At 42.4% G+C, this 71,674-nt stretch overlaps 3 protein-coding genes across 3 annotated transcripts; 1 reads left to right on the top strand and 2 right to left on the bottom strand.

Annotated features, from left to right (window-relative positions):
• Positions 1-7,191: 7,191 nt before the first annotated feature.
• TMPRSS3 (transmembrane serine protease 3) lies at positions 7,192-24,314 on the bottom strand. The gene is made up of 13 exons (XM_084288438.1): positions 24,203-24,314; positions 22,996-23,137; positions 21,068-21,178; positions 20,128-20,244; positions 18,884-19,007; positions 17,639-17,764; positions 16,610-16,653; positions 15,718-15,883; positions 14,028-14,197; positions 12,119-12,214; positions 10,875-11,017; positions 9,704-9,856; positions 7,192-7,305 (listed from the first exon to the last, which is right to left on the bottom strand). Exons 1-13 carry the CDS (start codon positions 24,218-24,220, stop codon positions 7,285-7,287), a joined length of 1,431 nt encoding a protein of 476 aa, XP_084144564.1. The 5' UTR covers positions 24,221-24,314; the 3' UTR covers positions 7,192-7,284.
• Positions 24,315-26,117: 1,803 nt separating this feature from the next.
• Positions 26,118-46,609, top strand: UBASH3A (ubiquitin associated and SH3 domain containing A; the record flags this gene model as incomplete). The annotated part of the gene is made up of 14 exons (XM_084286117.1): positions 26,118-26,230; positions 29,139-29,192; positions 30,880-31,066; positions 33,166-33,364; positions 34,735-34,904; positions 35,775-35,983; positions 36,881-37,007; positions 38,929-39,037; positions 40,406-40,528; positions 41,218-41,310; positions 42,511-42,655; positions 44,862-44,968; positions 45,473-45,579; positions 46,472-46,609. 14 exons carry the CDS (start codon positions 26,118-26,120, stop codon positions 46,607-46,609), a joined length of 1,881 nt encoding a protein of 626 aa, XP_084142243.1.
• Positions 46,610-54,419: 7,810 nt separating this feature from the next.
• On the bottom strand, positions 54,420-67,106 carry RSPH1 (radial spoke head component 1; the record flags this gene model as incomplete). Its single annotated transcript, XM_084290192.1, has 9 exons — positions 54,420-56,779; positions 58,487-58,630; positions 59,035-59,257; positions 61,545-61,616; positions 62,388-62,523; positions 62,724-62,814; positions 63,691-63,796; positions 63,923-64,036; positions 67,077-67,106. Coding segments are annotated over 9 exons (966 nt in total), but the record flags the coding sequence as incomplete, so codon positions are not given.
• Between the last annotated feature and the right edge of the window lie 4,568 nt (positions 67,107-71,674).

Raw genomic sequence — 71,674 nt, 5'->3', positions numbered from 1 at the left:
CATTTATGTGTTTGTACAGCAATAGTTTTATTGACTTCTTAAATCACACAGGTAATGGGGAGCCTTCAGATAATGCAATGATAAACACTCCAGAAGCAAAATGCTGCAGTGCTGCAATTTCAGGGTCGGAGGGGAAGAACTGGGGTCTCTTATTTAGCAAGGGACATGTGCACAGAACCAATTGCAAATGGATATACACAGGGGTGTGTTGTTCCCCCATTTATTTTAATGATGTGGGGTAGATATGTGCTCCCAGGTAAATGGCAGAGGAGAAGTCATGCAGCCTCTCTGCTCCCTGGGGATGCCCCATCCCATGTCTCACTGCCCTGCTGATAACACATACGGACTCTCTGTAGGACTGGGGAAAACTGGCACAAGTGGGGCTGCACGTCTCTCCTTCACGCTGCTCAGACATCGTCTCTGCAGTCCTGCAGCAGGAAGGAGATCAAGGAGAGAGGAGGCAGGGGCTGGGCATGCTGAAGCCAGTGTTGTGGGCTGGGGGCTCTGCTCTGCCCCCTTGTAGGCTCTGACCTTCTCCTGGGAAGTCCTCGGCTCTGTCCCTGTGCTGCACATTTCCAAGTGTGTTGGTGGGATTTATGTCATTCTGGTGAGTGGCAAATCCCCTGTGACATGCAGGTCTCTGTAAGGACAAGTCTTACAGCGGTGTTTCTGTGTCCCATGACGCGATGCTGCGAGAGCTCAGAGGGCTGCTGTGAGCAGCCACTCTTGCTCCCCCCTCCAGCTCACCTATGTCTCAGGCAGGGATGAGCAGCTTCAAGTCCCACTGGGGTAATTTTTAAGCCCATCTGCCTTTTTGAGGCTTTATTCTCTTCATCCATGAAGAAAGACACTTGGCAGCTCGGCTTCCTGAGGCTGAAGGACGAGGTTGGCCATTGGGGATGTGGTGGCCCCAGGAAGGACGTGAGCTTGGTGTCATGGCCAGCTCTGGGGCCGCACATGGCCCCGCTCCATACGGCAGGGGACTGGGATCTGCGGGGGGGTGGAGAAAGCAAAAGGCTTATGAGGTGAGAGGGAGGTCCTCAGAGGTAGAGAGGATCTAGGGGCATTGAGGTGGAGGTGCTATAAAAAGCAGGGATTACGGTGGTGGGGGTGGAGGTGGGGACTCAGCACCACTGAGGGGCAAGGATGGAAATCCTGGCTCCAGCCTCTCAGTGGAGAAGCAGGAGGATGAAGTGAAGAAAACAGATTATAAATAGGCCACCTGCTTTCCCTCCATGCAGCCTGTGTGGAAAAAAATAACAAACTTAATTGATTTTAGATTTTCGACAGGAAAGCCAGGTATGGAAAGTATTGCTGACCATAAAGGTCTGTCAGTATAGCACAGCCCAGCAGTTTACAACTGAGGCTTGACAAGCAGAAAGCTTCAAAAGGGATGCAAGTTGCACATATTAACTGGTAAAGGTAATTGGGCAGGGTTTGGGTTCATAACTAGACAGACCCTTGAGGAGGAGCTACCTTACACTGCAGTGTGTTGTATGGCATGGGCACTATGGCTGGCATGCATTGGCCTTCTGGGGTGGGTGAGCTGAGGTGGTAAGCAGAAAAGGCAAGCATAAATTTGCTTTTGGTGGCTTATTACTATTATAAGGCCATATTTAGCTTTATATGGTTTCCACAGGCAGAATTAAGTAATTGTGCCAAAATATTCAGTCTGTGAGGGTGAAGAAAATGCCCACAGTGAGGTGAAGTAAGATGTTTTCTGGAGAAGTTTAGCTTCCATTTTTCCACCAGCTTCAAGGGTTTCTTAAAATCAAGCTATCTCACAGCACATGGCTGTAAGTGCCCAGCAGTGGGTGCCTGTACTGAAATACATTTTGTGGCAGTTGTGTTTTAGTCTGAGGCCTGTAAGCTGTGATACTGCCCCAGCCTGATGCTAGTAAAAGGGAAAGTTGCTAAAATTGTAAATAAACCTTTTTCTTTCTGCTGTTGGTGAGTGACACAAAACATTTTGTAGGGAAAGGGGACATTTTCATTGTTATTGTTCAATTACAGCTTCAGACTCAGCTGGGAATAGTCTAGCCAGGTAGTTTTAGATGTGGATGATAAGCTGCTCTACAGATCTCTCTGGATTACCAGCAGCTCCACAGTGACACCTTACAGCTATTTTGCTGTAGTCCTTCAATATTTAAAATATATCCTGTACGCCAAAGCAAGAGAAAGCCTAGGTCTCCTGGGTGTCCCAGCATGGCCACACAGCTTCGCACGACCAGAGGAGACCCGAGCAAGGTGGGACGCGCTGCCCACCCTGCTGATATCTGGGGGTCCCCTCCTCTGACAAGGCAGTGGCAACTCCCCCATCACCTCTCCCCAGCTGGGACCATCCATCTCTTCTCATTAACCACTTCTGGTGGTCAAAGCACCAGACAGTTTGGCATTTATTTGTTTTTTATTTTTTAAATGGAGGCCATAGGCAAAATTTTGATGTATACTGCCATCTGCTGTGGGCTTAAAATCGTCCTGAGCATATTGCATCGGTTGCAGACGGAGGCGATGCTGCTGAGGATGTGGATGCTCAAAGAAGTGACAGCATGACACAGCGTGACATAGTTGTATAAAAAGGAGCTAGGGCCCCTTCCACTCGACCCTCTATGCAAAACGTGTGCTTTCAGAGTAAAGGGCTGATCACAGCGTACTCAGCTTACAAAGCTTACAAAGCCCTGAGAACAACAGCAATGCCACCACACAGCAGTGGTAGAGCTGCCATGATCTGCCTGTGACCTGTATATCACCAGAGACATTGATGGATGATGCAGTGCCAAGGCTGGGTGGCCAAACTGCCAGTGCTGCAAAACCGTCCCAGTAGTGTTGGTGGCTAAAGCAGCTGACAGCAGGGCCAGCAGTGCCCAGGTCCCACCCTGCATGCAGGACCAAGGCCAAGCCACAGGGCGCTGAAGCCATCTCATAGCTTCAAGTGATGCAGCTCCTTGCCAAGGCCCTTACTGCTCTGGTGCCCTAGGAGGACAGCTTGTTCTGGGGGAACACCTGATGTAAAGGGGCAGTGAGAGGTGGTCTGCAAAGATGGGTGGAAACTGGTTATTTGCAGAATAACCGTATCTATTTTAAAATAGGCCATATTTTATTGGGGGACCCTATCTATTTTAAAATGTACACCTCAGAAAAGAAGGCCTCATCCCCACAATTGCCCTGGGCAGCCACTTCAATTTCATTCAGCAGGACCCACTCAAGCACATCCTTTCTCAGGAGATCCACAGCCTGCCCCAGCATCCCACTAACCTCTCCTGCACCAGCTTCAGCAGGAAACAGTCCTCAAATGGTAGGTGTGCAGGGTAGGATCCCACTTGCTGCAGCTAATTTCCATTCATTTAGGCCTCTGCTAAGGAATTAAAGCAGGTTTTGTCATTAATTGTTTTCCACATGTCCACTGTGCTTTATATATTCATATTGCTCAGACTGGCAACTACCAAAGTGCTCTTTAGAAAAATGAATGAGGTTCAGAGTCAATTTTCTTTTAACCAGCAAAAATTGGTATGACTGTTTTCTGCAATACCCAGAGCTATGTTTTTACTTCTCCCACGACAAATTTTGAAGCAAAGCATTCAAAATCCTGCCTGGGTAACCAATGTCAATGCTGGGAACACAATCTTGCTGTCTTGCACTGGGACAGGAGCTGCACCAGTAAGAAAGCAAGTGGCAAAAGCAAGAAAATGAACTCAGAAGCCTCCACTCCTGTAAAATAAGTAAAAACAGAGATTAAAGGCAATGATCAAATGTGCTCTTTCATCTGAGATAAGAAACACTTCCTTCTACCTTCCCTAAAGTTAAACAGCTGAAGTAAGCTTGTTTCTTACTGTGCTCTATGTAATCACAGCTTTCTGCACCCTACAGGTGTGATACTGCTTCTCACGGGGCTGTTTGTTGAATAAAAGAAATTCCAGCTGTGTATCTTGAAATGCACTACGTTCACGGAGATACTGGAGAACGTATCCTTCACCCTTCAGTGATCGACCTAAGCCTGTCACCACAACAGCAGGTTTTACAGTGCAGCACCTAGATGGTGGATGCTAAAGACCACCAAAAATTGGATGATCCAGATCTGTTCTTTTTGTAAGTGTAGTGTGCAATTTGTGTATTTGCATTTACAGCCTTATAAGAATCTCCACAATGAGAAAGCCCCTACAAGCCCAGCTCTGCTGCATACGTCCTTCTCTGTGCAGTGCTTGCTTCCTGGTGGAGGATGTGCTAGCATGTGAAAGCATGTAAAGTCTCAGAACACACTTTTGCTTACTCATACATTTGTTCTTAACTAATCTCTGTATTTTTACCCTAATTGCCTTTTTACTTAGGCATCTCAAGTGAAAAATAAAAGATCAAAAAAGAAAAAAATTCCAAACTGGCCAAGAGATTTTATTTGTATGATGTTATCAGAGCATCTGGGAAAAAAAAAAAAAAAAAGTGTATATTGAATAAAAATCCAATCTTATCAGCTTTATCTCAATTTCCAGACAATTCTCATGACGACAAGAACAGGTGATGGACAAAAAAAAATACTATTTTTCATGTGCTGGAAATTTCTTGGAAGTTATACACTGGATGAATTTTCTGAGAGTCTAATGCTTGTTGCTGATGGAAGTTTGCTCCACAGGTGATGCAACAGGCAGGTTGTATTTCTAAGGGATACTATGACTGTAATGTAATCCTTTCCCAGTGCATCTATTTTAACCAGTGATGGGAGCTCACAAGCTAGAAGCTGTTTCATCATCCTCTTTAATAATGTAGCAGATACACGTATACAGTCCTCTAGTATAAAGATCTTAAATATTTCCGAGGTGTTCACCATGAAACTCCTAATCAAAGTGAGTTAAATGAGAGCTGCCTTCACCCCTACCTAGTTTGGCAGGCCTCTGTGCATACACATGCAGTGTAGCTAATTATTTTCATTGAAGAGGAAGAAGAAAATACAAGGAAAAGGATGGGCATGGTCACCTACCCTCATATCACCTCTTTGAAGTTCCTTTACCGTCTACCAGTTCATTCCAGCTGTAACACTGACTACCTGTAGAGACTCCCTCATTGATCCTACCTCTCTTTGAATCGAAGAGAGACGGCAATGGCCATCTCTGCACAAAACCATTCCCACAGCAAATGTCCTAAGACCCCACATATCTTCACCTGGGTTAGTGCAAAGAAAATGCTAGTACTGTAGTTAAATTCATTTTTAAACCTCCAGCATGCTTGTTAAAAGCATGAACAGGGGGAGGAAAATCCAGCTTTATAGAGTGAGACCCACATTCTGCCTCTGCCTAAGATGCCACAGCAAGGGGAAAAACAAATCAGAAGAGAGATTTGCAGCTCTGAGAGCCTAGGCTAGGTCTGCCCATCAGTAATGGTCATTGACTTAGGGGATAACATAGTTTCTTGTCTAGAAGACTCCAGCTTTCTGTGTTTTACATTGGACTTCTCTTAAATATAAAGGAGGCTTACAATGTATGCTTACTGTGCAGTCTTTTTATGGAAACAGAAGGAGTTCAAAAGGAATTTTCAGGGACGTTTTCAGAAACATGAAATTACTACAATGTGATCTAAGAGCAGTCCCCTCATCTCCAACTGCTGATAATACCAAAACATGAGCCATACTGGGGCTGTGAAAGCATTATGTCTACAAACAGTGAGCATTAAAACTCTTCCAAAAAAAAAAGCTGTTAGCTACACAAGGGTTCAACATACTTCATTTTAATGCTGTCACAGTTCTGTCAAGTTGAAATTTCCCATTTTGTTCCAACTTTCGTATCAGTTTTACAATGATGCTTCCCTCTTCTTTCCAATATGCTGTTTCTGGAAGTGTTATTCACATTGCACTGCAGTTCCTTTTGCCATGGTGAAAGGTATCAGTGCAGTGACCCGTGAGACTGAAGTGAGCATCCACAGAACAAGAGAGGTTGCCCATTCATGATGGTTTGTTGTTCTCTCTCAATTTTCACCCCACGCTTTGCAGTCAGCACACAGTTCTGATTTCACTAGTGCTTTCTTGCAGCGGTGATGGATGACATTTGTGATACAGATACGGAGTTAAAGGCAAATAGAACTGCCTCTAAAACCACATTTCAAGCATATCATCAGCATTTGATCAGATGATAAGATCAGTTTTGGCCGGTATTTAAAAGCTCTGACAACATTATCTGTTATTCAGCCTATCCAGCCCCTAGCACTCAATTCTACATTGATACCTTGCATCCCAGTTTTTTTTACAAAGAGCAAATGCAAAATGATAAGACATTTTTCAAACTAACAAGAGGCTGTTGCATTAAAATGGCTTGTAAAGCAGGAAACCACAGCAGCACTTCAGATATTTTGTCCCCAAATTAAATACTTGCGTTGCTGCCATCAGTTCACCGGCACCACTGATGTCACTAGGGGGTACAAAGGGTGTGGGATCTCACTATCTATGTCTGCAGAAAAAGGGAGAGAAAACAGGGAAGGCAACTAAGTATGAGTGCCTTAGTGAGCCGTACTCCATGATGTGAGCTTGGGAGCATTCGGTGGGTATTGTACTGTGTGGTACACCATAAATAGAGCAATGACTGGCTTTACAGCCTGGAAAAAACAGTAAAGAAGTTTCACTTCTTTTTAGGACTGTTCAGTAATCTCAGATTTTTTCAGTACAGTTACCATCTATATATTGCTCATTTCCAAGCCATTTACAGCAAGAGCATGCAATTTTTATGGATTTTGCTCACATGATAAAATACTAGAATCCAATGATTTTCTTTTTTCTAACAGAAGTTGAGTGTACTTGCCAACTGTGGGCCAAAATTTCCAGCTGCTCACTTCTTGTGTGCTTTATGTCTATAAAAAATCCCTGTGCAACACAGTATGGGCCTTATACATGAATACTTTCAGGAAAAAAAAAAATATCTTTTTATAGTCTGGTTCTTGGAAGGGAAGTACCAAAATAGTAACAAGCAACCTGATCTGAAGTTCCTGTAGTCTTTTACCCATGGTGCTTGCAAAACTTAATTGCAGCATTCTGGGTTATCAGTCTTAGCACTTCTTCTGTGTGAAATTAGGAGGTGACAGTAAGTGCTTTTGTCCATCATGCAGAATGAAACTGCCTCTTTCATCGAAAAGAAGATGAATGTGCAACAGTTTTCATTAAGTACAGTTACCAGTACCAAAAAGAAATGGTAAAACGTAGCCCATGAAGGTACACAGCTCAGAACAGACATCCAGAAGAGTGCAGTAGGTCCTTCTGTGGGGCTGCGTCTTGACGTGGGTGTTCAGAATCCCAGCAAGTTGCCAGTCCCTTCAGGTCTGCAGCTCTTCTCTCTAGAAAACAAAAGAAATTATGCAGCTATTCAAACATTCACGTTGCTGCCTGTTGAACCCTGGAAGGGAATGGCCTTTTTTACTGTACTACAGTCACCAAAGGCACGAGGGGGCTACTGGAGCCAGTTCTGCCTTAGGACTGGCAATGCTTGTTGTTCACAAAAATACACCAGCTCCTCAAAATAGATGTGGTCTAATTCCCGTCATATAGCATTGTGAACCTGAGCGAACGCCATCAGCTTCTGTCACCACTTGGGTTCACTGACTGTCAGCATCACATGGGCTGAGACAGGAATAGATGATTCGTAAAGAAATATGGCTATGGGGGAAGGAGGAATATATTAGTGACTGTGCCAGACACTGCATGTGGGACAAGTGCATACAGGGAACTAAGAAAGCTTTGAAGGAGTATATTTTGTTTCCTCTTAGTTGTTCCATTGCTCTTTCTCTCTCTCTCTTTCTTTTTCTTCCTTCCTTCCTTCCTTCCTTCCTTCCTTCCTTCCTTCCTTCCTTCCTTCCTTCCTTCCTTCCTTCCTTCCTTCCTTCCTTCCTTCCTTCCTTCCTTCTTGCTCTCTTGATCTCTCTCTTTCTCTCTCTCTCATTTTTTCCTTTTTTTCATCTGGGCTGGGAACCTTTCACAGTATATCTCAGTAATGTATGTAGGTCACTGGCACTCCCATTAGCACTATAAACTTTTTTGCTTCCTTCCCTAGTGGTTGATCATCAGAATGGAGACAGGAGAAATTCTGCTCATAATATTGGAGAAACATCTTGTTAAATGACACCAACTAATTTTCACCACCTAGAGGAAAGCAATGAAAAACTTCCCTTTGCACTTAAGGGAAAAAGCCATTAGCAAAATATTATCATGCTCCTGAAAATCTGTGAGACATAAATGTTTTACTCGTTTTTTTAAGCCAGGGAACAGAAGATCAGAAAACACAAATACCTCCTCTTTGATCATGCTCTGCATTAGATGACTGGCCCTGAAAAGTGAGTAATTATAAAGCCAATTTCCAGAAAGAAACCGTTTGATGACTAAATTCCTTATCTTGCAGTTTTGCATCCCTTAGATCAAAATGGATCACTTTCTCCTTGTTGAGTCTTAACTACAAGAGCTAATTTAGAGTGAAGAAAGGAGAAGAACTTCTGAAGAGATCAAATGAATCCCAATCCACAGTGAGCAATAGCAGTTAACAGCAGATCAGGACTGCCATTCCCTTGGTCCTGTTTTCAAAGGTATATTACCTTTACTTTCTTTTGGTTTCTTTCATTGTATTAAAAAGTGTCTGTGCTTCTGTGGTACAACTGAAAGTCCTTTTTATGGGGGATAAATAAATGTTTAATCTGAAGAATGTCTTTGTGAAAAATTGTAACGTTAACCTCTAGCTAAACAAAGATTCAGCTGTATTTTTTTTCCCTTGACTACTTCATTAGATGTGACATTTTCATACAAAATTCTTGCACTTCTCTTGCATGTGCAAAATATCAGCCATTTCTACAACCTATGGTTTGATGTGGGGGAACACAATGCCAAAGATATGGGGAGGAACGGGGGTGGGGTGACAGGACAGGCATGAGAAATAAAAAAGAAAGAAAGAGTATCAGAGCTCTTAAAGCTTTGGGCATATTATCTTGTCTTCTCTAGCTTTGTTGTGTGGCAGATGTGCATGTGATAGCATAAACCTTTGTGTGTAATATAGGCTGTGAAAACAGTGTGTGTCATACAGTATATAGACAGAGGACTGAACTTTAACTGTGCATGTAATCTCACGGTGGGAATTTCCTTGTCTGTGAGTGCTTGACATTAGCACTTCAGTTTGAGGAGGAAGTCTAACCTGTTTCACATACGAGATGAGGGCAGGAGTGATTCCAGCATGTGGCAGCATGGCAGCACAGCTGGGGCTGAGGGCTGTGCTGCTGCTGCTGCTGGCATAGCCCCAGTGCTGTTCATTCATTCATTCATTAATTCACTCATTCATTCCAGCAAATTGGGTGCTGGAATAGCAGTGCTGGATCCTCTGCCTGTGAGGACCAGGGTGGAGGAGGATGGGACATACACTTTAATTGGTGATTAGGATGGTTTTGTCTTGAAGGTAGAATAAAATTTAAGAGCCTGTGCATAGGTGCATACCTGTAAGCTGTGAATCACCTGGGGCAGGTGAAGGTGGCTGTAATGTCCCCCCACTTCCTTCCTTCTGCTTTCCTCTCCTTCCAGCCAACACCCTTCCCCACTCTCCAGTTTATTTCTCCCCCCTCAGCTTCCACAGGACAAATTTGCTCTCAGATCACACATGGCCCTACAGCACCGGTCAGCTATGACAAATAGGAGCTGAACCCTGCATGGCACACATGGAGCAAAGCTACAGCTAGAGATGGAGACAGGGCAAAACCACACCTCCATCTGCTCGTGTATCCAGTCCAGGAAGGAGGTGGTTCGGCTGTAGACGCCTGGCTTGTTCTCTTCTGCACAGCCCACTCCAAAGCTGGTGGTCCCCACCAACTTCCAGATGCTCATATCTTCGCACGCTAAAGGGCCCCCACTATCTCCCTGGAGGACAAAGAATTAAAACAAATGTCAGTGCCCCAGAAAAGGATGGGAATATCTGTTTGGCAGAGTGAGGGGAGAGGCATAGTCCAGTAACTCAAAGTTTCCTATTTCCGTTCTGCTCTGGGTCCTAGGATAAGCATATGTTACAGCAGAAATTGGTGACCTTTTAGGGACACTGTTAGATCCTATTTTTCTTTCCCCAGCTAGGATACAGTACAACAGAAACAATATCCAAGCCACCACAACAACAGAAATTAAAAAGGGAATTCAGAAAGAGCCAAAGAGTAGGACCATACACTGAGCATGCTGCCTTTGGGCAGGTCTGCTGGCAACAACAATGTTCTGGTATTGGGTACCTTGCTGGGGAAGTTGTGCAAACAGGTGTTTCAATGACAACCAGTGCACCCCATGCCTTGGTTTCATCTTGTTCCTCATGTAATTGCGACTAGGTAACTCTGGGAACATGAAGTGCCCCACAGACCTTCCCCTTCATCCACAATTAGCTTGGTGATCCTGCATTACTGTGAGTAGGCATGAGTTATTGACAAGCCTCTGAGTTACTCAAACCCTTTCCTCTTCCCCCTGCCTCTACTTTTTCTAAAGTTGCACACTTTGCTTCTCTTCTGATAAATGTTTTGGCTGCTTTTCACCACAGGGTTTCTGCACCTTGCAGTTCTCCAGAGCTGTTCCCAGTGCAATTCAGTGCAGTGCAGAGGCCATAGCCAGGGCAAAGAAAGGATGGTACCACACTGTAGCACATATGAGGAATTAAAAAATATCTTAAGTAAATTTGGCTTCAGAAGTAGCCGATATGGTCCACAGAAGAAATATAAGAAGGGAATTGTAGCATATGAATGTGTGCACAGTCAGTGCTATATATTCATGGTGAATGGAGTAAATGGCACAAGAACAAATGTTTGCCCAAGAAAAGCCTGGGAGTGCCTTCTGATAGCTTATCACTCATGTTTTTCCATCGTTGCTGTTAATGAGCACACTTGCAGTTTGGAAACTTTCATACCTGGCAGGTATCTACCCCTCCCTTTAGGAAACCGGCACAAAGCATTGACGGAGTTATGATCCCACCGTAGACATCCCTGTGATTGCAAATTGCGTTAGAAATCAAGGGAACACCTGCATAATTCATTGTGTCGGATGTATCACCTGTTCAAAAACAGAACAAAACCAAAAGCAAACAAACGAGAGCTCTATCTTTGAAAGTAATCTCTAATTATACACAGAAGGTGTTTTAGTATGTGAAGAACTGGCAAGCAAGGATGAAAGAAATGCAGTTAAAATGACAACATACAAGTAAGGCAACCAGATGTCTCATCACTTACAAATTCCAGTAACTAATGACTGCAAAGAGCTGGAAATTATCACAGTATGTAATAAAAAACTGCAAGCCATATGTTTCTGCCTCAAACTAAATAAGCAATGACAATAGTGATCTTAAAAGCTAGTTGGGCACTCTCTTCTATTACTAGTGCATAAATTCGACATCTGCAAATATCTGATTTATTTTGTAAGTATTCACGAGAGTCTGAATGACTTCTTCCAATTTAGAACTTTTTTTATGCTGTAAACCTTGCTTTCTGTTTTCTCCCACCTTTTGCTATTATCTGTAGGTCAGGTAATATTGTTCTTGTTCTCTGAACAACGGGAACATTTTAAATGAGACAAATGAAGAATGAATAGAAAATAATGACCTGAGAATTCAAGCACTTTCAACTGAAAGTGGTTCAATATTTATTATTGACTAACATGACCCGTGAGTCATGCTAAAAATAAAAAAAATCCCTTTTTGTTGTAACATTATTCACAAATCCAATTTCTTTATCATCCAACCTGCCTGAAAATACATACGTGCTTTCACTGGAAAAAAAAATGAATGTTTGATTCTTGCCTTCATGCTCCGCTTTCAATGCTTGAAGTTATAAACAACACAGCTAGTTTGATTGAGGTCTCAGTACAACACTCTGGATGGTGCTGCTGTCTATTTGTGGTTTTCATCCTTTTCATAGAGCATGCCCATCCATTCCTTGCGATAAGAGTTTGTACAGCACTTTTACCTCATCTGCCCCCATGTAAAAGAATGAATTCCCATTCTAGGATGACCATAAAATTTAGGAATGTCATCTTCCCCCCTCCCCCCCCCCAATATTCCACAAAATTGAATGTTGAACAAGGCTCCAGCCAAATCCTCTATTTACTGTATGTGAGATGTTTTAATGTACTGAAATTAACAGCAGACATTTAAAATACCTCCTTCAACAGTTGCTCCCCATCCTGACACCCAACACATTTTCCCTTCTGGGAACTGTTCACCAAAATTAGGCAGACAAATTGGCTCTATGTGACCTATTTAAAAATAGAGAGAGAGGGAGAGAAGAGAGAACAGCTTTTAAATTTAGTAAAAGTTACATGACTGAGTAAAACTTTCAGGGTTTGTCTTGCCACGAACTTACTATGAAAACCATCCAGTCCCCACATAAAATAGCTTGGCAGTCCTGTAAGTTTTTTGCTTTGTGGCCAAAGTTTGAAACAACACCTACGCCAGGCCTCATTTGTTTCAAGCAGGAAGTAATAAAGAAGGTGTTGGGATGTCAGTAAAATGATGAATGAGCAAACAAGAAATACACCTTGTAATCAGTTGACAGGCGCAACGGAGCCCCCATGGCATGCTGCTATGGCAGCAAAAGGTCCCTCGTGTGGTGGTACAGCACCAAAGGGAGGGAAGATACGACATTATGGGCTTGTTCAGCCTGGAGAAGAGGAGGCTCAGGGGTGACCTTATCGCTCTTTTTAGGTACCTCAAGGGAGGCTGTAGCGAGGTGGGGGTTGGCCTGTTCTCCCACGTGCCTGGTGACAGGACGAGGGGGAATGGGCTTAAGTTGCGCCAGGGGAGTTTTAGGTTAGATGTTAGGAAGAACTTCTTTACTGAGAGGGTTGTTAGACATTGGAACAGGCTGCCCAGGGAAGTGGTGGAGTCACCATCCCTGGAAGTCTTTAAAAGACGTTTAGATGTAGAGCTTAGGGATATGGTTTAGTGGAGGGCTGTTAGCGTTAGGTTGGAGGTTGGACTCGATGACCTTGAGGTCTCTTCCAACCTAGAAAATCCTGTGATCCTGTGATTATAGTGGGTAATTCCTAGCACTTCAGTTCTCCAGAATGCAATGGTCCCAGCTTCAAGCATCAAGCCCCCACAGTGGAGCCTCCCTGGCTGCCCCTAGCCCCCAGCTCAGGTGCAGAGACTTTGCTGTTCTTGGCAGCCTCACAAACTTGACCCTGAGCAAAATTAAACAACAGTAGCTGAGATTTGAAATAGAATAAATCCAAGCTGAATTTTCATTTAAACTGGATGTTAGAAGGATTTCAAGAGTATTGATTAAGGAATGGACAATCTAGATGTGTCAGAGAGAGCCAGCCTCCCCTTGGTCTTGGTGGGTGATCATTTACATTCACACAATATTATTATTTATAATTTCCATTCACGAGCTGTGTCAGCTATAGGTGGCACTCTGCTGAGTGGTTTTAATTTAAATACATAATTATGTATGAATTGTTTTGACTTCTCTTTGAAATTTAAGTTTGATTTTCTGCTCTGGGTACCTCTGGACCTCCCTGTGCTCACAGGAATAGGGACAGCAAAAACATAAAAATCTCCGTGACGTCCAAAAAAAATGAGGTGGGGCGTTTGTTTTAGATAGGCAAAATAATTTAGAAAGACTAAAGTTAATGTTTGCCCATTATTAAATGCCTTCAGCAAGCCAATACCAGAATGGATTGGAAATTTTCTGCAGCACTTGTGATCACGTTCTCCTTCTGTGTGCCTGGAAATGGAGCACAGAGGAGTTCCTGATGCTGGGGTCAGAGAGGGCTTTCTGCTGCCACGTGAGGCTAGCACCTGCTGGGGCAGATGAGACTTGTCCCATGGCTGGGGACGTGGGAGCACTGGGGACATGGCCATGTCGTTTCAACAGGGATCCCTGCCTTGCCACCACAGCAGCACTCTTAGTACCTCTTTGCTGCTCTTCTCTCATTGCATTTAGAGGATGCACCCAGCTGGCCTGGGTCAGACCTAAGGAATTTCCTTTTCTCTTCTAGGAAAGACCCTGCCCACTCTTAGCTAGAGAGGTGAGAAAGTCAAGTGGAAGCTCGCAGAAAAAGTTACCGTTGAGAACAAGCGGTGCTGCCAGTTTCATCAGTGCTATATCATTTCCCATTGTCTTGGGTTTATAATTTCGATGGTAGATAATTTTTTCCACTGAATATGGGTGAACCTGGGTGTCCTGCTGAGTCACAAAACCAACTTGCACGCTCCATGAGCTCGGCAAGTACAGGCTGAAACAAAGAGGTAAGAGAGGGTGAGAAACCTTCAAGAAAACTCTCATTTTTTCTGCGTGTCTCCTGAGATTACAAACCACATCAATCTCTGCAGGCAAATAACTACAGTCCACTGCACTGGCTTACTGATCTACTAATATTGGCTATGTTTTGCATTTAATTTCAAAAACACAGAAAAGGTGACTAATATTAGCTTCACAGTGGCTTACTGACATGTTGTCTGTGCAACTTCTTACAAATACATGAGAGCTTTGCATTGGTATACCTTGAAGAAAACCGTCTGTCTTTCTATGTGACCCCACAGCTGCTGATGGTACAGCCTGGCATGCCTCTGCTCACCCATTAGACAAACTGAATTGGCACTCATGGCAAGGTATTTTCAAGGCAGAGCCTTTCCTTCTCAAAGGTGCCTCTGTCCCCAGCTCACGAGCAGCCCCATTGTTCAGCTGCCAGCATGTGAGTAGCTCCTCTCCTCTTGGCTTCACCCCACCTATGGTATCTGTAAGTGAGTGGTGGTGCCAGGAAAAGGCCCCAGGAACATGGGCTGTATTGCCAGCTCCCATCTCCATCAGCCTTTGAACACATCACAGCCAACTGGGTTGTGGGGGACAAAGCTGGGGACAAAAGTCCTAAAATGCTTAACACCTAAGTAATTGTTTTAATGGCAGCACAGGGCTCTAAACAGAATCTAGGAGTGGGATTTGCCTGTCCTGTATCCGCTCTCCACTGGATATAAAAGCACCCCAGAGGACTTGCTTGGAAGAGGGCATCCATGCTGAGGGCACCTAGAACTGGTCAGATGAATCCCATTTTAGTTGCCTAAATGGTTTTGGTGACAGTGCTCTGGGGCTTGTAAGAACTAGAAGAGCTCACCTGCATCACAGGCAGCAAACAAGACTGCAAAAACAGACAATAGCCCTCATTATAAATAAGATAAGACCATGTGTATTACTACACAGCAAAGGGTCTAAACAATTGTTTAGCATCTATTTATACCTCAAAGACCACCTCAAAGTAGTCTTTCAAAAAATACGTGGTAAAGGGCATTAAGCACACTATAACTCTTAACTACAGCTGTTTGATCCTGTCAAATTGAAAAGAGTCTTGTGATTTAGTTTGGATCTTCTGAGTACCAGAGCAGTCAAGTACAAACCTCCCAAGCTATTAATTCACATGCAATATAGAAAAGTTGCTGATCTAGATTCCTAAAGTCTGGCATTTATGGTTTTTAAGCTGGTTTCCCAGGCAGCTGGGAGTACCCAGAATATTTGAAAACTGGGCCCTTTGATTCAAATCACTTTTTGGTGAGACTCTTTTTCATAAAGATTTGCATTCGTGCAAGAAAAAGGAGAGATGGTTTAAATCTTGAGGAGTAACCCTGTGAAATAAGGATAACCCAATCTCTCCTGCATTTTTTTTATGAAGATAATAAAGCACAGTGCTTGAGCCCTTTTCTGTAGTGTGCCCAAAGATATACTGCAAGCAGGGTCAGTGGGACACCACGATTCAGGACTTACTCATAGACGCAGTGGGCAGCCGTGACGATCCAGCGAGGGGTGATGACGGACCCTCCGCAGAGGTGGTGCCCGTGAAACTGCAGGCTGACCTGCCAGGGCCACTGACGGGGGGAGGATGCGTTTCCTCCCACAATTCGTGGCCCATAGCTGGCCCGTGTCCCACATGCTGCCAGAAAGCAAAGGTTATGGTTTATGGGGGAAACACAGACACACATTTTTTTGTCACCTTGAGCCTTCCTCCTCCCAGTTTTCCCAAGACCAGGTGGTCTTTGCAGCAGGACCATCCTCAGGCCCATCTCCATCCCCATCCCCTACCCTACAGCCCACGTCTTGGTCTGGGGCTGCCCCAGAGGTCTCATCTCCACCCTCCTGTTCCTGCAGCACTGTGCCTGGCAGCTGATATGGGACTATGGAGTTCACATCTTCTCTCCTGCAGACATAGTGCTCGGCTGAGCCATGAAACCCACTGCTCTGCCCACGAAATGTATAGGTGCCCAGGAACCCACATAAGCAGGCTGAAGCCTCTCATCTCCCTTGGTGATTTTTTTGCTGCTGTTTTTTGACTTTTTGTATTGCAATTTGGGGCAGGGGGGGTTGGAAAAGAGTTGGAATTATGGTATCAGCCCACTGACCGAACTCACAATCCTTAAATGTCTGCTTCCTATTCTGATTCTCACCAAAATGCTCCTACTGCCTAATACTCCAAATCTGCCCTGCCAGCTTATTCAGCTTCCTGAAATTCTTTGAAACGTTATGTAAGAAATTCAATATTTTCTTGGGTGTGAAAAACTGATGTTATTCCCCTTTGTATACAATTCTTCCCACCTCTTGCCCTGCAGTAGATGAAGAAGGACAGATTTATTTTCTTATTTTCACTTTTGCTGATGCTTACCCAAACATTTTAAGATGATTACATTGCCAGAAGTACATTCCTCTCTAAGATGAAGAGACAGTGCAGTATTAGTTCCAGTTTAAGAATACCATTTTTTCCTATACAGTTGTATGCACTTAAATATATGTAACCCATATATTAAGAGAGACACAAAGTCATATACTCATCCAATCTACTTAAGACATTTAGCTGGAGTAAGGTAGGAGCTTAGACACCATTGGGAGTCTGCAGATCATATTTTGTCCTGCTGAAGAGTGGTTCACCCTTCTGTGAGGGGAGGCTCATCAGAATGTGATCTGTAGTCTCCTTGGATCCATAGATTGCTTCTCAGAGAAAACTAGCTAAGAAAAGCAAGCAGCTGCCAAGATAAAGAAATGCAACATAAAGGGTTCATATGCCCACTGGGAAGTATCTAGGAATATGTAAACTGAAAGAAACTGCTCTACAGTAGAGAAAGGTAAGTGCCTGGTGTCTATCCATTTGCTGTAAAGGAATGATGGGACAACTAGGCTTTTCAAATAGAGCATTATAAAGCCTGTGTTTGAATGTAATGGGCCTTGGATTGGATTTTTAATAAGTATTTCAACTAAACTGCTACTGAACCATGGTCTATGATTCCTGACATCACAAATCATAGCACCACGGTATCAGAGAATATTCCGAGTTGGAAGGGACCCACAAGGATCATTGAGCCCAACTCCTGACTCTACAGAAGACCATACAAAAATCAGATCCTATGTCTGAGAGAATTATCCAACTCTTCTTGATCTCCATCAGGCTCAGTGCCATGACCACTGACTGTCCTGAGGAGCCTGTCCCAGTGCCTGACCATCCTCTGGGTGCAGAACCTTTCCCTAACCCCCAGCCTGAACTGCCTCTGTCGCAGTTTCATTTATGAAGGACTGCATGCCAGAAAAAATAGGCAACAATCTCAAACTATTAGTAGTTCCCTTTCTATTAATTACTCTCTTCCTGTCATTACAGAAACAGCCTGGTTTTCTGCCATTCAACCAAGAAGATGAAGTGTACCTCAGGTTTGTTGCGTTGTGCAGGGACGTCACTTGATCAGCTGATAACCAGTGGCTGAGGGATACAAAATGTCTTTGAAACTGTTTTTCGACTGCAGTCACTGGCAGGTAACCTGAACTCACATAACTGCAAATAAACCATAAACACAGCTCCGTCAGACAGACTTTCAGTAATCCTTCTGAATAATTCAACACTTCTTCTAGTGAAAATCCAGCTCAGCAACCACAGTGACCGGATTCTGACACTTGGTAAAGCAATCCTACCCTCTCCAAGAAGCCCTTTCTGTAACGTGTGTGTACTATTGACGTAATCAGGTGCGGAAGTCACACATACTGAGAGGCATTGAACTGATAGAGAGGGTAAATTTTAATTCTAATATTGTGGTAAAGTTCTTGTTGTAACTGCTTGGCACATTTCCTGAAACAATGCATATTGTCTCCTTTTCCTAGAGTTATATTTTGCAGGAAGAAGGATGATTTTTTCTTGTCTGTTGCACTGAGCAATTGAGATGTACCTTATCACAAAGGCAAAAAGAACATATTCAAAGAAGCTTTATATTGCAAATATAATATGCAGAAATCAATGTGACACCACCATAACGCAACTCACAGCTCCAAACTCTTTCTCAGTTGTGTGAAAATTTTTTAAAGAAATGGTGCTTTTTTCCAGGAATCAGGTCAGACCATTAAAAACTATTCAGTGATTCTGTGATAACTGCCTCATCAGGTTCTCCCCTAGCACAAGGTGGACCTAGCTTGGGCCTCAGTAAGGGAAGTGGAAAGCATTTCGTAGCAGATTTAATGACACCAATTCTAAATACAATTTTTCTGCTGAGGAAGTGAAAGAAATGGAAAATGCTCATACATTGTTCAGTGCTTTTCCAACAGGTTGTAGTTAATAGAGAGACGGGTAGGATTCAGGTACCTGCAACCCATAGGGAAGATTTAACCAAATCATTGTAGTTAGCTGTCATCTAGGATTTATAGGAGTAAATGAGGAGTAAAAGTCATTTTTGATGCACAAATATTAAGGACTATTTCCATATCAACCCAAACCTCCTCAAACATAACCAACTAACCCAACCTCCTCAACTATGTTGTTGAATACTCAACTATTCACAAAGGCAGATTGTTAAGTCACTTTTCTTTTATAGCCCAGACCAACACAAGATTTCATTAGAAAGACTGCAAACCTCAGAGTTTGTTCAGAATGTCAGGAAAAGTTTCTTCTGTTTTACATTCATACCTTGAGAAACCCAGGTGTTTGCAGGTAGTATTTCCATACTCTGCTTTCCAGTCATCCGAGCAGACAGTTCGCCAGGATCCAGAGGTGAACACCTGTAGCACCGCTCTCTTGCCACTCAGCCTGACTTTGAGATGCAGAGAAAGAAAACCCTGAGTGAGCTGCAGAGGATTACCTCTGGGTACACAACGTGTACACAGCCGTGCAATGCACCACTGTGGCATCCACATTTCTTGGTTCATGCAGTTTTTACTACTTGTTCTTTTTATCACTTGGATCTTTTGATGGAATTTTCCTATGTTTTCTTTTTTTAAAACAACAACAGCCCCTAGGCTCCCATGGAGGTTTCTGCACCCTTCCCACTGCTGCAATGGGGCTGGAACATCTGAGCTGATGGGCAGGTAGGGGCTGGGGAGAGCAAAGATGCACGGGCTGGGAACCCAGCTCGCAGGGACTGTCTGTGCCCCACTGCCAGCAAGTATCCTTCAGGTGGCTCTTTGTGCCAGCCTGGTGGCAGGAGCTGAGCCACGATGGGGAGATAACACCACTTCAAGCCATGCTGCCTCCTCGACAGCAGGTGCAGGACTCACAATTACAAGTACACTGATGTAAAAGTCAGTTCTGCTATTCCCAAACATTGGGATCCTTTCCCTCTAGCTGTTGGAAACACCACAGTCACCTTCTACAGCGCAGGACAAGGAGGGACCATTTTAAATGCCCTGCAATGTCATAAACCATTACAAAGAGAAACTCGTGTGTGGGGAAATACATTCACGCATGCAACAGCAAATGGTACAGTACTCAGCACACAAAAGCCAGTTTCCACATCCCATAGGACAACAACAGGCTTTTGCAACCTTCACAACTGGCACAGCACAACTGTGTAACAGTGAACACAGAGAGTGCTGTATATACATATTCGCATGCTGTAATGCAGTGAAGTATGCCTTGCAAACAGAGGAAGTGCTAGCGGTCAAACAACATCTAGACTTTTAACTGAGAATTATGCTCAACATGGCAGTAGCAGTGTTCAGCAACCATCACATTTATCCTAAAAGCAGTCTGATTTCTCATAAGCTGTAAATCAATACCCCAAAGAGATCATTCCCCTTAAGTCCTGATCTAGATAATCCATCAGTCTCTATCTTCCTCTGTCTCACTGAAATTCTTTACAACACATATCTCTAAATAATATGCCAAACGCTACAGGAGGAGGTAGGTGGGATTTATAACCAAATCTGAATTACCACATCCGTACTCATCCTCTCCTTCTTTACAGTTGAAGACACCATTGCACCTGGCTGACTTCTGGATACACTTAAAGGATGACCGGCAGCGAAACTTCCCAATGCAGTTGTATTGGACTAGCAAGAATGAAAGAAAACAAGGTGATGAAAACACACTTGGATATTAATTTAGCACTTCTGGCTTTCATTATCTGTAAATATTTCTGTCTTGCTGAGGAAAAGGCAGCTCCTGTTCTCTAGGAACTTCTGAAATACAACCTGAACATTGACAGTGCTGCTAAACTCATCCATTAGTGATGAAATGCTGGATGAATAGGCCTTGTTGTCTATGCTGGCTCCTTCACAGCTCCCTTACCCCAGTTTACATTCCACTCCAGGGTATGTTTCTGTGTGCCTTGGCTCCTCACCAGCAAAGCAAGAAGACCCTCGCTCATCCCAGCTGCAGATGTGAAGGCACCGCTCTGCCACCTACATATTTGGCACCAGCCCCTGGGCAGGTCACACTTTCCAGCCACAACTGAGCTCATCCTGTTCTCTTTCCTTCATTGAGGTTGTTTGTTGTAGGGGAAAGTTTGGTAATTCTTTGAAACCAAACTTAAAGAAAGTGATTTACAGGACAAAACTATGCACATTACATTAAATTGGTTTCTCAATTCTTAGGTCACCACCTAAGACAAATCAGTGAAATTTGACTGAAGAAAGATTTCTTAGGGCAGGAGGTTGCCTTATGTCCTAAATATTACACCAACCCTCTCATGAATGGTAGATCTATTTTACTCATACATGTAAATAAAATCTAAAGCCATCAAAACAACAAGATTTTTTACTTCAGTAAGCATGCCACGGTTGCAGTTTAATTCAATTCTAAGTAGAAGGCTCATGAAAAATTAAGAATTTGAATGGTTAATTGAGAACTTAATGAATAACTAATTGTACTCACCACCCAGGCCAATGGCAACTGCTAGGATTACTAGAAGGGTTGTAACACAAACATATGGAAGGTATTTTGGGGAGATTAAAACATGGCACATTGAAGGTGGTTCGATATCTCCTAGAAACCAAACAGAGACAACAGATTCTGTGACGTTAAAACAGCTTGAGTTTGCAGTGAAGATTTATCTAACATTCAACTAGATGAAGCTGTAACTGCCCCATTGCCCTTTGTGATTTGAATCACACCCGTACAGAGCTTGATTGCTCTGTCCTCAATGCCACCAAGAGCGTGAGCTCTCAGTTTTGGTTATCATGAGTTATATCACACTGAGAGCCTTAAAAGTATGCAAACACCTCTCTTGAAAACATGAAACCCTGAAGAAAAATGAAATTCTGACCTGCTTTGTTTGTGTAATCAAACCTGTGCGCATGGTACTGATATACTTGCTGAAGAATTCAGAACACTCAAATGGGCTAATAAACTCTTTAAGTGGAAACAGCAAAGGATGAACTGGTTTGATGAGGATGAAAGGATGAACTCTCCTTGTTATGACCTTTCCTGTGTGTGACATCTGATTCTTGCCTGTACCAAGTCATGATCCTGGTGCTCCCTCCAGCCACAGCCCCTTTCAGATGCTGCTCTGACCACTCCGTACTACCTCATGCACCAACTTTGTTCCTCCAGAGTCCTAAAGATTCAAACATGAGCAGGCATACTGGAAAGAAGAGAGGACTAGCTAATAAATAGTATTCAAGACAGGAAGGAAGAAAGTTGCTTTTGGACTTTGAAGCAAGGTTAATTGAAAATGGTAAGAAAAAAATAGTTGCAAAAATAGGACCTCCAAATTATAAGATAGCTTGAAAACTGTGGGAAAAGGTGATATGGCCAAGGTTTTTCTATAAAGAAAAGGAGAGAACTAAGTATTGGCTCAAGGCTGAGATTGAGTTTTTGGGAAAAAATATGTTAAAAGTTAAAATAGACACCAACATCTAAAGTTAAAATAGACACCAACAGTAATTGCCGAATACATCTCATGAGCAGGTCCTGCTCGCTGTTCACCTCCATAATTGACCTCAACTTAGCAGCATTGTGAATCAGGAAGAGAACAGATTCCAATGAAAATAATGAAAGGTTCACTTGTGTGTAATGTATTCTGATATTCAAAGTGCAAACTATGGGAAAATAGCACACACAGCTCTCTCATCTGTACACACAAGTACACAAAAGAGATGGCAGAACCTTTTCTTCAATTTTATTTCATGCAGCTCTTCACCCACTTATTCTTCAAGCTTTGAGTCTGAGATAAGCAGAAACTTAAAATCAGTCAAGGATGACTAGTGTCTCCCAGTGGTTATAGAATCGCAAGTAAATCCCAGCCTACCCAGCCCCTCCCAGCAGCAGCTGAATAGCTGTTTTTGACACTGGAGTTGGTACGTAGTATGCAAAAAATTTTAGATAATTGTATTAGCTATGTACTGTAAAATTAAATTGCTTCATCTTCACCCTTGATGCTCATCCTGCCTCTGTTGAAGTTACTGGGTATTTTTGCTGTGAAACCTATGGGAAGTAGCAAACACTGGTGTTATTCCTCCAAGGCCAATACATTGTATATTCGCGTTTTGTAATGGTCTTGATTTCCAAGTTGATAAAATTTCAAATAATCCACTGAAAATCATGTCAGAAAAGTGTGGGCAAATATTTTCTATGTGGCTGAAGTGTTTGAATAATCTGGCTGCGAAAAACACTTGTGCATGCAAGCAGACACAAGATGTCATCACCTGCTAATACGGTGGCAAATCTCACAGCTGGGGGAGTGAGGTTGTGTTTCTTCCTCTAAGTAATTGCTTTCTCTGAATGAGTGTGCAAGCGTAGTTTTGCAAGGCTACATTAGCTGTTCAGATTACAAAGGTCACAAAGCTATGCCATGTCCCTACCAGATCCATCTGCACTGGGGTCAACTCTCACTTGTATGCTGAAAAATCTTTTGAAGGAAAAGTGAATTTCTGGTACTGGAGGTTCATCTTCTGCAACAGAGATGATTTCAAGACTTCCAGTAGTGGGATTTGTCTCTTGTGCCTGGATCAACAGGAGAAAAAAAGAAAAAAAAGACAATTTTTAAGCATTTTTTTCTATCACCCTAAAAAAATTGATGGCCTCCTCATTATAAGAAGGAACATTTAGTTTTTTTTCATGCTTTCTTTGTTAATTTTTTTTTGAATGTAAAAATACAAAGTGAATCCAGGGAGACACTTTCAAGAATGCTGTTTTTGCCCAAAATAAATGAATTCATAAAATTTTATGTACTCCATGAGAGAAGCTCTTATAATTAATTAACCAGCAAACCACTGAATTTAAATTATTTTCAAGTTCATCTAAGCACTGTAGCTAATTTAAATAACTTATACTGGAGATGTCTTCCCTTAAATTTCAATATATTCCCTGTGAGGTGCTCCTTAATCACAATCAGAAACAAGAGAAAGATGTACATGACACCTGTACAGCACCCGTCAGCAACCTCATGCATGGGCCTACTGAATTTTACCCGAGAAAACATTTGATCACCTACTACACACTGAAAAAATTATTAAAATGGGCTACATGAGAACTTACGGTAAATAGTTTTGAAGTTCTAATTTCTGGCTCCAGTTCTGAACACTATCAGTGACAAATGTTTTTGAACTCACAATAGTGTGATATAGGTCCAGGCTTGCTAAAGACAGTGGAGTTGGTAAGCTGTAAAAGTGCTATAGGTGCTTGCAAAGTCAGTCCCAGAAAATGTTTACAATGACACATTTTAGGCAAAGTATATGCGTTTTGTTGGTGACACAAATCTTTAATCACCTGGAATGTCTTTTCACCTTTCAGCAAACCACTGCAATAAGGTTTCTACACTTTCATTTGATAAATTTCAGTGTATATTTCAATGGACATAAATTAAGTTTTACATATAAACCATTAGCTTTAAGGCAGAGAAAAGGACAGCTTGCCGTGCATGATTTTTAAATATTTAAAAAACTTGTCACTGGTGCATAAGTTGTTCATCTGGAAGTAGAGCAACATTGAGAAGTACACTACATGAGAGCAAAACACAGATGTGTCACTTATATAGAGGACATCACACCCTCCCAAAGCTTCACTCACCTCTTCCTGAGAAGCCATAGTTTAAAGCAAAACTGTTTTCTCTCTTCATTATCAAAAGAAGCCGAAAGGAAGTCCCACGTTTGCTAAGCCAGTCTCCTCTGGAAAGGTCTCCCCCAGGCTGCCCATTCAGTCACTGATCAGATGCAGCATTGTGGAGGCAGCCTGTGAAACCCAACCCGGGGACGGGTATCAGGTAGCCCTGGATGGCACGGCTATGGAAAGGGGGTGATAAAAATTCAGCATGTGTTTTAATCAGTGAAAGAGCATAAGGTAATATTGCAGTATTTGCAAACCTTTCTGTAACCTCCCAAGCAAAGAAACACCACAGAAATTAAACCACACCAGCTTGGGCTTGATCATCTTTTATCAGAAATCGTGCAGCTGAGGAGTCTGCCCGCAGCCCTGAGTGGCAGGAGGCAGAAGCACCAGGTGCTTCTTCTCATCCACAAACAAGGTCCTTGGGCAGATGCTGCTCCTCTTTCACTTCTTTTACCCTTTTTTTTTTTTTTTTTTTTGTGCACTCATGGCAAAGAGAGCATTTTAAGAGGGGTTAATTAAATATTGTACAATGTTTTGGAAGTACTTTGCTAGCTGTAACTCATTCCTAAAAACGGTGTGCCCGTACTGATACTGTTATATCAACTTGTAGTCCAAGATTTAGAAAATGAAAATGTATGCTGAGATTCACAAAATACCCAAGCGAAGTCCAAATATGGCTTGAGGTATTTTACTAAATAAAGAGAGGTGACTGAGGGGAGGGTGGAGGGAAGATGGGGGAGGAGACATGAAGCAAAAGTCCACAGTAGTATACAGGAAACAGGACTCCTGAGAGGCCAGGGAATAAATGAAGGTTTTCCATGAAAACATCCAGCTCCTGGAACTTGTCTGCAGTGAGGGAAGCCAGTCAATCCCTTTGCTGTGCATGATGGAAGCTGGCACTCCCAAAGGACAGGGCACTGCATCACCTTCCTATTAACCATTCGCCCCCAGGCCATGGCATCAAAAGCCTCTCTGCATCTCTTAAGCCACTTTCACTGTAGCTGTGTAAGAAAGTAAATTAGGATGTATAGAGAAGGCTGTGTGAGGGCTTGTTCTGTGAGCCCAGCAGCTGTGGTGACTCCTTCATTCCCATCCGCCCCAGGAAGAGGCTGTACCCTCAGCAGGGACAGCCCAAGCAAGGGAAAGCTGCCTCTGGCCATTTCACCTGCTCTGACCACACTGTGAGACCCAAGGATCCACCAGCACCACTCCGTGAGGGCTCCTGTGGTGGCATCGGCACCACCGGGAAGGACAGGCTTCCGCCTGCTGCATCTCAGGACCAGACCCTGCATCTAGGTGGGACACTGGGTTTGGCTTTGCACAGTTGGCCAGCTTGTGGCCTTTGGCTGAGAACGCAAGGGGATCCTCGTACAGGAGAGGCTGGTGAACATGAATGTTGAGCCCAAGAGGAATGAGTTCAGCCTACAAACTAACTTACATGCCACCGGACATCCCCTCTCACCTCCCTCCCTCTGCGGTAGAAGCTCAGGTGGGTTTCTTGGCTTCAGGAAGATAAATTAAAATGAAGGGCTGAGAGATCCTGTGTCAAAACCTTCAGTCAGTCCACCCTGTCTGTGGTGTTTGCCCCTGGACTGCTAGTCATGTTCTGCTAGGGCAGACAGGACCAGCCTGCAGATACTTTCTGCTCTTTTAGCTACCCTAAAACAAAAACTCATAGGTGCACATGCTACGAAAACAGGATGTCAGCTTTTGTCAGAAAAGATCACAAGAGGTTTGAGGTTTTTATCTTTTTCTTAGCTGCCTCTTTCTCTTTCTCTCTCTCTCTCTCTCATTTTCTTGCTCCTTCCTTCTCTTGCTCCCTCCTCCCCCCTCCCAATATCTGTCAGCACCGAGCACAGTCAGAGGGAGAGCGGAGATGGCGGTGGCCGAGACGCAGCTGTATGCAAAGGTGGCCAACAAGCACAGGAGCAAAAGCCCCTCTGTACTCCTCGAGTCTCTGCTGGCCAAAGGATTCCCAGCTCACATCGCGTGAGTATTGCTTTCGGCTGCCTTTGTACAGTACAAAGTGTTTATCTTAACAACTTGAAAGCAGACAGCTTTCCATCAAGAGAGCCTGTCACTTCTCAGGGGTGATGTCTCCACATGGGGATCAGGCTTGTCTGGCTTTGAATGCCTTGTAGAGCAGCATGTGTTTTTCCTATTGCTAAAACACCCTTCTCTGGATCCATTTTTAAAAATACTGCGCATATCAGAAGACACACACCCTTCCGCATCTTGAGGCTGAGAGACTTTGCAGTGAACTAAATCAATATGCACTCCTGGGATGTATCCTTTCATTTTTTCCACATATCATTGTCATTACAAGGGAGCTATATGTGGATGTAACTTCTACCCAAAGTTTGTTTCAGGCCTGGCAAAAATCTCTTGCTGAGTTGTGTCACTGGAGACTGTTTTAAAAGAGTAAGCTCGTGTGGCAAGATGCCACGTAAGTGTCACTTTTTCTTTCTGTCGTCAATCAGGATCTCTTTCCAAATGCATGTCCTATCTGGAAAATGTCAGGCACTATCCTTGGCAACTCTATAGAGGGGAGATAAACTGGTGGCAGCACTTACAACCAGGTTAATGAAAAAGAAAGATGTTGGTCAGTCCTCCTCCAGGCATGGCACTGGTCAGACAGGGATGTTTCGTGAGGGATTTGCAAACTTCTGAAGGGCAAGTCTGGACACCGTGGTTGCAGCCGATTGTACCTCAGACTTATCAACGCCAGCTGTTCAGAAAATGAATCCTTTTATTTAAATGTTAAAGGAACCCTCATACGAGTATTTGAAAAAGAAGACCAATATCTGTGTAGCCTCCATTTTGACTCTTAATTGAAAATTAAAGTGGAACTGGCTTTATATGTGAGTGCTGTGTTGATTTTCTAGTGGATCATCTTTAGACACAATGGCACAGCTTACAAGGAAGCTGTGGGTTCTTTTTTCCTGGTTATTTCCAGTGGAATTTTAGCTGTGGAGCTGAAAATCTGGCTCATAATTTCTGTAGTAGATACAGTAAGTTTGGTCACCCCAAAGTAATAGCTAGTTTTCACTTTTTTTTTTTCCTTTTTTTTTCTTTTTTTTTCTTTTTTTTTTCCTTTTTTTTTTTTCCTTTTTTTTTTTTCTGTATGTGGTGTTCTTCAAATCCTCTTCAAAAGACTTTCTGCTATTATTGACATGGCTTTGTGCTTTCAAGAATCAAGAAACTGTGGACAAAGTACAATGCAAGTCAACATAAATTGACAAAATGTTCAAAAGCACTTTGTTTCTTTTTTTATTTGTCTTTACTGACTTTAAGACATTCAAAATTTGGATGGCATTTTATAAAAGCTTTTAGCTGTCTTTTTAGTTCCTGGATTCAACCATAAATGAAAGTAGTTAAAATTTTTCTTTTGTGATGTCCTGGCCCGAGAAAAATAGGGTTTGTTGGAAATATTATGAAATCTTTCATAATGTAGCCACATGCAAAAGAAACATTTTCAGAAAGAACAAAAAAAAAAAATAAAATACTTGAGGATCAAGCCTAGCTTCAGATCAGAAAAATGGACATCTTAGACAGAACTGAACCATGTCAGCAGTTTTCTGCTTTAAGGAAGAGCCAGCTTATTGTCCCTGTAGAGATACCATTTTTAATATAGATTTTCAAGGATTTATTCCTACTGTTTATCTGAAAGACTTTGGAATATACAGAACTTATCTTAAGTATTATCTTTCAATTGTTCACCTTGAAAGCACAGGATGTTTAGTTACAACATAATGTTCTGCTTATAGTGAAGGCTGAATAAACCCTGCTGCAAAGTACTTACAACCAACTCATATGATGGGATACAAGGCAGGAATAGGCACAGAGGGGAGTATGAGGGAGCAAGATGTTGCTGAGCATCATGACAGGCTGTGGTCTCAGGTCACTATTTGTCTTATTACTTTTATGATTGTGCAGGCCTTATGGTAAAGAAAAGCTGAAGTCAAGCTCTGTTTGCAAAGCCAAGCTCTTTCAAAAGTGCTCGTTTCTGAATGGGAGGAGCAGCACGGCATGAAGTGATAAAACACTTGCACTGAGGTGTAGCAAGTGGGTGACAAAGGCTGGCATCACCAGCAGAGCAGGAAAGGCTGTGTGTGGAACACAACAAAAACACCAAACATTTGTGTTTGATGTGATGGAGAAAGGGGAGTCAGAAAAGTAGCAGAAGTGCAGGTGCTACTTAAACACTGGGGATCCTTTGGCTTCCAGAAACTTACCATTAGGCACAAAAATGTGTTCATATGAAGAATATAGTTGTCATTTTGAAAGATCTAAGGAGAAAAGGAAATGTAAATCAAATTTGATCCCAGAGAATGACAGTTGCGTAAGTGAGAGAAAACTGAGACATTGTCCGTTATCTTAGATTGAGCTGTCGGCTCAGATCTCGCTCTTTTCTGGGCTACGTAAGTCCTCACTCTAGATTTTCAAACCCCAATGTAAGCATGTTTTGCTTTAGTTGTATGTGTGGACCTGAGCCTGACATTTGAATCTGGGCTTATCATTAACAAAAACATTATCCCATGAGCAGAGCAAACACTGCTCTTACAGTATGTGGAGGGATGGCTTACCCAACACTAGGGAAATCCATGTAGTGAGTAGGACTACTGAGGAAACATCTCCAGAATACATCCTGTGGGCATTGTGTGGACAGGTTAGCATTCTTCAAGGCATTAAATACTTGCAGTGGAACAGACTGTCTGGAGGGCTTCAAGAACATTAACATTTGCCAGGAGTTACCTAGTCATTATAGGTCCTGTCTGTGCTGGAAAATAGACCCAGTGACCACTGCATGTCCATTCTTCTTTATTTTCTAGAAGTCATAGGAAACAAAGTTTAATGTATTTTGTTATTCTGATGAATCTGTTTTGTTTTCTTCTAGACAAAAAGCCTTGGCTGCTACTGGTCAAAAGACAATAGAAGAAGCTGCAAAATGGTAAGCACCAGTGATTTCTAAGGTGTGCTTTCACATTAAAGCTGACTAAAAACACTTGTTCACATGCTGATTCTGTCACTCAATTTAAAGTTAGCCTCTGTTAAAAACCCTGCATATGAGGTGGGCATTTTTTGTATGTTTTTTCATTTTAATGCATGCAAAGAAAGAAATAATTTTATTTGTGCTTCTTCTGGGAAGCAAGGTTTTTTGTAGAAAGCCTGAGGTAAATCAGGAGCTGGGTAGCACAGGGCAGTCTTGGGCACAAGCAGCTATTTTTCCCACAGTGACGTTTCAGTGACTTTGTCACTGCTGCTCTTGACAGACACTTGGCCTCAGTTTAACCTCCTGCTTAATTTTGGACTTGGCTGCCAAGTTCTGCTCATTGGAAAGGGACCACAGGCTCCTTGGCTGGGACATGCATTGGGCATGCCAAGGAAGGCACTCAGAGATGTACCAGGGTAAATATCCATCCTGGCACAGCACGTACTCCTTGTGGGACCTCCCGGTGTGCACCCTAGGGCAACAGCTACGAAGTCATAGGGTCACCTGTCCTCTTCATCCCTAAGGAAAGGAGGAAGAAAGCAAGGAAAATGTCTGTAAAAGAGTGGCTGCAGTTACAAAGCCATGTAGTGCCAACGTGGGGTTAAATGGCAATGACTGAAGGCAAACAGACCATATTCTTCCCTTGAGAAAGTGTCATTACAAAATAAGCTGAAAGGCTGATGGTCAGAGGGAGGTGTCATTTAGAGGCCAAAATCACTTGTTAGCCTTGACAACCCCCCTTCAAGTTTTTTTATTTGTCTGTACCAAGACTCCTACAGAGTGGTCACTCTGTTATCAGAATGTTGATAACTCACTTTTTTGTTTTAATCCATTCTCAAGTACAAGCTAGTCTTTCCTGGGTTTTGTCTTCCTTTTTGGGGGGAGGTGGTTTTTGTTTGTTTGTTTGTTTTTAGGTTGTTTGGTTGGTTTGATTCCTTTGTTTTTGAAAGCTAGATAAAACATTTGAGAGTAATATGTTCTTCCCAAAGTTTTGTCAAGGATGCCATCAGGCTTTCTGAAAATCGCCCCCAGTCCCAAAGCTGTGAAGCTAAACATAGAGCATGTGAAGAACAAGGTGGAGTATATCATCACCTGGGATACAAACCTCTGATCTTTGCCTATGCATTTTCTGATTTGTCTTGTTTGCTGTTATTAGGTCTGAACCAATATGACAGATCTTTTTGAGTATTTTTTTAATCTTTGAATATTTTTCATTTTGTCATCTTTCTACCCACTGCCTCTTTTCCCTCCTCCAGTCCTCTGTTTGCAATCGTGAAAAAGGGGGAGAAATAATCCTAAAGACCTAAATATATATATATACATATATATATATATTCTTCTTTTTGCTTTCACAAACTGAAAGAATTGAAGGCACTTAATAAAATACAGGGTACACACACACACACACACACACAAAGCTGAAAAAAAAAACAAAAAAACACAAAAAACAGTAAAGGCCTATACAGCTTCATTGGTTAGTATACGAGAGGAATGTTATAAGAAGCTTTCATTTTAGCTTTTCATTTGTCAGAAGGTACCAACTTTGTATTTCCTTTTTCTAGTTTCTACTATGGACGTCTTCAACCAAGGAAGGAAAAGTAAGCAGTGCATATGTTTACACTGTGTGCCATGCTTTTAATTTCAGGTTGCACTCTCACTGCAATGATCCCTCTCTGGATGACCCAATCCCTCAGGAGTATGCTCTTTACTTGTGTCCCACCGGCTGCTTCTATAACCGCCTGCAGGAGTTTTGGAAGGAGAGCAAGCGCCAGTGCGGGAAGAACAGAGCCCATGAGATTTTCCCTCACATCACTCTCTGCGACTTCTTCACGGTAAGGCATGAAAAATGTGCGTCTCCTCCTTGGAGATCTTCAAAAGCCTGGGCTTGGCCCTGGGCAGCCTGCTCTGGGTGGCCCTGCTTGGGTAGGGCTTGGAGCATGGGGCCTCCAGAGCTCCCTGCCAGCCTCAGTCATGCTGTGCTCCTGTGATCCCACAATCTGTGATGTTAAACCTCCCTGCCTAGGGTAGCTGTGTTCAGACAACTGTGCAGCAGGGACAGTGTTATCACTGAATGTAGACAACTTTAATATTAGGCAATCTCAGGAAAACTCCTGCCTCCCCAGTAAGCTCCAGCCAGTAGGCCATAGCTATGGTGGGGTGAGCCAGCTTTTACACTTGCTGTTGAAGCTTGTAAAAAAGAGAGAAGCAGGATGAACAGGGTCAGAAGGAGCAAGGGGAGGTGGAGTATAGTCTGGCAGTGCAATTAAATCATTTTCTCAATAATTTTACATGGAAATTAGGCTCCTGACCTGGACTTCTGGTTGGTTATTTTCTGCTTCTGGATGCTCCTGTCCTCCTACATGGTCTTCTGAATGCTGAGTAACCCTTCAGCAAACATCTCAGCAAGGCTGCTTCACCTCTGGGAGTGAATGTGCAGTTTCAGCAATGACCAGCAAGGAGTTGCTGGTCTGGACAAACTCTGGAGCTACCTGGAATCCAGTTGTTGCATGTTGTTGATGCTGAACATGAATATCAGCTGCATCCGAGATGCACTGAAAAAGAGATGAGATAGAGCAGCTGCACAAAATCATTATGTTAATTATATTTTCATACTAAACCAGGCTGCTAAGCACAGACAGTAAAAATACAAGTATTTTGTTGAAAAATATTAAATAGCATAGTATTCTGTGGCCATTAATCACAATTATGCACAACAAAATCCATTAATTGATAATGAATGCCATGCTTATGAAAGCTGTCAAGTTTAAAGGCCTGGCCCTGGAAGATATGATTGAAATGTGTCCCTCACCTCGTGTACCTCAGCCCTGTTTCAGGTAGCATATTTCTAGGGATAAATGCACCCTCCAGTGCTATTCTCTGTTCCTCAGCTGTCAGCAAGAGCTGGCCTGGCTGCTTCACATGTAGAAAGCGAGACCCACTGACCTGGCTCCCACCTCCTCCTCCCAGCCCTGCCCCTCCTGTTTCCCAGTGCCCCACATCTCCTGCATTGCATGGACTTGTCAGCCTCGGAGGATCACAGCACTTGCCCTGGGTGCAGGCTCCCACCCACCCCTTTCCCCCATAACCCAGCCTGCAGGTGCCCCCTCAGTGCATCCCTCCTCACCTTGCCTGAGCCTCACTGAGCACTGGGTGTGTGGCCCAGTGCTTGAGGGAGAAAGACTGTCTAAGCAGCAGGACGTGGTGTTTTGTAGCTCCTTTCTTCTCTTCTGCTCATCCTCTTCAGCAGCTTTACCCAGTGCAAAAGCCGAATGGGGCACGTAACGCTGCTATGGAGAGTAAAACAGTGTGGAAAGGAAACATCACTAATGTCTGTGCCTTTGGCTGGATGGCAAAAATTCCATTTTTGTCTATCCACTTCTTAAATTGCTTAATTGCCACTTTTTGTGGAAGTGTGGCTTTGTACAATCCTTTAATTTGCTGTGATTAGAGCATTAAATATCATAATTACGAAGATTCCTTATTAACTTTCCCGTGTCTGTTGCTCAGCATCTGAGATGTTAAAGTTTTAACCAGAGTGATTCCAGCTAAGGACTGTAGGATACAAATTGCAGTAATAGTAGTAATACAAATTCCTTCTTAGAATTGAAAAGGGAAATCATGTTCCTTGCCTCATTTCAGATTGGTTAGTGCACACATGTCAGCTGGTAAAATCTTTTGGCTCTTTTCTACCCTGCCTAGATACAAGTAAAGGTAAAAGATCATCTCCTACTATAGCACCAGGTTACTGTGCTGCCCAAGCTGCCTGATATTAACGATTTTAATACCAGAAATTTCAGGCAAGTTTGTAAGTGTGTTGTCTTTCTCGGGAAAAAATGCCTATCCTGTTTTCTGGTGTTACTGTATGAGACAGGCTACCAGAGCAGCTGTTGGTCTGGTGGGTGAAGGATGCTCCTCCTCTGTTTTCTTTCAGTGCGAAGACCAGAAAGTGGAGTTACTGTACGACATCTTAAAGCAAATCATCAACAACTTTTCACAGAAATTTCCACAAACTATTTCCCTATCACTACATTCATCCACCAGCTACCTTGGTTTCTTTATCAGCGACAGCCATGCAAATATCCTCAAAGAGATTGCTGTGGCCTTCTCTTCAGAGGCTTCAGCCCTGGCAGGTAGGATCAACATCGGAGGGAAAATGGGTGGCTCATCACACAAATGCTTAGACATGACACTGAAACCAACTCCTGTGTCTCCGCAGCAACCTAGCAGATGTTTTACTGCAAGTTTCCTCCTACAGAGTCAAAAATAACTTGGCATGGGGAGATTGTTGTAGACTCCGAAGATACAATGCTTTTCACTAGAAGGTTTTGTTTTAGCTGAACTCAATGAGCAAGAAAAAAGAAAAATACTAAAAGCTTTTATAAATTTCTTCTTCTTTAAGAAATCTAGTGAAAGGTTTTACATGGTTTTGTTTTGGTTTACCTTTATTTTCTTGATCTACACGCTGAAGTGTTTGGCTGTGTGACTGGAGAGGACATTGATCGGCATGTCCAAGACAAGCAGGGATTTAATCCTCCCTATCTCCAGACCTCCAATACCCACCTTTTCTTCACCACCGACCAGTGTCATGATTGCGAGGGGACAGAAGAAAAAGAGAAAAAATGTGTCTGGAGGAAACAAGCCAAATCCTAATTATGCTTACTTCTCCATCTCACATGCAGCTTTGGGAAGACAGCAGACTGACTTGGGGATGTTCAACTCCCTGTAGCCAGGCTAAGAAGGAAGGCAGAAACAAAAAAGCAAAGAAATGCAGCCTGGCAGGCCTGGGTTTTCCCTAGTGCTTGCATAAGTCCTTCTCCTCCTGAAACTGAGTCACCCATCTCCTTTCAGTGGTTATGTGCCAGCTGGGGATCTCCCGCACCCCCGGATTTTTTCATCCGAAGCACAGCAAGGGCAAACAAATATTTTACACTCATATCACCAGTTGGTGAAGTGCCTTGTACGCTAGCAGTTGTCAAGGTAACAAATTAAATAAGGAAATAGAAAAATATATTTAAAATCAGGCCTGCAGCACTAAAGAAGGGAGACCTAAAGAAAAGAAGTAAAGCCCTAGGAGCAGGCACATACTTCCAGACACTGGTGCAACGAGCACTGTAGATATTTTCCAAACAACACCAAGAAACTGCATCTTCAGTGGAGACTGAAGGGGTGCTGCCCCAGAATAGCTAGGTCTGGGAGAAGAGAGTTTGATATATCTTAGACTGGGAAAGGAAATCAAACATTTTTTGTTTTGTTTTGTTTTTCTTTTTTCTCACTGCTGAAGCTAAGGGGCAAATCCAGTCCAGATTTCTGATTTATTTTGGTATTATTAAAGCTATGACATGCAACAAAATAATGATTCAGTAAAACTATGGTCTACTCTATTACTAATCACTAAGATATTTCTTGTATCATGCAAAGCATGTAGGATAAAACAAGAAGAGGAGCTTTAAATGACCTTCACTTCTATGTTGTGATGTGAAGCTGATGGCTTTATTCCTAGATTGCCATGTGAAGCCCTGCCTAAAGCAGCTCCACCTTACCTTGGCTCACAAGTTCTGTCCTCACCACCAGAAGACTTTGGAGCAACTAGCCAAATGCATTAACCCGGGGGAGACCTGCCAGTGGGTAGCAGCTCTCTATTCAAGAGACATGCGTTTTGTGCATTACCAGGTACTGTCATCAGATTCATTTAATTTTCTGAGTCTGTGGTTAGAATATTTCCTACACTTATTTTGCTTTTTCTTTTCTTTTTTCCATGAAGAAGTCAGTACATGCACAGTACAGTCCTTCAAAATGCATGGTTGTTTCAAGTACCTCTTTGGGCTGAAAAACTGTGCTCTTGAGTCTGCAGGAGATAAGTTTATGGTTACCTGCTTGACCTGCGTGTCAAAAAGATCTAATTCCAAACTCCATCAGAAGAACTCATCTTACAATTAGCTAGGAGAAAACAAAATACTGGAAGTGATGACCTTTGAACATTTGCTAGGACTTGTCAGATCACAGCTCTGCAGTAAAATTTTATTCGGCAGAATTAGTTTTCTTGGTTGTTGAACCATGATGCACCAGTGAGCAGGGCACAGTTGTCCCTGATGATCTTCAGCTTAACAGACTCCCAGTTAAAAATAGTCAATATTTTTCTGGTTTTCATTTCCAAATTTAAACTACGGAATGATAAACCGTTGGTATTTTTCAATCAGATCAGTGTTTCGTTTTATTTCAAGTCTCATATTGGGTTTTGGTCACACTCAGGAGAGCTGCAAATAATCCCCAAAATAGCTGATAAAGATTTTGTTATGTTTGCTTTCAAATAAATTTGTACTAGTTACAGGAAAAGCAATTTTATGAATACCAAGTGCCTATTTTCACACGCACTTCATATGCATTGTTATGTATCTGCTGAATTGCCACGAAAGAGCAAGCTGCAGCACAGGAAATGGTGGTGGTGGCAGTGTCCAGTGCAGGGTTGAGCGCATGTCCCCCATTTGCTGCCACCCCCTGCAACAGCCAGCTCCAGCCTGACCAAGCTCTGTCCTTCCCCAGACACTGAGGGCCCTCTTCCAGTACAAGCCCCAGAACATCGACGAGCTCATGATAAACGCCGGGGACTTCATCTACGTCGACCCAACACAGCAGTCCGATGTCAGTGAAGGCTGGGTCATTGGGACCTCGCACCGGACCGGCTGCAGGGGTTTTCTTCCCGAAAACTACACAGAGAGAGCCAATGAGTCAGACACGTGGGTTAAGCATAGGTTGGTCACAATCCTCTCCACATGTGCTGGGGCTTCATGGGTGCTTCTTGCTTTATGCAACTTGTTCTCCTCCTTGCTGCCAGCTGTGGGCTGCCAGGTGAGAGCTGGAGGTGGGGTGGGATGTGGAGGGCAGAGGGGGTCCTCAGGGTCTGGTTGGGAAGATGAGATTTCTGAGTGGAAAGGAAGAGGACACGCACCCATGGAAATCCAGAGTCCATCTTCTCAAAGAATGGCCTCTCTCTGCTCTCGAATAACCTGAACATCCTAAGGAATTTTAAAAGTCCACATTCTTTAGAGTAGACTGGGCCTTCAGCATGGCTTCCAGCTTTCTTTTCTTTTCTTTTCTTTTTTTTTTTTTTCTTTCTTCTTTCACATCTTTTCAAGAGGTTGCAAAGCTAACTTGAAATGAAACCACGCGAATGTTACTCTACCACCATGCGCCCACCCTTGCCTTGTCAATTCAACCTGTATCAGCAGGCATCTGCCTGGCTTCCTGCACTTTGCTCTGCAGCTGACAGCGTGGCTGATGCTACTTGTAGATTAGAGATAGCTTTTCGGAGCAGGAGGTGTAGGTGCGGTCCTTGCTGAGCTCTCAGAGGCAGAGAGGAGGCGAACAGGTAGTGTTTCCTGCTTGAAGCTCACACTTAGAAGGGTTACACCCAATACATGCCATCGCTTCATATTATTTTAGCCTCATTTTTACCAAACAGACCATAACTCAAGAGTAAAGTGGTAAACTAGAATGCATGTCTGTGAAAAATATTGAGTGGAATATGCATTGTGTCTGTCATGCCTGTGGACAAAATTGTGACTTAAAAATCCCTTCTTTTTTTTTGTGTACACCCATATGTTTTTTTATGTGTGTATTTGTGTGTGTTGCTTTTGCCTTTTTTGCAGGGAATATGCTTTCATACCAGGTTCAAAATTTGTCACCCAATCAGCAAATGAACCTAATGTAAAGCTGAATGGAGAAGTCCATAATCCTGTTACATCAAGGAATGTAACCAATATTCTTTCACTTCAGGTAGTTGTTTTTTTTTTTATTTCTTATCTTTCCCACATAGTTGTGCAGATATGCTATTAAGTAAAACCATTTATAAAATTTAATAGTTTCTTCCTGGTTCTCCTTAATATTTTCATATCATGTTGTAATATATATATATATATATATAACATTGCATATTTAAAATTAAATATTAAATTAAATATGCATACACTCACACTGCACATTATAATGTCTCATATACATTTTGTAGTATATACAATGTGGTATTACCCTTGCCTTCTTTCATAAAACTCTGTTGCTGCCATAGTAGCCCAGCACACGAATTCTCTGTGCACAGATGCACAGCACAGGCTGTGCAGAGGTACGGTGACGAGACTGACAAGTAAGGTGCAGGCACATCTTCCCCTATCTTTCAAATGGTTTCATATCAGAGTAACTAGAGCAGTATCAGGGTCGTTGTTCATTGTTACTTTTATGCCCAAATTCTACATGACACATTGGGGGGTTATGTACTCATGGATCTGAGCACATGTAAATGTTTCATCTTCTTTAATGTTTTAGGTACATAGCTAATGCAAATAACTGCACAGACCTATAGAAACAACGGCTACTTGGACAGGTTAGCACCACTGGGATTACATTTTTGTCGAGTTTCAAAGCCAATTTACCAATTTTTCCTAGGTTTCCCAAAGAGCTCCTAGTAGGAAGAGTAAAATAGAGAGGGACTCTGGCTTTTCCCTACAGCATGTTTGCTCCTATACTGCCTTATTAGCTCTGACTGTCAGGGTGGTCAAAACTGTATTTTACATCTCAGACCTTTCCTGACATGCTGCAGAGACCCCTTTGGTCTTGCTGGTCCTGCAGAGAGTCTTCTCCCCATGCTGGGGGATAAGCCTGGGTTCCTTTGTATTAATGTCAGAGAAACTTGAGAGCACCCTGAGGGAACTTCCATCCTGGGGCCCCACAGGACAACTGTGCATAAAGCTGTAAGACAGACACTTCTGCAAGAGTCACATCCTCTCACCAGCTCTCGAGTGCTCTTGGCCCCCTTATCTATCTCAGATCTGTGGCAGAGGCACAGCTTGGCCTGAGGAACACTTTTTGCAGATGTGCACATCTTCAGTCTAGGAGCTTCCCCAGCCTCTGAGCTCCCCCCAAACAGAAAAGCAAGACCACAAAACCTTAGTTTTAAACTCTGACCTCATGGCGGTTGATTAGTGCCGTATGGCAGAAATGCAGTAGTGTTTAGCAAAATACATATATCTCATACCACTTCATAAGAATTCCCTTCAATGCTAATGAAGATACACATCACTAACCTCAGCGTTGCAGCAGTAATGCTGCGAGGGGTTGCTGTTGAAAAGGATTTTAAGCCTTTGAGCAGTTCCTCTTTATCTTTTCATCTCTATCTATGTTCATTGTAAACTAACCCCAAAACATTTAGAATGTAATTGTAGTTCCATGCGGACTGAGGGAAAATGTGGCCTTACAGGAGATCTGGGTTCACTGCTAACTTGACCACACACCGTCAGAAAAGTGTGAAACTAGTATTTTCAGTAGGAAAAGAAACACTTAAACCACTTAGCTAATTTCTCTCTTTTGTTTATACCAACTACACGATATAAACTAGAATTATAACCCCTTACCACACTGGAATTAAAAGATTTAGCAGCACTACCTTTCACTAGTGTAAACAGAGTTAAAACCTAACATGAAGATCAGGGATATTCTTCACTTGCCTTCAACAGAGAGCCAGTCAGGGTTACTATTTTCATAAAAAATATGTTTTATCAATTCCTTTCTTTACCCTTTCTGTGCTTGTTATAAACCTCTTGGGACAGCACTGCTGTTCCTTGCTCTGTTGGGCAGCATCCAGGAACCCAAACTTTTCATGCAGGTTATATATATAATGTTGTAATGGAAAACAATTTTTATACAGCTTTCTCAGAATGCTACTCTGAGAAGAGGTGTGCTGGTGATGCGCCACGGGGAAAGAGTTGATCAGGTCTTTGGGAAATCTTGGCTTCAACAGTGCTTAACTGCAGATGGTGAGTAAGATAATGTGAGGATCTTAGCAAATCTGAACCAAATTTACATAGTAATGGGTAAAAAATTTCAGTCTCCTAGGTGTAGATGTAAATGCTGACACAAAAGAGTGACTAACATTGTACAGTCAGGCACAACACAGCTTTGACCTTCACGTAACCAGTACTTCATAATGTCCTACTGTCCTTCAAGTTTATGTTGGATAAACACCACAGGCCAAAAAAAAAATAAAATAGTGGTACTATTCATATGTCTCAGTGGGAGATGCACAGAAAATGAAATCTCTACCACTAGTTACTCAGCTGACCCAGGTGGTGTTTGTCAGGTCCCTTCACATTTCTGTGCTCAACTCAGTGTCAATGATCTGTTGATACAGCACATCCCTAGCCAGACTTGCAGAGGAAGAGCAAGAGCAAACCATGGTGGAAACGACACATAAACACAGAACTAAATGAAACGTTGAATTTCCTGGCTCTCTCTCTGTCTCTGTCAAAAAAATATTTGTGGTGGAGACAGCAAACCTAGAGTAGGGAAGTGTGTATTGGGAGGAAGAAGGGGAACAAGAAGGAGGGGGTGTTCAGAAGGAAGCTTTGTGTTGACAGTCTCCTTCGTTATGCTGGAGATCTCTTATATTTGTGAAATTCATACTAGATAATGAGGCCAGTACCTTCCAGCTTCATAATCAATTCATTAGTTTCATTTTTCTTCAATGGAAATGTTTTTGGCAATGGCAAAAGAATATTGATAGGGGATTTTTGTTTCATTTGAGTCCCACAAGGCCAAATTCTCATGACTTTTTGTCCTCTTTTATCTCTACCCCCTTCTTTATCTCCTTCAGAGCTTGCATAAGAGGTGCTCTTTTGTTAGGACAGGTGATTTCCCAAGTCAGTGTTGTGACCTTAAAACAAGTTCCCTTTAAGGTAATGGTAGTCACTGCGGGTTTTCATCAGTGAGACGCTATGTCCATACTGCTGAACTGATCCTGTACGCATTATTCAGGCCCTGACCCATGATCCCCCACTCCACTTGGCTATTAGCTCTCTCCTCAGCATGGTCTTGGTTGATGGCAGCTCCCCCTCACCCCCAGTTTCTCGGCAAGTTTTGGAGAGAGCACAGACCAGGACCTATCCTCAGTGTTCAGTGTGGGTGTTGGAGGTAGAGAGAAAGGAGATTAGCTCTTCATGCAGGTGCCCTGCTGCATCATTTGCCCTTGTGAGCAGAGAAGGGCCCCTGGCCTGTTCTATTTGCCAGCAGAGGTGTAACTCTGGGCTGAGAATTCAAAAGAAATGGAGCCATTACAACGAAATGCAGACTGTATGTATGGCTGCTGCCTCCCTCATACCACAGCAAAATGTTCCACCTCGTTTCAGGAAAATACTACAGAGCAGACCTCAACTTTCCTCCCACCCTACCAAAACGGAAAGACAGCATGAAGCATTTTGAGCAAGATCCTCCTTTATCTTGCTGTGGTATTTTCCAGTCAAGACTTATAGGTAAGGTGGATAATATCTTAAAGTAAATGTAAGGTTTTGGGAAGCAGGCTTTTATCATCTGCCAAAGCTCACATTGGCTTTGTAGCAGAAATACTTCCTAGCAGCACTCTTTTTGGTAACATCTTCAGTTTTGCCATCTTCTTGATGGGCAACCGCTACAAGTTCTTGTTGAATAGTAAAATAGAGAACAAGGCTGGTTGCTCATCTTGAAGATTCAGACTGCTAGTTACTGGCAAATAAATTCAAAAGAAAGAAACTGCAGTACTAGCTGTGTCCTGCTTCAAGTCTGCAAGGGACTAACGCCTTACTCAGTTGTCACTAAGTGAAGGGGCTGGCTGGAGGATGCAGCTTCATGGTCAGCAGATTGTGGTCACCTCATCACAGATAACTGCCGGATGGGTGATATGGGTTAGTCTGACTCGATTCACTCACCAGACAAAGTTGTTTCTGCTCCCTGAGCTTGCATGCCTGACTTTGACATAGAAATCTGGTGCAAGTGCTTATCTCTGATGGTTCAGACATAAGGAGACCGCCAAATACCTAACTGCTACTTGCATGTTTGGAGTGCGTCTGCTGTAATTACCCTTCCAACGCTTGGTCGCAGCTGTTTTTTGGCAGAAAACATTTTGCAGCAGTTTCTCATCCATGATGATTTGTAAAAGAGCACCTCACATTGCTGTTCCTACCAGGGGAAGCTCTGCTGGACCAGGAGGTGGCAGTCAGCTATGTCTACTCGTCACCTGCCCTCCGATGTGTACAGACAGCCCATCTTGTGCTTCAGGGTAAGACAGAAAAACTGATCGCGTGCTTTCACCACTGTGAGAAAGTCTTTGTCAAACTTCTTTGAAGTCTCTGAGATGAGCAATTAAGAAGATGTACAACTCTGTGTTTATTTATTGTTGTATTTAATCAGGGAAGACAAGGTGTTTTTGTCTGGCTGGTAATATAGGCAGCAATAAATCTGCTGCTGGGTGTATGATCTGAAGAGCTCTATCCTATTAACTCTAACCCTCTCTCTTTAAACTGATGTTATGTGAAATGGAGACATTTCACATAAATAGACTCTGATGTCACTTGAAATGGAGGCATTTCACAACAGGTTGAAGTCAGCACTAGGAGCCACAAATCAAATTACCACTGGCAGCTCTTTCAGGAAACATCCTGAGCCAAAACACAAATGTTCCCAGTGCTCTGAAGGATACCTGTTTGAATCAAGGAACATGGCATTCTCCTCAAAAAGTTTGCTTTTTCAAGCCAAATGATTTTACTTATTTAGGGACATGGTTTAGTGTAGACTTGGCAGTGCTAGGTTAATGGCTGGACTTGATCATCTTAGAGGTCTTTTCCACCCTAAATGATTCTATGATACTTCATATTTTAGAACTTCTGTCCTTCCTCCTCTCCCATCCCCTCTGCTTCTCTCCTTTTCCCTTTTCCTCACCTCTCCCCTCCAACAGGTCTGTTAAAGGTTCACAGGTTACCATCTATACATCAATATTAGTAAGAGTGTGCATTTCTTCTGAGATCTCATGCCACTCAGTAAATTCTCTTGAGAATGATGAATAAAAGAATGTATCTTTTTACATGAGAATTCAATTTTTGACACTGTAGGATGATTTATTGCTGCAAAGAGGGTCACTGAGCAAAATGCTATATAAAAAAGGTTTTAAAAATCCTTTATAAAGTTTATTCAGATTGCAGCATTGTTGAGATCTTTTCTTCTGTTCTCTTCTGTACCTTGGAGATACTTACAATAGAGCTCAGGGAATAACAACAATGTAAGAATTTTTGGTGCCTTAGCATCTGTCAGACAAGAATATGTTGACTTCACTTGAACAACACGATCTCTTTTGTTCAACAATAAGTAATTCATTTTAGTAATGAAAATATTACAGCAAACAAGGCAGAATGTGCTGCCCAAATGTAACACTTTGTGTGTGCCTTTCTCTTTTTAAGGAACACTTCCTTTTTTTATTTTTCAGGGCTTAAATTAGACCAAAAAGTCAAAATCAGGGTGGAACCAGGACTATTTGAATGGACCAAGTGGGAAGCAAACAAAGCAATTCCCAACTTCATGACTCTAACAGAACTGACAGAGGCCTCCTACAAAATAGATACAAGTTACAGGTAATTGCTCTGTGTCTAGCTGATAAACCTGGTTCTTTTTCTCCTGAAGTACCTCCTCACCTCTTCATATATTGTAAACCATTATGAACGTTGCAAAAAATGGGTCATGCTGATCAATTTCAAGCCTGCATGATCTGTTCTCAAAGAAAGATATGCTGTTTGGGGTCTTGTGGCAAGAGTCAACTTCGCTGCTCTAATGTGGAGTCACACATGCAGGTAGTATGTGCACACATATAGCGAGCAGGCTCACAGGCACACATCTGATGCTTGTGTATGGGATCAGCCCTGCTCTGATGTCGCCTTTAATTCTACCACGGGGCTGAGAGAGGTGACTCCAACACAAGCCAGCTGTCCTGGTTTTGGGGGCAGGCAGGATAACAGCACTTCACTACAAGGAGTGTTCATGCCCCATTCTGTTGGGGAAGGGGGTGTTATGTTTTGACTTGCTCAAAGAGAAACACTGCTCAGAAAGGATTTTTGGGGGGGCCCCACAGCTGGGGGAGGGGGGTGATGCCACCTCTGAGTGCTCACAAACCACAGTGGAGCAGGAAATGATCAGCCTCCAGTTCAGCCCAGCTCCTCGCCCTGCTCTCACTCAGGCTGCTCCGTACGTGCAGCGCACAGCCTGCTCCAGGAAATTGCTCAGCTAATAAAAGTTTGTGTCTGGGGTTTCTCACAAGTATAAGAAAGGAAACTTCTAGGCTCTTAATGTATATCTTGCAATTAAGCAAGCATCTTCATTTGAAATTGCATAATGGAATAAAATTCTTAATTTTCTTGGGTCATTGTACATGCTGGTGTATTTTACCACCAACAGACTGTTTTCCCTGTTTATTTCAATACAGAATAATTTGCCTCAAACTTCCACAGAGGAAAGGGTGCAACTGTAGAGCAGTAGAAAGTGCAGAGGAAAGCTCTGAAGCAGCGCTAACTGCAGCTTTCAGCCCCCTTGCAGCTCACTCAGGTCCAGGCAAAAACAGAGCAGATGAGCTGTAAAATTGCACGCATTATTCTGCTTTCTTCCTGTCACGTGCAGGGTTCAAAATCCTTGGGTTTCAGGGGGTGGCTTTACCATACTCACCCACTGCAAGGGACAGCAATCAGTTGGGTCCAGTCCCGGGCTGTTCCCTGTCAGTGGACTTAACCTGGCCAGAATTAATATTAGTTATGATTAACAATATAGTAGGAGCCTGCCACCTGGTTTTACCACTTATTTTCTAGTTCTGCAGTTCGTGCTGACGGAACGTACTGAGGACTCACCTGTAAAAGTACACTACGATACCAAGCCCTACGACAATATGTTAATCTAATCTCACTCCTGCCTATTCACCGAATAAGGAGACTATCAAATTGGTGGGGCAGTTGTTTGCAGAAAGAAATTAACACCCTGGGAGGCCAGCAGGGCCTCTCACCACCAGTAATTTGGCCTTCCCAGCTGCCTACCCTTGGCACCACTGGCCACCACGCATCAGGGCACCGCAGGCTATTCCTCTACCTCCCAAGGACAGACGCAGCTGGGGTCATGGAAGCTGCTGAGAAGCCTTGTGATGTGTCTGGGCAGGATACATGGTGTTTATCAGGTTTCTAACATGGTGTTTTGCTTAGGCATGGTGCATTTTGGTTTACATCCTTGGAAACACACTTTTTTTTTTAAATCTAGCAGTGAGAGCCTTTCCTATGCATTTGTCCAGCTGATATTGGCATGCCTTGTCTATTGTTGAATTTGATTTGATTTGATTTGATTTGATTTGCTTACTAAGGAGGTTTATACTGAGGGACTATCTCTTGAAAGCATTCATGTCATCAGCATCTTGGTTTGAACCCGGTCAGGATGGCTGGAGCTGGAACACTCCATGTGCCTGCAGGCACACAAGGACAGTGGTCATTACCAACAGAACTGCTCAAAGCACAAGCTTTTCTTAGGAATTAAATTTTTAACAGCATTCACTGTAAACTACAGGTTTAATTAAAGCACAGTTTTCCCTGCATCTGGTGCTTTATGCACTACAAAGTGTAGTCATAAGATTTAATGTAAGTTATTGTGGGGGAAGCTAATGCAAGCTGAGATATCAGCATGCCAGCTAAGTCAGTGGATTATCCAAGATTCTTTTAACAAAGTCTTTCTTTTCTGGTATACTCATTCAATAGTGCTAACAGTGCCCAAGTATTCATCTAGATTAACATATATTTGTGATTTTATTGTCAGAAGCAACATGCCACTCTCTTCTCTGGTACCATCAGAAAGTTATGAAGACTATGTAAGCAGAAGTTCTGCAGCTATAAAACAGATCGTCACTGCTTGCCCCAATAAAGGTAAAGGTTTCAGATCTTTGTATATTCTATTAGACACTTTCAATACCAGGAACAGGCAGAGATTTGCCAACAGAAACACATTTATCATGGGTAGTTTGTATTGCACAGAGTTCAAGGCAGACTTGTAGTTCTTGGCCTCATCTATACTAAATCAAAATATATTCAATTTATGGGATAGGGAAAAAAAAAAAAAAAAAGGCAAAATTAAACAGAAGACTGCTAAATTGCAAGAGTTTGTACTTCGCATGGTCATTCTACATCAGGTTGCAGCTCAGCATAAGATAACCTATTTTTTCTGGAGAGCTGTTAAGAAACGTGTTTTCTCACTAGCTGGCAGGTTTACAACAAGTTTGATTTTTTCTGAGCAGCACAGTTCACCCTGCCACATTGCCAAAGATGTCTGGAAAGTCAAACAGCCCCTAAACAACCTTATACCATCAGCATGGCAACCTGACAGTGCTGCAACCCCCTTTCTGCTTCTCTTTGCTTACTGTGGTGTACCAGGTGTCATCCTCATCGTGGGCCATGGCTCCTCCTTGGCATCTTTCACCCGGCCTCTGATAGGGCTCCCTGCCAAGGACAGCAGCGACTTTGCCCAGGTGGTCCGAAAGGTAAGAAGCCTTTTCATTCAGCTTGAAGCTTTCTCTTTGTGCTTTTAATATGGAGATTTCTTAAGCAGCGAGGCATGTGTATAACTGCATGCCAATACCAGTAACACTAGCTTTCTCAGTACAAAGGGAATCTCACGTAGTTCTAGCATAGCACTGATGGATAAGAGAAGCACTTTGTCCTGTTGAACAGCATGTACCTAGAGGCTAACTCTTCAGAGGAGATTTTCATCCAACTCCCATGGGAAGTCAGTGCCAGGTAACACCTCCACATGAGAGGCACATGTGGAAACTTTTCCCTCTGGCACAAGCCTCCTTGATATAGAAGCAGGGCTAAGAGCCTTTCTTCTCCCTGTGGTGTTGTGAGTGTGAACTGCAGCTATATTCAGTGACTCACTCTAAGCTGTATGATTTTTGGGTCACTGCAAGTTCACAGCTTAAGTGCTCAGCTACAGAATGAAGTGGAGGAGGGTTTTCTGCCAGCTTCACAAGTGAGGCCTGCACTTGAGACTCTGTCACAGAGGTTTTTTGTTTGTTTTATTTGTGCATTAGCACCAGTGGCAGATTTTTACACCCCCATTTTCTTTACCATCTGCCTTGGTATTACCGACAGGAGAATTCAGTTGTTAGATATATTTTTACCACCCGCTGTCAAAGCATAAGGAGTGAACACATCTTGATCTTCAAATCCAAGCATGAGTGCAGGGTGATGACACAGGCTCAGCTATTGCACCACAGGCCTCCAGTCTGTTTTCAGTTTGCTTCAGAAGCAGCAAAATGTCCCATTCTCTGTTCCCAGAATGGTCTCAGGATCTGCTCTTCTGTTCTGCTACAATGACTTCTTCGTGCCAAAGCAATGGCCATGCCGGTAACTCCTGCTTGTGTCCTTTCCTAGATCCCTTCACTGGGCATGTGTTTCTGTGAAGAGCTCAAAGAGGGGAACAAATGGCAGATGGTTAACCCCCCAGTGAAGACATTAACTCATGGAGCAAATGCAGCATTCAACTGGAGAAATGGTATCGTGGAAGACTAGAAAGCCAGCTCTGTCGTAGCAGCTGTCAAAAATGAGGTGGAGACAGCTTCTGGTTCAGCACAGTCCGTCAGTTCATCCAGAAAAGTTACAATGGGTGGAAATTGCCCTCTCTAAGTAGTCAAAGCACAGAAAACATATCTGAGTTTGGTGCCTAAATTTTGCTTTTGCTTCTGTGACTGAGAAAAGGAACCACAGAACTGGCATACAAGAGAGCAATGATTCTTCTGGTGGTGAAGAAATTACTTTTTAGCCTTTTTTGAAGGTACCATGTGCAACATTTAATACATACAGAACTACCTGGTTATAAAATCTATTGGTAAAGGCACTAAAGTAGACATTGTTGCATTTTCTGAGACCAAAATACAGCCAGTAAGAATTGCTTTTGCTATTTGGATATTTTCAGACAAGCAGAGAAATTGGGACCAAATAAAAGCCATCTCCTACCCAAAGAGGAGATCATCTCTACCTAAAGCCGCTTCATTTCCTGTTGACTCCTCCAGTTCTGCAAGAGCACAGAAGGAGGGGACATACCATAGTGACAATTTATTTACCTCTTCTACAAAGGAGGTTCATTTTCTTCCACAACAGCTCCCCTACTCAGTGATTCCACAGTGATCCATACTGCAAATGGGACTACAAGATTTCCTGTGGAGAAAACTGAACTGATTGCTTTACCGTTGCTGGGGCAAAGAAGGATGCCCTGCATTACTGTACTGGTGACAAAACCTTGACATGAGCAACTCTAACTTCTGAACGCTTCCTGAGATGGCACTTGCAGGACAAGAGCTTTGCTTTGTGCTGTTCTGTGCCAAAATATATAAATGGTGACACAGCTGCCAAACCGGTCGTCTGACAGGTCTCTGTAGCTCTTCTCTTGGATGTTGGTTTGCTTAAGGAAGTGTAGCCCCAAAAATTTATGCACAAACAGGAACACGTCTTGCCACAGAGTCAGGTTTCCTTTCTACATGATCGTTTTGGGTAACTACCTCTGGGAAAGCACAAATGTTTCTTTCAAAGGGAGGAGAAAAATGGAGGTTTCACTTTCTCTCTTAGCATGACCAAAAAAAAAACAGTCTCATTATCATTCTTTTTCTCCCTGCACCTTCTTGACACCTCTTTGCCTGTGTGCCTTTAGCCTGAGGGCATGCAGCAAAGCCCACCCAGCACGTAGGCTGTGGGGTGTCTAACAAGCACCTTTATCTCCTGTCTCAGTCCTGCACCTGAAATGTTCTGTTTTCACTTCCCAGATCTGGCAAGGAGGCTTGGACTCCTGCTTTTCTAACAGCTGGGGGTATGACAGGGGAGCGGGGGTGGCACAGAGCAAGGACCTGGCCCTGGGCATGTCGCTCCCTGGAGCTTCCAGCTCTATTTCAACTGAGGCGTCAGCTCCCACCTTGCAGTGCTCCCTTGGGGCCTTCCTTTCTGTAACTAATTGCTGCTTTTGGTGTGACTTGCTCTGATTTCACCAAGTGGTTGCAAGTCATAGGACAAATGCCACTGGAGGAGGTGCAAGACCAGAGCTACTGCCACAGACTGAAGCCCCAACGTGAGGGATGGGTCCTGGAACTCTGACTGGAGCACATGTGGCACCAGGTGTGTGAGGGCATTAGTGTAGGTTTCTGGGTCAAGCTTTTGCTAGAAATACAGCCTCTGGGTGGGGACCTGGCTCTGTTTGAACAGATGGGAGCGGCTGCACATTTTATAGTACATGCTACTGTCATCCCTCACCTCTGACAAGTTTGCTTTTGTCCCCAAAGAGATAACTGAAGGGCTGTATCCTGTATCTCAGGCTTAAACCTGTTTGCTTTTGGCCTTTCCAGCTGCTCTAACCCTGGGACAATCCCTCCTCCCTGCGGAAGAAGAAATGCAAGTAGATCACAGGCAGTGTCTTTCTTCTCCCGTGGGACACGTGCCTGTGCATTGTGTAAGGGGAGAGGCCTTGCACTTGGTGGCCTGGCCACCATTGCTGGTCAGAGCCAAATAAGAGCCCGGGTGAGGATAGGGACAGGCAGGACTGACAGCGGAGCTCTCAGTTCTCATGGCAAGGGAGAAGCCTTGCTGCTGAAATGACACCTGGTGAGAGCAGGGCGTGATGGCACACTGCCCACCCAGGGACAGAGCCAGGAACAGCAGATCAGAGAGGCGGGTAAGAGCTGCACACTTCTTGGACACGATGTGCCTGCTTGCTGGGTACACAATGGCATGAGAAACTTTCCCTTTCTTCTTAGAAATAAGCTTTTTTTATTTTATTTTTTGTGTGTGTGTGTGTGTGTGTGTAATACCTCAGACATTAATCCTCAACTGAACTGCAGATGCCATTCTCGTTAAGAATCTGTGTCTTCCTTCAAAACGATAAAATAAAACACAGAACACCTCTCCCTTCATCCAAGAGCATCAGGTGCATTTCCAGTGTGGTTCCATTGTGATCAGTGACCTGCAAAACCAGTGTCTTCTTGTTGCTTTGGACAGCTTTCCTACTCTGCAGCCACTGTGTACAGCATCACAAGCAAACACATCACTTTGTGTTTTTACTCCTACCCACCTGCAGAAATATTGTTCCTGAAAGATAGTTTATCCTCGCACTCTAGTCTTCTTGATATTAAGCTCCTATCCAAAATAAGTATGTGAAGGCTGCTTGGCAGGACCTTTCTTACAGTTACAGTTGGGGATAAAGAGGAAGGATTCAACCACCTTACCCAGTCCTGGTATGCAATCAAAGGGCCCCCAGAGCACCACCACTACCCTTTGCAAACTAAACAGGCTTGCTAAGAAGATTGCTAAGACACTTAAACCAAAATCCCACAATGATTTTGTTATTTTTTTTTTCCCACTAGACATGCACTCCAATGAATTTTCAATTCCAATGAATTCAACTCCAGTGAATGCAATGAATTAAAACTCAGCATATGTGGGAAAGAGGGTTTGGGTACTTAAATATTTCCGATGTGGTGGTTTCCAATGCACACACTGCAGTGCTGAGCAGGTGAGGAGAAATACTTTGTCAAAAAATACTCTTTAACTTGTGAAAACTTCTCAGTTTCTACCATCCAAATTAGCTGAACAGAAATAGCAAGCAATTAAAACTGTATCTCAGTAGGATCAGAGCTGAAATTATACCTTTAACATATGAGGATTCTTAGTTGCAAAAACTTAGCAGTGAGAGAGAATTCCTGATGGGATGTGTACATAATATGAATTAAATTGCTGAACACAGGTAAAATGAAGAAAATGTCCTTGGAAGCTTGGAAGTTATTTCTGAAGTAAACAAAAGAAATGGGAAATTCCTTTTCATTTTTTTTGACATGTATGCAACTTCAAAATTAGGTATTATTTCACTCCAGTGTAATTTTCTTTAGTTGGTTCTGTTTCATTACGAAGTTATGTACTTTAATAGATACTCTTAGTACTACTTAGAGAATCTGAATGTTTCACTTATGTCTTAAAAACTGAAAATGTAAATTCTTTCGATAAAGACCTGTAGTGAAGTTAATCTATGGTGACACCTTGTGGGAAAACAAAACCTCAAACTTACTTGCCTAATATGATCTTCAGGTGTGATTGAAGGATGTGGGGGACACATTTTCTGATTTTTAACACTCAGTTTGTCACTCCTCCCATACTCCTTGATAGGACAATAACACAGAAAATTGTCATTTAGCAAGTTTGTGACTTTTAAGCAGAACAACATGAAGAGACACTTGAGTCCAGTTCTTCTGAAAAGTCAGAGAAAAAACAAATCTGTAACTGTTTTGCTCCTGATTTTTCCAAAGCCTTGTGCCAGCATTGACAATAGTACAAGGCAAATGTGTAAATCTGCTGGCTCAGAACAGTGGTTATTGCTTGATGGGGTCTTAATCTATAGCGCTTTCTTTAATGGATGATTAAAAATTAAAATGTTCACGCTTCTTTGAATTTGAGAACAGCATGAAATATTTGAACAAGCAGAAGATTGTACTGTGGTGCATAAGAAGGAGTTAGTAAATCATTGCATTTTACAGTCCAGCTTTTTGGGGAAATCTGATACTTCTTATGAAAGATTCAGAGAACACTCCAGCCTTTTGATTTTTACACCATGTTTAGGACCATTCAGCAATTTCCCTGTCTATAATCACAATGCCGAAACAATTTCTCTGTGAAGCTTGAGAAACTTTGTGATTAGTCTTGGATTCACAGCTTTTGCTGTTTCCCCCACTTCTTGCACCTTACCCTCCCAGTGGGTCTTGCAGCCTCCTCCTCTACCTAATCCCGGGCTCTCACAGAGTCTATTTGGAAAGCAAATTCCCAGCGGCCTGCTATGTTCAAAAGTGGCTTCGGCTTCTTGTGGCAGCAAAAATTTTCCATTCCCTTGTTCTCATCCATTTCTGCAATTAGGACACTACAAACTAGTAACCCATCTGTAAGGCCATGTCTGCTGAAACAGATGTTCTCATATCTGCTTGTGATCCTGCCAATCTGTTTTCAATATTCTGACCCTTTACTTAAGCCTCTGTTTTGACCGAAGGGGGATCAACCATCAATATCATTGTCTGCATTCAACAGAGGTTGGCTGGTCTGCTTTTTAACACTAACTCTCAAATCTGTGTCCCCAGCTAAGCAGGAGCAGAACAGTGCAGATGACAAATTGAAAAGACTCTTAAAAGCTATGAATAGATCATAACACCCTGGTGCTTAGCAATCTCTCGTAACGTGAAGTCAGTAGTGCTGTGTACCTGTGCAGACATGGCCTCTGCCTACTCCTTCAGAGAAAAACTGTGCAAAACCTCCAGATGGCATCTTCCTGAGCTTCCTTTGCTTTCCTTTTGGTGGGGAAACTTGGGACACAGCATCTCCTACCTCTAAGGACACAGAGAATAAAAACAAGAGCATGATGCTGAAAACATCCAGCCCAACCCTCCTGAAGGTGCCTCCTTAATGGAACTATACTTGCGTAATTAGGTGTTTGGAAAACACAGGCTTAAATCTGTAGCACTTTGGTGTTCAGATACACTGGAGGGGAAAAGCAAATAGAGATGCTACCAACATACGTATGTTTTCTGATTCACAGCAGGGATTTCTGCTGCAAATCTGTTTATGCAAATTCACTAATTCGGTTTTGACAGAACACATTTAAAATACAAGGACCTTATTTCTGTCTTTCAAAACTCATTTGAACCTAAATTTGTTTGATGCTAAGACGTCATTTCCCGGCTGTTCTGTCAGGTTTCTCTTGCCACTGGTGGGCTTGAAAGCTGAATAAAGAATATGCAGAATGGAAACTACATGCAATATAAATGATTATCAAGTACTAACTTGTTCATAATAAGCTTGCCCAAGCATCAGTCTTTCCAAAAAAAAAATAATAGCAAGCTGGATGTATTTAAGAAATGGGGTTTTACAGTCCCACAGAACTTGTGCCAGAAGTTGTCAATTTACTCTAAGCTGTGGTGTTCAGCTGAACATCATTTGGTACACTACCTTACTTGAGGATGGTGCAGAAACTATTCAGTGTATGAGAGTAGCTGTTATTTTAGAAACCTCTGAAGAGTCATTTGTGGAAACACCTCTGCCAGTGAAAATCTCCGTGATTGTGTGGGCTGGCAAATGAATTGCAAGCAATTGCTCTCCTTCGTGAATGGAGCCACACTGTGTATGCTGGATGGGAGAATAAGGAATGGGCCTGCAAATCTCTTTTACAGCTTTGCTTCCCAGTTTATATACACAATAAAATTTTAGACTCTGCAGTCATCTGTGCTGAAATGCAAAACACCTCGTTCCTTGCTGTAGTTTCAGTCTTCACTTGCCCTCATGGCTCAGCAGTGATTCGTGCAGAGATCTTTATATCCATGCCACACATGGAGAGGCATTGTCAGCTTAGAACAACGCTGATATTTTTGACCTTAGTTAATAATGGTGTTAATTAGCTCAGGCACAGCAGTGTGCTAACGGGGCTACAACTTTGTGACCCTTAGCTGTTACCTGCAAAGCACTGGCCTGTGCTTAGTGAATATAAGAGCACCTTGGTGAATATAAGAGCAATGTGTGCACTGCATTCCTTTACAGAGACTAGCCATGTCCTTCTCCATCTCTTAGGGAAACATGTTACAGCTAAACTCCTTGCTGAGCCTACTCTCTGAACAAGGCAGGTTTCCAAACACCCTTTCAAGAGTACGGGGCCTTTTGGGATGTATACGTAGGGAAGTTGTTGCAGCCTTTCAATACTTAAAAGGGGGCTTATAAGAAAGATCCCTAACGTTTGATTTCTGACATTATTTCTCATTTGGTAAAAGTCTCCAGGCCGAACATGTTTGGAAAGTACACAGCCAGTTAATAAATAAATAAATAAATAAAAATATTTGCCTTCAAAATGGAAGGGAAAAAAAAAAAGACCTCCTAGAAAAGAGAAAAGATGTGTACTTAGGTTCCACTGCATGTTAAGGCTTTTTAAGAGAGAAAAGAGCTATATAGTGCAAGGTTTTCTTCCTGCAGCCTCACAAACATAAAGAAAGCAAGGATTCATAAAATTAGGCAACAGGGATGTTTCCTACAACTTGCATGCATAGCACTCTGGAAAATGGCTTAAATTCCCTGAGGATGATGTGGATGAAAGAAGAAAAATGCAACAGCTCAAACAGGTCCTTTTCCCCTTATCATTTGTAAATGTAAAATAGACATCTCTTTGTGCGGTTTTAAAATATTTGCACTTTTGGGTGGAAGTAGGTATGCATGGATATAGCAAGAACTTGAGAACCCCAGGTGTCTCCTTTAGTTGCAATGAACTATCTTGACCATCCTTTGCTTACTGAGGAAAGAGTCCCATCTCTACGGAAGATGTAGCTTTGAAAGGCAAATACGAAAGTGTTTTCTGATGTTTTTTTTCTAAGATACGTGGAGCACAGATATTCTAAGCACCATTTTTTTCATAAACAGTTTTGGATTTGCGAGAGCATTACTGACTTTTAACCTAAAACTCACATTGGCTAACTTGCCATTGATTTAAAGGCAAAATTTGGGCATCTAAACCAACATTAGAGGCATAGGTTAAAATGGCCTAATATTTTTAAAGAACCCTTGTGCCACCTTTGGAGAAAGTTGTTCAGACACTACAATGGTAATCTAAGGACAAAAAGCTGAAGGGAAAACTTCAAAGCCTTAAGTCCAGTGTCATATCCTTGCATTTAGCACTTTTTTTCATTATTCAGGAAGAGGTTTCAAATATGACTATTCTGATGCTATCTAAAATTGACTTCCTTCATTACTGGAAAGTGAAGAGGGAGATGGATGGATGAGAGGGGCTTGCACACCTCAGTGCAACAGCTTTTGGGGGAGATTCCTCCCTTTCCAAGACAGTTATGAAGGAACTACTGTTCACTAATTTACAAACTATCCTTAGGGTGTCTCTGTAAGTTAAAGCAAAATGAATTGTCTCCTCCTACAAAAGCACCAGTGGTTTCCAAAAGGAGTAAACCACTGAAGCACTTTCTAACACAGAGAGGCTTCCAGATGTTCTTAGCTGTCCTCGACTGTATTCTATAAAGGATGCATCTTTTTGCTGTTACGCCACTGGAGGTCACTCATGTACTAACAAACAGTACAGTACTGGCTGCTGTAGAGAAAAAGGTAATTTCATAAATCAAACAAGAATCAACTCATCTTGAAGATTACCTTAAAATGAAAGTGAATTAGGAGAAATTAAAGGAATGGAAGAAATATACGTTGTGAGGATATTTCCCAAATTTACAGTAGAATATAGTGAGTAAACAGCTAGTAAACTAATGATCTGCAGGCTTTTATTAAAAATAAATAAATAAATAAATAAATAAGCCAAGTTTGCATTGATCATGCTACTGGAATAATGGAAATACAGCATTTCTCTTTGCCAAAGCACGTCTCTTTGCTACTGAAGTCACACAGGTGCGACTAGGAAAGAAAAAATAAAAAATAAAAAATAAATAGGTATGTGAGATAAGAGGGAAAAGATTGCTTGGGAAATTTCTCACTATGACATTTCTGATAGGAGAAAAAATGTGGGAAGTAATAAACTATTTTTTTCATATAATTCATCTCCTTATCACTACTGTCTGTTAATCCATTTTTATCACTAACTTAAACTTCTGGGCATATCTTTGCTGAAGCTGTGAGGTGCAGAGGAAATGTTTTCCCTTTCTCCCCTGAACCTAAATTTTAGAATAGATTTCATGAATAAAAATAATTATTATTTTTTTTTAAATGTAAGCCCTATAAGCCCAGTAACCCTGGTTCGACATCTCTTACTGCAACCAGGCCAAAACTAGTTATCTCACTTCCAAAGCAAACTGCTGCAGGCTAGCAGCTCTCTACATCAGGCTCCAGGCCCATCAGCATTCATACCGATATTCTCACAAGTATGAGGAAGTCAATTAAAGTCATAAAGATGCATCTGGTAACAATTAAGGCATTGTTTGCACATTATCAGGAAAACAATGTTTCAGAGCAGCTTCTTTCACCTGCAGAAGAAAAATATATCTATGGCATTTAGTGCTTGTACAGTATTTTGTGCAGCTCTGCCTTGCTCTGGCCTTTTGACTTTCTATATATATAATGACATTTGATTCTGGCAGCTTCCAGAAGGCTTCTTCAGCTGATACCTCCTGCTAGCTGCCTCCTGATTGACAGGTTCTTGATTTAAAAAGAGCAGCATGTTCATAGCTCGCTGCCTGCCCATAAGGGATTGCTGGGTGTCTGTCTTTTTCTTGCTGCATGGGGATGCCTGTTCAGCTGGGAGATGGGAATGCAGCAAACAAAACTGCTGGGGGAAGGCAGAAACTTTCCTGCAAACAGTGTGGGGCTGTGCAACATCAGTGTTGATGAGCTTCTGGGCCTGATCTCCAGCACCAGTGGGGAAAGTACCATTGGTGTCAGTCTAGACCTGGCTTGGGCAGCAGGATGGTGTGTCCAGGTCTTGAGTTGGTGTCTCTTGGTGGGGCTGTGGGTAATGAGTTACTCCCCTGTGGGAGGAAGCAAGAGTCAGCCTTGTGTTCTGGCAGCAATCAATGACAGCAACACACGGGATTGTACGGAAAGCATTATAGTCAGCAGAATAAAGGAAGGGACTGTTTGGCACTCGTTAGACTCTGTCTGGAATACTGCATCCAGTTTTAGATCCTGACAGTACCAGAAGACTTGAGCAAGTCCACCTGGAGGTCATTGAGATGGTCAGGGGATGGAACAGTTAACATGACCTGCAAGGAGAGGCTGAGGGAACAGAGCTTGGTTAGCCAGAAGAGGATCCTTTCGGGGGACATACCAGCAGCCTTCCCATATATATGTATGTATGTAAGGTTATATATAGCCAAGGGTTGTCTTCTTTTTTAATTGAGGTACAGAGTAAGAGAATTAAGAGATGGTGATCATAAATTGGAAGACAGGAAGTTATAACTGGATATAAGTAGAAAAAAGTATTTACTCTGAGGATACCTAAGCTTTCAAATACATTGCTAAGAGGTTGTGTACCTTCCATCCTTAGAAGTTTTCTGGACTTCACTGAAAAAAATAAAATAAAATAAAATGATACTAGATCTGAATTTAATGTTGACACTGCTTTGAGCAGGATTTTGGATTAAAGAACTCTTGAGTTTACTTCCAAATTAAAAGATTCTAAGGTTGCCTTCTAGCATGTTAACTAACTCCCAAGATGGACACCATCTTCTGAATTTTGGGGCAATATTGAGGTATTCATCAGGTTTGAAAGATATCTTCCTGTGAAGAAATGAACATAGATCTTCAAAAGCAATGTACTTGCCACAGGCATTAGGGGGTCTGATCTGTTGCTGAAGGCATATGTTCCATTTTAAAACTATCATGCCTAGTGTTTCAAAGGTTTGATTCTGCAAATGTGTAAGAACACAACTTTATGGACCCTGAGTAATCTCATACTGAAATCAACAACTGACTGCCTGCTGCGTGGAATAAATTGGTCCTGAGACTGCACAGTCTGAGATCATAAAAGTTTCAGAGAGATATATTCCAGACAGAACAGTGACAGAAATGTTTATTCAAAATATCTTAACTAAGGTTTTCATTAATGAAAATATTTCAGATTTACCATAACAAATGATTTACTCTGATTATTTTTTTGCCTGTCTTTGTTGTTGGTTGTATCCAATTACTCTGCTTCCTGTGATTCATCTTCCTTATCCTCTAAATTAGCAGTTCCTGTGGAAGCAAAGAAGAAAAAAAAAATGGAAAACTTAAAATAATAATATAAAATACTGGAAAATAACCCTAGTAACCTAAAACATAACTTTAGGATCACGCTGTCTACCACAATCCTCCTTCCCACTGCCTTTCACTGCCAATACTTGAACTTAACTGTTATACATTGTTTGTCAGCTGCCAGACAGACTCAGTACACACAGACTGACTGCCAGCCCGTCCATATGTAACTCTGGAATAGCCAAGGAATGTCTCCTATGTAGAGAAGTAGCACAGAAACATGGAGTAAGGATGGAACTGCTGTCTGGAAAAAAATGATGGTAATGGGACAGAGAAGGCAAACCTGCAAGAAACCAGATTTTGTTACATCTGCTCCTTACAGTTTGCATATTTTCTTCAAATCATTTTCTTTTACTACAACTTAATCTTGCTAAATATAAAGACAGGGGAAGAATGTATAGCCTAAATAATTATGGCTGTAGACTTGTGCTGAAAAATATGTAAACTCCGACTCTTTAATTCTAGAAATAAAGAGCTGGAAAGACCTTCAAAAACACTTATCACATTGCTATGTTTTCATGCATTACAATATGCATCTGTACTGTCTCTGAGAGGGAGGCATTTGTCCTTAAAATATACAAAAAACAATGGGGATACCAGAACTACTTTATGGTAGTAGGCCAGAAAATTTGTTAGAATCGAGTTCAGTCAAAAATGACTATTTGAGTCCAAAAGACTTTGAGACAAACCAGGTTCAAAAAGCTTTTGCCAAATCCAAAGCAGAGCTATTCAGGAAACCTACTTAGATTTCTGCTGGATTTGATCCAAACCCGGAGATCCTGTAAGATATCAGTCCTACATACCAGATCAGCTCTTTGGCTAGTCTGCCCTGAGTTACAAGAACTCTATGCAATTTTCAAGTGAATAGTCTTTCAGATCTCTATGGATAGTGCTTTGCTTTAATCTATTGTAAAATGGATGGATAACAAATGGAGAAATTTATCTGATGTTTTCCTGCATCAGAAGCTTGTAAATGGTATCATTTAACAAATGCAAAAAGCATGGTTGGGTGGAATCTTATCAATTAAATATGGGGAAGCATAGCTTTTATGTTGCTTTTTAATAATTTTGTACAAAAATAGGCTTCTAAAGTAGAAAACCTTAGCATCCAAATGCCAAACCAATTTGCTCTGCAATAGGAACAATCAACCAGACACTAACTTTTGGCTATCCAAATCATAATGTAGAACAATAGTTAAGACTTGTTTCTTCAGAAGATTTTTTTTGTCTGTGTTTCCTGAGAACAGGAACACACAATTCCAGTCACAAGAGAAAAGTGGTGTGCTCAAATCCCTGAATTCTCCAGGGTCAAAAATCTGCTCTCTCAGTTTTGTACAGAAAGAAGCTTGCAAGTGCAGTCACCTCTAAACTCAGCTCTCCAAGCGCTGTCAACTCTACATGTGCAGATAATGCCACACTGCGATATCACAAATTTGTACTGTTAAGGTACAAATTGAATTTGATTACTCAAAAACCATTTATATCTTTAGAGAACTGGTCTCCTTACAAAGGGTGGAGCTTCCCACGTTCTCTTCAGCCTTAAAATGGGCCTTCCAGCAGGAGCAGCATGTCCTCAGCTCATTGACATGCACCATTTCCAAACCTGATTGCTTATTGCAGAATGAGCATGCAAGCCCCATTCTTCACCTTGGTCCTCCTGAGCTTCTTTGTTTTCTTCTTCCCCTCTGCTTCCCTCATCTTCCTCCTCTGCATGCTTTTCAGGGCTAAAAACTTCACTGGATACTTCATGAGAAGGCTCATCATCCCTACCGTCAGCGGTCTCATCAGTGACTGAAATATGAAAATTAAAAATACTGAAGAAAATTAATTCTTACAAATTTGCACTCATTGTTTTCATGCAGCAACTAATAACTGACTGAAGTCTGCAGTCTTCACTCACGTGAGAAAACCCACAACATTTTCTGCAACTGTTTATAATGAAGTTTGTATTACAGGCCATGTAGACTAAAATGATTCACAGGCTTCCCAAGACAGTTGTTTCTTATTATGCCATGTGAGATAAAACTGACATATATATATATTGTGCCAGTTATGAACAGACTTGGTAGTTTCCAATACTGAATATATGGTAAATAATAGGGAAAAAACATCTCACACTACTTGAAATTAAACCTGAAAAACATGGTTTCAGGGGATAGTCAAAGCACAGTTTCCAGCTGTCTGTCAGAACAAACCTGCGTTTGCTGGCATTGTCTCCTCTCCCTCTACTGCTCCTTCTGTTTCTTCCACTGCTTCACCTGCTGCTGCTGCCTCCTCTGCTGCTGCTGGGGAGGCTTCACTGGGAGGTGTTTTTTTCACACTGGGTGTCCAGAGTGTTAATTCAGTAATTTCTGTTGCTTTCCATTTCAGTACAGCAGGTAACGAGGGCTCCTCTTCTTCTTCTTCCTCCCCTTTATCCTAAAAGACAACTCTTAAAATCCAGGATCTCATCTTACGGGTATTAAGGCAGTAGCTAAGATGATGTGTACTTATGTACTAAGATTTCTTTACGTGGGCTCAAAATGGCAATAAGACAGACTTTTAAAGCACTGACAGCTGGAGGAACTTCAGCAGTTGCACATCTTGGAAGAGAACAACACTTTGAACCTTGATGAAGTCAGTTTATCAATACTACTGATCTGTGCTTTCCAGACTTCTTTTTTAAAGGTAAAATTTTAAAGGTAAAATCCCCCTTAAACAAAATGGCTGTGAGGGGCGTATTGACCATGTCTCCCCTTCTATGCCTGTCTACAGCACAGCAGTGGCAAATTAAGACCTGATGCTCTGTCTGGTAGATGCTCCGCTGTCTTTCTCATACAGAAACAGAGGGGTAAAACAGCTCTTTCTGACTTTGTCTTTGATTATGGAAGACCTTGGAATGGATCTAGGTAAATTACTGCACAAAGCTTATGGTTTTGAACTTTGAAGATAAAATTTTTCAATTAAAAAAAAAAAAAAAAAAAAAGCTTTATCAAAATCTGAAGGAGCATTAGCAATAAAATCACTACCTGTATTGTAAGCTAACTTCTCTTAACGTGTTCTTTATTTTAAATGGGCCTTGATTTGTAGTTACTTCAAGGAAAATAAAAGGCAAAATCTTACTTTAATCTTACTTTAGTGACAGCACTGCTCCTTGCTCTACATAGTCACTGCAGTATTCATATGAGAAGAGATGACTTTTCCTGAGAGTAATGATTTTCAGAAGTTGGATGCTTAACCTTAGGTTCTTAAATTCGTATTTAAACTCCCACACTAATGGCCTAATATTCCAAAATCAGGACATCCAACGATTCCCCATTGCCTGGGAATATTAGATACACATCGCATACTCATGCCAGCTGTTGCCAGGCACCTAAATACAAATCTGATACTTGATTAGAGGCTCCGTTGCTTTTAGCCAAAAAAGCAAATCAGTCTCTGTGTTTTGCAAATCTCTATCACTAATGACTTTTATTATTATTATTTTGTCCTGTCCTAGGAATATTTTTACGTTGTTTTACATAATATTTAAAAAATAACAATTTTGAAATTATTTAACTAGGACTTAGAGAATGGTATTTATGTACAGCTACATTTCATGGTGGAAATATAGGAAGAGGTATCATTACAGCTGTCAGAACAAGCTGGCCTAAGAAAGCACCTGGAACAGAACCAGGGCTGCACATACTGCAGAATATGTATTTCTACTAATCACTCACTGCTCTTCCACCCACCAGAGAAGAGAGATTATGTCTCCTCCAGGGGCATAGTGTATCCAGCAGTACTTCCCAAAAAAACATCATTTCTACCACAGGAATATCATTCTGGTTCTTAAAGCTAGTAGCCAAGCACTATCGATATAAAATTAGAGGTCCAATGTGGAGAGACAGAAAAATAAAAAGTAAATATTGCTTGGAAAAGGTGAAATATACACAACAGAAGAAACTTGAAACTTAGTGAGATTATGTTATAAAAAATTCTCTAATGCAACAATTGTTTTAAGTATGTATTTGGAACTAATGTAACAGAGGTAGAAAACTCTGAGGTAAAATGTGGCATATTTTATTGAAATCAAAATGGTAATATTAATATATTTTTCTTACTTCTACAGCTATTTTGTATCATTTCAGTAAGAAAATTCACGCTTGAAGGAGAAGGATAAAGAGGCTGTGATACCAGTCACCCCCTATGATTAGTAGCTGTGAATATTAAGTTTCCAACAGGACCAGGACAATGACGGGACATGTTCCAAAATGAGAATCTTCTGGAAATTACCTTTTGCAGACATAGCATCAAGCAATCCAGAAATATAATAAGAAATTATTTTCATTGTTTTCTGGTGTGCAGAACAAAGTGGAATACAGGTTAAATGTACAGACAGATATGTAGGTTCTTTTGTGGTCTGAAACCACAGAAACCTAAAAATTTTGGGGTAGGTCCTGACTCTTCTCAGGTTTAAGGTTTAAGCAGAAAGCATTTCTGTCTGCAAACAAGGCAAAATCACACCTTTTAGTTGTCAAAGTTTGTATAGTAGAGAAGCTAAAGAAAAATGTAAAATGAAACCTTATTTAGTACTAAAGAAAGCATAAATTTCCACCTTTTTTGACTGGTTAGATCTAAGATACTTTAACATCAGTATCTATAAGGCCTTTTATTAATTACTCAGCAGTATATTCAATTTACTGAGTTCTCTGATATTCAGTATAACTTTCGTTATTTCATTTACCTCTGCTGACTGAATGTATTCACCTTGCTGTTCACATCCAATATCAAAGACATATTTTCCTTGACCTACAGGCTGCACAGAGAGATACAAAAAGGTCAACAGAACTATCAAGTCCGTAAGTTCTAAGCATATAAATGTAAAATATCCTTTACTACAAAATTCATATAATAGTCAATAACAATATTGTACAAGTACCAGAGAGACATGGACATACTAGAAAAAGTCCAACACAAGGCCACCAAGATGAACAAGGGACTGGAGCACCTCTCCTGTGAGAAAAGGCTGAGAGAGCTGGGACTGTACAGGCTGGAAAAGAGGAGGCTTAAGGGGATTTTTTCAATATCTATAAATACCTGAAGAGAGGGTACAAAGGCTCTTTTCAGTAGTGCCCAGTGCCAGGACAAGAGGCAATGGACACAAACCAGAGCACAGGAGGCTCTGTCTAAATATCAGGAAAAACTTCTTTACTGTGAGTGTGCCAAGCACTGGCACAGGCTGCCCAGACAGCTGTGGGGGCTCCTCCTTGGAGATTTCCAAAAGCTACCTGGGCGTGGCCCTGGGCAGCCTGCTCTGGGTGGCCCTGCTTGGGCAGGGAGATGGACCAGATGACCTCTCTTCCCACCTTAGCCATTCTGTGATTCTGTAATACTGTTTAAAAGCAAAATCGCAGAAACTTGGCTTCCTGATCTGCAGATCAATGCAGTTTCATCTGCTACATTTATCGTACAAGAAATTCTCCACATGAACAGGAGCCTACCTTGTCATTTGAAATGCAAACAGATGATATTAAGACAATTCTATGCTAACTGTTCAAATGAATAGAGAATTTTCCAGCACACTTACATTTCCATTCAAAAACTTGCCCCTATATCTGTGGTTTAGGTGAATAAGTTCAGCTTCTCCTTCCTGGTTTCCATTTACCCAACCTCCAACATACTTAGATCCAGTGTCTTTATACACATATGTACCTTGCCCATGCCTAAGGAGAAAAAAAAAAGTCTTGCTTTATATTACCAAATAAAAAGAATGTAGGATGTTGTTATACATAAGGTATTAAGGCTTAACACCAACGTCATCCAGTAACACTTGATTTGCTGCAGTCATCTACACTTTGAAAATAACCATCATATTGTAATGCTACTGGGTGACTTGAAACATCGCTGTAAGAATGAAACAAACCTATCATTGTTAAACCATTCTCCAGCGTAGGTGTCTCCATTTGCATAGGTATATTCTCCATAGCCATGCTTCTGGTCATTCACCCAGCTTCCTTTAATGAGAACACACCAAAACTAGAGTGAGATGTGGTATATTTCATTGTGTTATATAGTGGCCAGTTTATAAAGTTATCATACATGGGTTTAGCTAATTTCTAAGTGAGTGGAGGATGCAACTTATTAGAGAAGGAAAAGAAAGCTATGACAGCATAATGATTGGCTACTAAAAAATAAAATAAAAATAAAAAATCCCACTTCCTCCCACTAAACACAAAAAATCTCAAATGAAAGGAAAACATGTCTATTAAACTCCAGGCATATCTCATTTGTCTATCAACCAAAATACATTAAATCAAAGAAGTACTCATACTCCTTGGCAGAGAAAAGTTTAATTTATCATGTGTCTGACAAATGGGTGAGAACCCCAACAGACAACGAGAAGAGCCATCAGTGGATGTAACAGAGTAGACAACTCCACGTGCAAGATTATCCAATAACTTTCCACCTTCTGATCTGGGTATGTGTGTAAGAGCAATTCTCATTTAGGGACAAAATAAAAGTTTGAATGGTCTCACTTGAGATGGTTTTGTTCCTCTATTCAGATACTGTCTTTGCTCTTTGCTGCCAAGGAAAGACTTCCCCATATACAGAATTTCCAGGTTCTGTTATCTGTCTTGGAAGTTCTGCCTTGTGATTCCCTGCTCATTTACCTCCTTCTCACAATAATCTACATAAATCCCCATAAATAAATTAAAAAAAAAAAAAAACACTGCTCTCAGAGCTTGTGAAAAAGAGATAAAAGGAAAATGTTACATAGCAAATTTATCTTCTTAAAATAATACACTCTTCACCATCTCCTAGTATTCTGGGGGCTGCAGAAACGTGTCTTTCAGTTACGGAAATCCTTGCAACTGCATTCTGTGTTTTACCTTCATATTTTGATCCATCTGGGTAAAAGAAAACACCATGGCCGTGCTTTTTGTTTTGAAGATACTGTCCAATGTAGCGAGCACCATTTTTAAATCTGTAGGTCCCCTGAAACATATTGGGGATAGATACAATACGTGTCAGTTCTCGCTCTTGTTTCAATAGTGACCAGACTAACAGTACTGTGGAAACGTGAGGCAAACGCTGTCTTCGGTGATTCTGCCTCCACCCTACCTGTCCGTTCCTCAAACTGTGCTCATATTCCCCATCGTACGTATCACCGTTGGGTAGCTGTGCTTTCCCACGTCCATGTCGTTCCCCGGCTGAATTGCGCTCACCATCATACTCCTGATGAAACGTGATAACATACAGGTTTGTGAGGGACAGCCCTGCCACCACACACACCGCTCAAGACCCCATGGCCGGCACCACCCGCCCTTTCCTTTATCTCCCGACCCTCCCGCACCCCTAAATCGGCCTCGGCCTCCTCGGCCTCGCTGTCCTCGGTCCCCTCGGACTCGGTCTCGGTCTCGGTCTCCTCGGGCTCGCTTTCCTCGGCCTCCCCCTCGGAGCTCGGGTCCGACATCTTGCGGCCGCGGCGCCGCCGTCACCCCGGCAACCGCGGCGCGGGGCGGGGGGGGGGAGTGCGCTCCGCCGCCATGTTGCTGCCGTGGCAACGGGCGGGGGCGCGCTGCTGTCCCGGGTGCTGAGGGGCGGCGGGGCAGGGGATTGCTGCGTGAATAAAGGATTAGTTTGTCATTCCCTGCTCTGTGCTTCTTCCCTTTGCCTGGGCGGGGTGGGTTTGCCTGTTTTGTGCTTCTTTTGTTTACCTAAGGGTTGTGAAAGCGGCTGGTGAGCTCAGATCTTTCCCCGTGCATGGATCCCTGTGGGTGGATCCCACTGTAAACACACTTCCTCGGGTGAAGCCCAACAACCCTCAGCCCCAAGATCTGAAATCCCTCAGGATTTCAGCAGCCGGCTTGGCAGGACGTGTTGGCTGGCACAGTGAGACAAAGGACCTTGGTGTGCTGGGACATGTGTGGGCTGCCCACGGCACTTCTGCTGGTGGTCAGGCTCTGTATTTCAGGGCACTTGGGACAAACTCTCTCTTCTTTTCAATGCCAAGCACAGCAGAGCCATCTGGATGGCTTCCCATCCCAATATGAGTACAGCTAAATGAATGTAGGGAGGCAAGAACAAGGCTCTCATAGAAGGGAGTGGCTCACAAGGAAGAGGAGAGGGTTGGTACACCATGGCCACCAAAGCTCCTTGGCCAAAGGGAGTAACTTGTCACTCCATCATGGCTCGTGCCTGCTTACTACAGCTGCCAAGGACAGGTTGCCTTGCTAAATGCAAGGGGTACTTCACTTCTTTGCCAAGTGGCAGTGCTTTCTGCCTGCTCCACAGGGCTTGCAGGAACCTGGTGGCACTGGGGGCCTGCCAGTGATAGCAGGGCTCCTGCACAGGGTGACCTCCTAAGGTCCCTCCCAACCTCAGCCATCCTGGGATTCTGTGGCGCAGGCAAATCACCTCACTGTCATTTTGTGAGGTGATTTAATGGCTAAGGTTTCGCAACAGGAGCCACGAGAGGGTGCGCGTGGTGAAAAGCAGCTAGCTAGCTAAGCACTGTGCAGAGGTGGCGAGGTGTCTGAGGTAGGCAGCAAAAGGAGTGGCAGGTGGTTGGCAAATGTGTTGGAGGTCACTTTATAGTGTAGGTCAAAGATTTACCACCCAAAGTAGAAGAAAAACAAGACCTCTATACAAAGATATGCCATATATCCAGGTCATTTTGTTGGTTTTTACAGATAGGAATCTAAACAGCCAATATCAAGGTGTGTCACTTTTGTAGCATGTACTTCTTCTGGTTTTAAGCTGGGCAAAGATGAAAAAGGCATCCTGTTCTTAGCTAGTAGGAACCCAGTGGGCTCCCCAGTTAGCACTCATTTGAGAGTGCTTTCTGTCTGAAATATTTAAGAGCCCTGAAATTACTTTTTGTTAGCTGGCAGAGCATTATAACGCAGTTATATTTTTTATTAACTCAAAATCGTGTGGTTATTTCTGTTTCATCCACTTCCCCAGCATTTGACGAGGGAAGTCTGATTTGCATAATGGCTGCAGTGTTAATAGGTAACTGCAGAGTATGTAAATTACTACTCTAATTGCTTACCTCCTGCACAATTGGATCTGAGTACACTTTCCTGAAGCACTGGTGTTTTCTCCTTTATCACTCTTGATACCTAAGTTTCTTCTTTCACCTAAGGAAGGCTAAACGCCTTTATCTACAATAAGGTAATGTCTCTAACTACAAAAGCACTTAGTCTGTGAGTGGCACGTTAGCTGTAAGCAGACACTGTGACTCAGAGCTATAAGGGAAAACATGTTTGGGATGCCTATAGAGGTGTGCCCTGCTCAACCCAATGACAGAAATAACCGGATGTGTGTTGTAGCTTCAAAGTTCACGTAGCCAAGGGGACAGCTGTGACACACACAGGAAGCAGTGACAAGCTGTCAAATACACTCCCCTTCACTGTCACTAAATGTTCTTGCTGGATGCGTGGTTTCAGAGCCGTGAAGGAGGAAAGGATCTGAGGGAAAAAAAGAGTTCACTTGGCTTGTGAACCAGACAGGAGCTCTTTCTTTATAATTTCTCTAGAAATGGCAGATAGCACAAGCATCTGTATTGCAGGATCACACAGCTGACCTCAAGCACCATTTGAAGTTTTCTACAGCTAGCTGTCCTGTGAGGACAACTACAGCTTGTACGAATGCACATAATGACAAGGAGGGTATATTTTGTAGCTTCTGTTCTTCCAGCTGCATTTTGGTGTATTTCAAAGTCAGATGAAAGTTAAGCTCTAAGTATGAAACTCTTGAAAAAAGGGCTACTACCATCCTTATTTTCTTGTTCTTTTCCCTTTTCTGTCAAAAGACTGACGTAATAATGTCAATGGTCTTAAGGTCTTGCTGATCTTGGACCTCTGGAGAGGGAGCCCCAGGGAAGAAACCCCTGAGGCTGTTGCTGCCAGAGATGTTTGCAAACAGGGAGAGGCAGCAACACAGCAAAGCAAGAAGCTGTGAGACACAGGACCCTATCAAGTGCCTATGGCAGGAGAGGACAGCCTTGGCTTTCCCTTTAACCTGCTTTGCAGTCCTCCTTCTGAATTTAGCCAGTGCCCTATGGGGAGGAATGGCCAAAATGCACGCGTAAGGCCTTGCTGTGCTCCTGCCTGTCTTTGGACTTTATTCTCAGTTAGGAGAGGGGAGACTCTGGGCAGTGCAGGGACTTGGGGAGGAAAATGTTGTGCCAGGCCTGGCCTCAAGGGCTCAATTCCAGCATGGGCTGAGCTATGAAACCACAACGAGCGTCAGAAATGACGGTATGTGTTACCTCTGATGTGGTAAAGGCGGCGTGCTCGCAGATTCATGCTGGGCGTGCTTCGTTTTCTCTGCCCGCTGGGAGCTGCCTCTCCCACCCCCTGTCCTGCCAGGCGTCCTTTCCCCAGTGGCAAGCAACGCACTGTCAGTCTGCTTTTCTCCACCCAGCCAGGGACATGGCTCCAGGGGCTCTTCATTTCAAATCCTGCCATCAAAATAAACAGGGAGAGTGGGGGTAGCTTCCCTGGTTGCTGGTTTCAAAAATTGCTGTCTTCGCTTTCCTGATAAACTGAGATTCTCAGGCCCATGCCTGGGGGTGCTAAGTCACTTGGAGTTGTGCTCTGGGCTAAATTACAGCTGCAAGTGACAGGTTATTTCTCGTTAAGGGAGGGGAGGCCCAGGCAAGGTTATGGCTTTCGCCAGTTATTTAAAGAACAGAAATCTGTAGGGAAATACTTTGTTATTCCATAAAATATCTTCATTTACATCCTTCTCCTTTTAAAAGCCCAAACCACAGTCTGGTATACGGCATGGTCAGTATCATCTACTTGCAGACTGTAACCTGGAGTTGTCAGAAAAACTTAATGAAATCAGCTCACTTCCTCCTGAAACTGAAATATAAAGCAGGTTGACTTCATCAGCCTTTCAGAGGAAAATTGTGGGGTTAGGGAATTAAAATAATATCTTAAGGGGAGTTCTTGTTTCAGAATATACATTTCAGGTCCTTTTATTATTCTGCCATATATACTGTCAGACGCAATTAAAGAATTCAGAATATTCTGAACAGAATATTTTCTTAGGTTATGGGAGCAAAGAGTGGACAAAGTAGAATTTGCTGTCATTAACTTCTATATATTTTTTTTCTCTCCAAATCAGAATGAATCCAGATTTGGAACTGTCAAAGTCCTTTGCAAAATGGGAACTCCTCTCCATACAGCTCTGTTTTAAGCCCTTTACAGGCCAAATGAAAGCTGCTGCTTAGTTTGTTTGCATGCCAAGCAAAGATAGCCTCTTTCTGTGCTTACAAGCAAGCCAGAAAAACAAGTAAATGACCTTTCTAGCCACTCAGTTCACAACTGCCTCCTCCCACCCAGTACAAGTAACATTGGGATATCCTGAAAGCCAGATGATAAGGACAGAAAAGGTTGTACGAAGGCTATTGTTGAAATACTGGCAGTACTTCTTTGTGTCCTGGCTAAATTTAACCCTTCAGCTCCCTCCTGTAAAATGGCCAAGGAAGAGCGCGCTGTTGTATTTATACCCATATTTATACTGCCTCCCACTTCTCTGACCTTACTGCTAATTTTGAAGTATGGAGTACAATCTATTCTTCAGACATATGGGAAAATTTTCAAACTTTTCTTTTTCTTTCAGGTTTTCCTTTCCACTGAAGTGCAGTTAGGATGCATACCTCTGCTACTCCATTCAGGAATTTATTGCTAATGTCTTTTCCCAAGCCTTTTAAGACAGTCAGCATTGCTACTTCTACCAAGAAAGCAGTTGGCATTCATGAGATAAAACGTATCTTTTGGTCAAGTAGAAGAATAAAGCAGTGTTAATATTAAGTTTTTCTCTGCAAATGAGTTTGTTTATTTAAGGAAACAAACAAAAAACAATCAACCAAACCAAAATGAAACCGCAAACCTAAGCCTCTTGTTTATGCACAGTTTATAATGACATAAAGATAAAGCAGCCCGATCCTTTTTTTTTTTTTTTTTTTTTTTTTCCCAAACATCTGAAGTTCTAATCTGGTATCTCAGAATGAATTCAACAGAGAAGAATGAAATGATTGAGGTAGATGGGACTACTTGGCTGCCTCCTCATTCCTGTCAGCTTGGATACCTTCATATTTTATCTTCTTATTCGTGACCTTCAAGGCGATTGCTTTAGTGTAGGCTCTCCTCTAGTCTGCTTTCTATTATACCATGGTATTTGTAACTGTTCTGGTATTTGATTTCTATCTCAAAATGCCACTGTCCTCCATTCTCATATGACTACTCTCCAGTGATCAAATCCACAACCAAGGGAAATGAAATCTATCAGTAGCCTACCTCCCCGGTTTAATCTGCTTACTCCTCAGTAATTGTTTCTATAGCTACTTCTTGCACATCCACTCAGCCCTCTGGCCAATTTAGGAAGGGTAGAAATAAATGTAAAGTAACAAAAGAAAGTCTCCTGTTTCCTGATGGAAGCAGAATGAATTCTTCAAGATAAGATCCTCAGAATAAATGTTTTTCTTTTGTAATGTTAGATGGTATATCTCTTGGTTTGCATATTCCATTTATAATAAAACTGCTTGATTATATGTATTAATTCGGCATTGTCAGTACATTCTTGACCTTTTTTTTTCTGTGAGCAGGTGGCTGAAGGTACAATAGAGCTGTTTGGTCTCTATCCAGCAATCTTCCATCCTAACTACAGGGCCACAGATCATCCCCATATCAACAGGGCATATGCAGTAGATTTGCCTGGGACTTCATCCAGTAGGTCTTACCCTAATAGACACCCATGTTGCTATAAATGCTTTTTTTACAGGTCCTTCTTTAGAAAATATGAGGTGATTTCACAGTTCCACTCTCCATCCCTCTGGAAAGCCCCCACAAGTGTCAAAGTAGCGTCCTACCAGCAAGACTGACCCAATTTTTCTGATTCTGAACTGACAGGCAATTCTTGTGCTTCAAATAAATGCCATATTCCTAAATGTCTCCCACAATTGCAGCAATATCTGTCTTTAGCTAGGAGTCATGGTGACAGTTTTACTGCCACCTCCATGTTCTACTGGCTACAGATTTTCTTTGTAAGCAGCCTTTAGTACCCAGGTACTGACCTGAAAGGGTCAGTTGGGGGAAAGGCTGTGCTGGCACCGTGGTCCTGTCTGCCCATCTCTTTTCCCGAAGACAACTCCTGGTGTTTCTCACTAGCTTCGTTGCGAGCTAGATGTGGTGATAAGTACCGGTCTGGAAACCGTGTAGTCATACTATCGTGGCACCGTGCCAGAGCTAAAAATTCCCATCAGCAGGCAGGACACGCCGTGCCAACTCAGCTCTACAGCTCCCAGCCCAAAGCTGGCCTACCTCCAGCCCTGTCTGAGGATGGCTGAAACGGGGCTCTACCTGTCTGCTCCCGTCCATACAGACACATCCTTCACAGCCTCTTTCTTTTTTGTCTCTTTGGGTATATATATACGTATATATATTTGTTTGCCAAAGCCTGATATAGCCAGGCTATATTTGGATTGCACCCAAGCGCTGATGTGAATTGCTTATACAATATCCCAGCTGCTCTGTTGGGAAAACAAAGATGCAAAACCAATAAAGGCAACTAAAAGCCATGATTATACCAGTCCAGGGAATTCTGCTACTTGCGTGGAATAAAGTCTGAGTAAATATTACTTCCTATGTAGTAAAATGCTATCTAAAACCCATTATTATGTAAAGAAGTTATGAACTTTTCAGATCCCCTAAGACAAAGAGGTCTCTCGGTGGCTATACAGATTAGCCTTTCCCATCTGTGCAACCAGGAATCATAAAATATGCTCATGCAATTTGCTGGAAAGAAAATAAATACATTAATCAGCTAAAGGATGCAATAGTTTGTATTCAGACCTCAGTTCAGCCGACGTCACCTGTGCAGCAAACAAAAGACTATGCTGACATCCATTGACTTCAAAGTGTTTTGTGAAGTCGGGACTGGAGATGTTAAAAGCACCACTCTTGTTCAGCAGAAATACAATCTAGCTGTCCACTGGGAAATTAGGTTATATTTTCAGAAAGAAGTGCCAGCAGAGGTGTAAGTAAGCATCTGTCGGTGCATATACCTTTACTTTTGTTTGGTTTGGCAGAAAAAAAGCACGCCCTTTCCTATTTCTTTTACTATGAATGTTGCCAGAGGCTTAAAAAGCCAAGCTGCTGCCACAATTGCTACCAATACAACTATTTTCTGGACCATATCCCTCATTTGTGTTTTCTTCTAGAAAGGAACTGGCAAAACTCCCTTTCTGTTCTTTTCTGAGAGGCTCTAGATCATATACGCTATTTTTAAAAATGTTTTTTGTGCCTTACTTTTTAACCACTCCCTCCAGGCCATACATTTCTGTCTGTCTCCAGCTGATGTCTGGCCCTGCTTTGCTGCTCCCCTCCAGCACTCTGTTGCACAAGCAGCAGCACAAAGCTCCCGTCACCCATTACATGCATATTCTTACCCTTTTTTGCAGGCTTCTGTCAACTTTAGCTGCTAGTGACTAGTGCTGGCACAGCAGAAAGCACCTGTGCCAAGTGTAGCAGCCAGCAGGACTGGGAGAGTACCTGTATTTTAATGGGAAATGCAGTTTCTACTTTAAGTAGGAAAAATACACGGTTTTTTATGTTGTTTGGCTTGTGCTTTTTGCAAGTTGCTTGTAATGGAAGACAGAAAGATACTTAAGCAAGGCTAAATTCTTTAAGGAATTAAAAAGAGCCAAGCCAAAATACATTTTAAAAATACGAGGATCCTGCATGATGATGGTAGTTGCCATGATAATTTGGGGCGACTAGCCATGTACACAAACAAATGCACCATGATGGGTCTGACCTCCTCTGCTGTAAGGAGGTAAATCTTCATGCTTTATTGTGC

The sequence above is a fragment of the Netta rufina genome, assembly GCF_964035555.1.
Source record: "Netta rufina genome assembly, chromosome: 1".
In the NCBI taxonomy this organism is placed as follows: domain Eukaryota; kingdom Metazoa; phylum Chordata; class Aves; order Anseriformes; family Anatidae; genus Netta; species Netta rufina.
Note: the sequence above shows the minus strand (reverse complement) of the source record. Positions and strands in the feature narration are given on the sequence as shown.

What these genes read in the sequence shown, in the direction of transcription:
- TMPRSS3 (XM_084288438.1), bottom strand. An exon ending in AGTTGCCATTGGCCTGGGTG is followed by an intron (nt 20,245 to 21,067) that starts GTGAGTACAATT and finishes CATTCTTGCTAG; the next exon opens with TCCAATACAACTGCATTGGG. An exon ending in GGGAGCAACTGTTGAAGGAG is followed by an intron (nt 11,018 to 12,118) that starts GTATTTTAAATG and finishes GTTTTTGAACAG; the next exon opens with GTGATACATCCGACACAATG.